The 72,089-nt window shown below is 43.6% G+C and overlaps 1 protein-coding gene across 1 annotated transcript; it reads left to right on the top strand.

Moving 5' to 3' along the window:
- Positions 1-12,272: 12,272 nt before the first annotated feature.
- LOC113981879 (CDC42 small effector protein 2-like) lies at positions 12,273-50,180 on the top strand. The gene is made up of 3 exons (XM_027709549.1): positions 12,273-12,326; positions 39,113-39,214; positions 50,082-50,180. The coding sequence occupies exons 1-3, from the start codon at positions 12,273-12,275 to the stop codon at positions 50,178-50,180; spliced, it is 255 nt and encodes an 84-aa protein (XP_027565350.1).
- Positions 50,181-72,089: the final 21,909 nt, after the last annotated feature.

Genomic DNA, 72,089 nt, shown 5'->3' with positions numbered 1-72,089 from the left:
CTCAGAGTCACAGGCCCTGGTTCTTGTGGGGGACTTTAACTACCCTGACATCTGCTGGAGAAGCTGCACAGCAAAGCACAAACAGTCCAGGAGGCTCCTGGAAAGCATTGATGACAACTTCCTGTCACAGGTAGTGGGGGAACCCACAAGGAATGGTTTACTGCTTGACCTCATACTAACCAACAAGGAAGACCTTGTTGCTGATATGAAGGTTGGGGGTAGCCTTGGCTATAGGGACCATGAGATTGTAGAGTTCAGTATTGAACGAAGAGGTAGCAGGATAGTGAGCAAGATTACAACCATGGACTTCGGGAAAGCTAACTTTAGCCTCCTTAGGGATCTTCTTGGAAGAATCCCATGGGAACAGGTCCTGCAGGGAAGAGGGGTCCAAGAGAGTTGGTCAATATTCAAGGTTCACTTCCTCCAGGCTCAAGAACAATGCATCCCAATGAGAAAGAAATCAGGCCAAGGGGGCACGAGACCTGCATGGATGACTGCTGTCATTACTCAACTATGGGAAAAAAATTCACAGGAGATGAAAGCAAGGTCAGACCACTTGGAGTAAATATAGAGAGGTGGTCGAGGTAAGTAGAAATGAGACTAGAAAGGCCAAGGCCCATCTGGAATTAAATCTGGCCAAGGATGTCAAGGGTAACAAAAAGGGTTTTTTCAAATACATCAATAACAAAAGGAAAACAAAGGATAAGATGGGCTGTCTCACTTTAATGAGACTGAAGTGTTTTGCTAAGGAGGATGAGTTATGAGGGAGACCAAGCTCTTCCCTCTAAGCAATTGTAAATCCGAAATTAAGAGGCTCCAATTGAGGAAGTATGGAGAAAGGAAAAAATAACAGCCCTTTATTAAAGGATATATGTGTATTGGCAGAACAACAAAAGAACACAAAAACAACTAAACAATAATCCACTACTCAAAAGCCCCCTTCAAAAAGGAACCAGTTCAGTATTTTCCGCCTTTTGGCGCAATTCTAACCATGATCAGGAGGGAGCGCTGTTGGATCTCTCGAGGTGCAGAGCCTGCAGTTGCTCTGTGGTGGTTGGCAGGGGGTGCTGTTGGGCTCTGGTGGTCGCTGCGTGGGGGCCCTGGTGCATGGGAGAAGCCGAAAATGGAGATCTCCTCCCCCCACCGAGAAGGGGGAAAGGGGGAAAAAGGGGATTCTTTCCACGAAACTCACGCTGACTGTGGCTGTCTGTGGCCGGGATTTCTCCTCCTTCATCGATGGGCACAAGCCGCTGCCAACATGGGAGCGGAGGAGGGAAAGGGCGACCTCCTCCCCAAAAGGTTCCACTGCAGATGGGTCAAGCCTCTCCAATGAAGTCAGAGCAGGTCTGGGCTGGGGGCAGAACAGGGCACAGGAAAACGGAGGCAAACCGGGGCCAGATGACCAGACCAAAAACAAAGTGAACCTCGGACCCCTCCAACACACACCCTCCCGCAGTCAGGGCAAATGTGAAGTGCCGTTTTCCGAGGAGAGAAAAAAAAAGAACTCATCACCTCCCCCCTCCACAGTCTTCTGAGGGCTATCAGTCTGTAATGTGGATCTGCTAGCTAGTTCCTTTGTGTGTGTCAATTACCCTAGGCAAACACCTTCCCCCTCCCTCTTCAGCATCTTTCTTTTACAGCAATGCAGGGGAAAGAAAAAATATTCCCCCTTGGTTTTTTTTTTTAGAACAAGTAAACCTATGACATGGGTCCATTAGTAAATGGAGAGGGGAGCCTGGTAACAGAGACCCAGAGAAGGCAGAGTTACTGAATGCTTCCTTTGCATTGGTCTTCACTGATAAGACCAGCCCTCAGGGATCTGTGAGACAGGAGACCAAGGTAAAGGAATGTCAGGAGGAAGACCTTCCCTTGATCAAGGAGGATTGGGTTAGAGAACACCTAGGCAAATTTGATATCCACAAGTCCATGGACCCTGATGAGATGCATCCACGGGTGCTGAGAGAGCTGGCAAACACCATAGCTAGGCCACTCACGATCATCTTTGAAAAGTTATGGAGATTGGGAGAGGTGCCTGAGGACTGGAAGAAAGCAAATATCCCCCCAGTCTTCAAAAATGGCAAGAAGGAGGACCCAGGGAACTAATAGCCAGTCAGCCTCACCTCAATCCCTGGAAAGGTGATGGAGCGCCTTATTCTGTAGGCAATCTCTATCCATATGGAAGACAAGAAGGTGACTAGGGGTAGTCAGCATGGATTCATTAAAGGTAAGTCATGTTTGACCAACCTGATTGCCTTCTACAATGAAACATCTACCTGGATGGATGAGGGGAAAGCAGTGGATATTGACTTCAGCAATGTTTTCAACACTGTCTCTCATGGAACCCTCATAGGCAAAGTCAAGAAGTGTGAGTTGAATGAGTGGACAGTGGGATGGATTGAGAACTGGCTGAATGGCAGATCCCAGAGCATCACGATCAGTGGTACAGTGTCTAGTTGAAGGCCTCTCACTAGTGGTGTCCCCCAGAGTTCTTTACTGGGCCCAGTGTTGTTTAACTTGTTCATCAATGACTTGGATGAGGGGGTAGATGCCTCAGCAAGCTCGCTGATGATACAAAACTGGGAGGAGGGGCCAATACCCCAGAGGCCTATGCAGCCCTTCAGAGGGACCTCGATAGGTTGGGAGAGATGGGCAGAGAAGAACTTTCTGAAATTCAACAAGGGCAAATGCAGGGTCCTGCACCTGGGGAGGAACAACTCCTGGCACCAGTACAGGCTGGGGGGCGACCTGCTGGAAAGCAGCACTGCAGAAAAGGACTTAGGGGTCCTGGTGGACAACAAACTGTCCATGAGACAGCAGTGTGACCTTGTGGACAAGAAAGCCAATGGAATCCTGGGATGCATTAGAAAGAGCATTGCTAGCAGGTTGAGGGAGGTGATCCTGCCCCTCTACTCAGCCTTGGTGAGGCCACATCTGGAGTACTGTGTCCAGTTCTGGGCTCCACAGTACAAGAGAGGCATGGAGCTCCTGGAGCATGTCCAGCAGAGGTCTACAAAGTTGATCAAGAGTCTGGAGAATGTCTCTTATGAGGAAAGGGTGAGGGAACTGGACCTGTTCAGCCTCAAGAAGAGGTGACTGAGAGGGGACCTTATCAATGTCTATAAGTATCTAAAAGGGTGGATGTCAAGAGGATGGAGCCAGGCTCTTCTTGGTGGTGCCAAGCCATAGGACAAGGCAATGGGCAGAAATAGATGCACAGGAAGTTTCACCTGAACATGAGGAAGAACTTCTTTACTGTTTGAGTGACCATGCACTGGAACAGATTGCCCAGAGAGGTTGTGGACTCCCCCTCACTGGAGATATTCCAGAACTGTCTGGATGCAATCCTGTACCATGTGCTCTAGGATGGTCCTGCTTGAGCAGGGAGGCTGGACCAGATGACCCACTGTGGTCCCTTCCAACCTGACTGACTGTGTGTGCTGGTTTAAAAGTTAACCAGCAGGGGAAATGAACTCAATTCAAAAGAGAGATTTATAAGTCAGAATAACAATTTATTAAAATAATACAATAAGTACAATTATACAGACAGATAATTGGTTTTAACCCACAAAACCCAAATGTATAACCCAGCACCCTGGGGTATGAACAAAAGTGGTGTACCTTGCCCCCCCCCCCCCGAGTTCAAAGTAAAGGGGGAGGGGAAAAACCTGCTGGTGGGAGAGCTGCTGCAGTCTGGTCAGAAGTGGTGATTGCAGTCCAGTTGAGGGTGGTGGTCTCAGTCTGGTTGAGAGCGGTGGTCTGCAGTCTAGTTGAGAGCGGTGGTCTGCAGTCTTCCTCTGGATCCCATGAGTGGTGGAAAGGTTCTGAAACTCCCAGTTTATATATTCTCCAGTTCAGGCGGGAGTGCTCAGTCCCTCCCTCAGAGCTGGGAATTCCATAAAAGGGCATGAAGATGCTCAGTCCCTCCCTCAGAGGGGGGAATTCCATGAAAGGGTATCAGAGCGGGGAATTCCATAAAAGGGTATGAGGACAAGAACATCTTCCCACCTCACAGGCCTCTACTGACAACAGTTTTTGGGAAATGGCATGGAAGGCTATAGAATACACAGTTTTGGGTTACACCCATCCAGTGATGAATTGGTCCCAGCCGTTCTAACCAGGACACTGTGATTCTGTGATTTGCTATTTGTAAATAACTCATGGGAGATGTGATGGTAGGTGACTGTCTTGGCCACAGCGATCATGAAGTGGTTGAGTTTAAAATTTTCCATGTAATGAGAAAAAAGGTCAGCAGCGTTGCTCCCCTGGATTTCAAGAGAGCAAACTTTAAGCTACTCAGGGAGCTATTTGGCAGAGTACCCTGGGAATCTGCTTTTGAGGGCTTAGGAGTCCACAAGTGCTGGTCAGTCTTTAAGAACCACCTTTTAGAAATACAGGAACAGACAATTCCACTGTGTTGAAAGCCAAGCAAGTGGGACAGAAGACCAGTTTGGCTGTTACCCAAATTTAGGAACTCTCTAAAGATGGACAAAAAGTCAGGTTTAGAAAGGAGGCATTGTTTATTATGCGTAGGATGCAAGGTAGAAGTTTTTCCACAAATCAAGCACACCAAGGAGTAAAAAGCCAGAGAATTTATACACTTAAGTTTACATAAACTCACGTATCTAATACATAGTTACTGCCTACCTAATACATAGTCATTTAGCTTGCTTAATGGCACTAATAACACCAAGGTTGTGGGTTCGATCCTTGTATGGGCCATTCACTTAAGAGTTGAGCTCAATGATCCTTGTCAGTCCCTTCCAACTCAGAATATTCTGTGAAATTTCTGTGAAACCTTATGCAGTACTTGTTACTGCGCCTGTGTGGGTGTTATGATCTGCTTAAATATTGCAGAAAGAACTTTTAGGTTTGAATATTCCCTTGAGCAAAATTAAAACTCATACAAGTTATCTGTTGATACCAAAACTGTTTTTATTAATTGCTAAAAGATGCAAAGAGGAAAAAATAAGAAAAGGTTGGAAAATGCTAAGATTACTTTTAGAAGCAGAGAAAAGATTACCACCAAAACTACCTTTTCCGTTGAACTGATCTGTAGTGTGGTGGGGGAGAGATAGAAAAGCAGTTTTCTGCCTGTTTTTTCTGTCTCTGCCGCTTTTTCGATGTTATCTCTTTAGCAGCAGGGGGTCTTTCACAGCTTCAGTTCTCTGGAATGCAGCCAGGATGTGGGCTCTGCCGCTCACACCGGCCGTGTCCCAGGTTGTGCAGAGGTCCCAGTCCAGCTGTACCTCTCGGTCCTCAGAAATATGGTCAGGGTGGAGGACTCACGCAGGTGGCACGGTGGGTCTCAGTCCAGTCCACTTCAAGATGGCAGAGGTCCGGTTTCGGGCAGGCAGCTTACGGTGGCAGAAGAGGTGAGGGCGAGGTGAGGGAGAGATTCTTAGCTGCTATAGCCAATCCTCTTTCCCTGCTTTTCCCAAATTTCTCTTCAACTTTTATAGTGTTCAGAGGAGGTTCTGTGTGGTTTCTTGGCACGTAGTCCTATTCAGATGTTCAGAGAGATATGATAACCATGAACAATAACAGGATCCTTTGGCAGGAAAACTCCAGTGGGAAATTCTGGTGAGAACTTCTGGTGGAAAACTGACACAGAAGTTTTGGTAGGAAGTTTTTGACAGGCAGAGACAATGGCAAAACATAATTTTTGGCATTTGTATGTTACCTGTCTGTTACAGTGGGCCTCTTCAGGGGTCTCTGGTGGTTGCTGGTAGTCATTTGGGGAGGTGCCCCCTACTCAGTTTCAAGCAAAGTTTAGCTCAGGATGTGCAGAACCCAAGGTTGAGTGCCAAAGAAGAAGTGATCTGCAGCTCTGGCACCACATCCTAAACAATTGCCAAGCAGGACATAAAATACAAAAACTTTCCATAAGCATTAACCAACACCTGTTTAACACACCTGATAACATCTATTTGCATTCAAAAGAGGGGTTAAAGGTGGGAATGATGCCATCAGCTTCCATCTGCAACAGATCAAAGGAAGTACTGAAGGAGCTAGTGGATATTATAGAAGGACCCTTCTCCATCATTTACCAAAGGTCTTGGGAGTCTGGGGAGGTCCCTGCTGACTGGAAGCTAGCTGATGTTATTCCAATCTACAACATGGATGTGAGGGAAGACCCAGGGAACTACAGACCTGTTCATCTAACTTCAGTTCCTGGAAAAATTATGGAGAAGATTGTACTGCCTACTACTGAAAGGCATTTAAAGAACAGTGCAGTCCTCAGACACAGTCAAGATGGATTCATGAAGGGAAAGTCCTGTTCTACCTAATTTGATATCCTTATATGAAAAGGTCACCCACCTAGTGGATGAAGGCAAGGCAGCAGATGTAGCTTTTCTGGATTTTAGTAAGGCTTTTGATACTGTCCCTCACAGCATCCTTCTGGACAAGGTGTCCAACTGCGGGATGGGCAGGTCCACAGTGTGCTGGGTGAAGAACTGGCTGAAGGGCAGAGCTCAAAAGGTTGTAGTGAATGGGGCTACATCTGGCTAACAATAGGACACCAGCGGTGTTCCTCAGTGCTCAATTCTAGGGCCAGTTCTGTTCACTATATTTATCAATGATCTGGATGCAGGAGTTGAATACACCATTAGCAAGTTTGCTGACAATACCAAACTGGGAGGTACTGTTGACTCTCTAGAGGGACAAGAGGCCTTGCAGAGGGATCTAGATAGATTAGAGCATTGGGCAATGATTAATGGGATGAAATTTAGCAAGTCCAAATGCTGAATTCTGCACCTAGGATGGAGTAATTCCAGGCACAAGTATAAATTAGGAGACGAGTGGCTGGAGGGCAGCCCTGCAGAAAGTAAGCTCAATACGAGTCAGCAGTGGGCCTTGCAGCCAAGAGGGCAAACCACATCCTGGGATGCATGAAACACATAACCAGCCAGTCAAAAGAGGGGATTATCCTGTGTATTCAGCGTTGGTGCAGCATCACCTTGAGTACTGTGTGCAGTTCTGGACCTCACAATTCAGGAAGGATGTTAAGGTACTCGAATGCATCCAGAGGAGGGGAACAAAGCTGGTGAAAGGGCTGGAAGGCATGTCCTATCTGGAGTGGCTAAGGACTCTGGGTTCGTCTAGTTTGGAGAAAAGGAGGCTGAGGAGTGAACTTATTGCTCTCTGCAGCTTCCTGAGGAGGGGGAGAGGGAGGTGCTGATCTCTTCTCCCTGGTCTTCTTTGACCGGATGTGTGGGAATGTCTCAAAACTGCATCAGAAGAGGTTCAGTCTTGACATTAGGAAACATTACTGAGTGTGGTCAAACACTGAAACAGGCTTCCTAGAGAGAGGGTTGATGCCCCGTGCCTGTCAGTGTTTAAGAGGCATTTGGACAATGCCCTTAATAACATGCTTTAAATTTTGGTCAGCCCTGAAGTGGTCAGGCAGTTGGACTAAATGACTGTTATAGGTCCCTTACAACTGAAGTGTTCTATTCCATTCTATTCTATTTTGTTTCATTCTATTCTAAATTTTATTCAATATATTACAGTATGTGGTGTGTGTATATACATTATATAAATGTATTTAATACAGGATACTAATAGAATAGAATGTCAGAATGTGTCAGAAATATGTCCTGCATATGTCAGAAATATTTCCTATTCAGACAGAAGGGTCTTTAGTTTGAGAAATATTTATCACAATTCATTCCACTGGAGCATTTTTTAAGAAATAGTGTTATAAGCAAAGATGATTTCTCAGAAATTACAGGAGCAGCACAATTAACTGTTTACACTGTGAAATGTTTTAAAAGACATTTTGTTAGCATACTTTTGAAAAAGATTAAATAGTTAGTGATATGAAATTACCTATGTATTTTATTCATGGAAATTCTTTAAATCATTGCCAGACAGACTTAGCATTTTGAAAATCATATCCTATCTGTGATATACCCTGTTTTTAAGAGGATATGTAGAAGTGTAATTTCTAACTATATGTTTTACAGATATTTTCTGTCTGTTGTATGTGAATAGAATTTTGAATAGTTGTAATTAATATTAACTAGAAGTTCGTTGTTGGGTTCAAATACTGGTTATTTGGGGTCAGAGTACACTTGTCACATGGCCTGTGTCACTGACTAAGAGCTGAGATGTATAAAGCTTCTTTCATATTTAATAGATTGTAATATTTTAATTTTTTAATAGATTTAGCTTATGATTTTGTCAGAAACTTTCAGTTTGAGGAGTTGAAATGAACCTGTTTGGCATTTGCATGTATGTACAATTTGTCTTAAAACTAGTTGGAAAAATAATTCATAGCATCTAAAATTGGCACCTCTCTTCTAGGCTTTTTCTCCTCAATGTAGGTAAGCTATATGCCGTTGTATACATCAGTCACTTAATAGGAAAGCCAAATCATTGCAGGTTTACTATAGTTATATTGGCAGTAAAACTCTAGATGACTTAGTCAAGATTGAGGTCTGACCCATAGGGCATTTTCTAAATGGGCATCTTTAGCAATAAATGCCTTGAACTTTTCATAGGTACACAGGGGATACAATTTGGTGTTTCTTGGTGTGGTAAGCAGGTAGTTTCTGAAGAGACAATTTAAGTTCCTGTATATTCAGATTTCAGAACAGTACTAATTGTTCTACTGAGAATACTTACTTTGTTGTAATAATGTTTCTGGAACATTTTGGAAATGCCTATGTTCACAGCAGTTTGTATCTTAAGTAGGTCAATAATACTGGGATCTCCATTGAAGTTGCATTTTGGTGTTGGATATCTGTCTTTTGTGCACCATGTGCTTTTATTTTAAGCTAACTGTATGTTTGCTTGGCTATTTTTTTATATATGTTATGGAGTAGTCTTTTTTCCCCTCAAAATATTTGTTTTAAAATAATAAAAGAAGTCTGGTAGAGAGATGTGTATTTTTTATTTGGTAAAGCTGTTGTTCTTTCCTTTTGTATAAAAGGATATCCTGCTTCACCATTTACAGTACTCTTTAAAACTTCATGAATTTGTTTTGAGCTTAATTTGAAGTACAGACTACTCTCAAGTTACTTAAGGAGATAAGAAAAACTATTTCTATATAAGCAGGAAGAAAAAAAAGACTCCAAATGACTAATGATCACAAAATATAAGAAAATCTTTTATAAGAAAGAAAGAAAGAAAGAAAGAAAGATCTCTTATAAGAAAATGTCTAATTATAAGTAACTTCAGTCATAATGTTCAAAAAGGACATTAATAAAATGGGTCACTGTACAGAATCAAGACCTATCCTTTTAGTATTGAAAAATACCCCAAAAAAGTATAGCTTAAACTTTGAAGAAGTTTCTTCAATGTTTTTATTCATAACTTGAAACTACACATGAAACATTTTGGGGGAACTATGGGAAAGTTATGAGGAAGTGAAAAAAGGTTTTCTTTCAACCTTATTCAGCCTGTGTTGTGCTTTGTCTGGCAGAGTTACTTGAAAATTGGATTTCTTGGGATCTGAGAGTACAAAAAAGAACTGGTGCATTAAAAGCCTTGCCAAAGTTCCTAGAAGTGCCTGCACTGCTAGGGCGAAGGAAGGAAGAGGGCTTCTGTAAGTGCATGTGGCCTGATGAGATAATCAATGCTTTCAGAGCAGCTTCAGTAATTAGCTTGAACCCCTCCCTTCAACTTTTCAAAAATGTCAATATTATTTCAAAGGAAACTTATCAGAGCACTTCCAACAAAGATTTCTGGACAATCTCTAGCTCTAATTGAGGTGTGAAGTTTTCAGAATACAGAGATGTTTTTTTTTCTCTAGATCTAGAAAAGCATATCTTTGTTTGACAGCTGTGCTACAGGATTGAGGTCAAATAGTATTTAAACCTTGCTACCTTACTCTGTGATTGGACTGGGTAATTTTTCCATTGAGAAATATGAAGTGTCAAAAGCAGAATTCCTGAAGAAGTTACAGGGGTGCATGATCAGCTGTCATTTTCCATTAAGATAGTGAAAATTAGGAATAGATCAGAAAATTGGATGCCAGTTCTTGATGCTGGTTCACCTAGCAGAAGTTTGAAAATTTCAGCCTCACTTGAATTTCTGGTATATGCCATTTTCACTAGTGACTGTAGAATCATAGAATATCTCAAGTTGGAAGGGACCCATAAGGATCATTGAGTCCAACTTCCTGCTCCTTGCAGGACTACCTAAAACTCAGTCATGACTAAGCATTGTCCAGGGACTCCCTGAACTCTGACAGGCTTTGGTGCTGTGACCAGTTCCCTGGGGCCCCTGTTCTAGTGACCAACCACCCTATCAGTAAAGAACCTTTTTCTAATGTCCAATCTGAACATCCCCTGATGAAACTTCATTCCATTTCCTCATGTGCTATTACTGATCACCAGAGAGAGATCAGCACCTCCCTCTCCTTTGCCCTTCTTGAGGAAGCTGTAAACTGTGATGGGGTCACCCCTCAACCTTCTCTTCTTCAAGGTGAACAAGTCAAGTGACCTCAGTCACTCAGTCTTGCCCTCGAGACCTTTCACCCTCTTGGTCGCCTTCCTCAGGACACACTCTAATAGTTTGATGTCCTTCTTATACTGAGGTGACCAAAACTGCACACAGTACTCAAGGTGGGGCAGTGTAGAGTGGGACAATCACCTCCCTTGACCGGCTAGTGATGCTGTGCTTGATGCACCTCAGGATATAGTTGGCCCTTTTGGTTGCCAGGGCACACTTAACTCATATTCAACTTGCCATCAACCCAAACCCCCAGATCTCTTTCTGCAGCACTGCTCTTCAGCCTCTCGCTCCCCAATTTGTGCAGATACCCGAGATTACTATGTCCCAGGTGCAGAATCTGGCACTTGCTCTTGTTAAATTTCATATGGTTGGTGATTGCCCAGCTCTCTAGTCTATCCAGATCTCTCTGTAAGGCCTCTCTACCCTTGAGGAAGTCCACAGCTCCTCCTAATTTACTATAATTGGCAAACTTGATGTATATTTGAGTCCTGCACCCAGATAAATTATAAAAACATTAGGTAGCACTGGCCCTAAAATTGAGCCCTGGAGTACCCCACTGGTGACTGGATGCCAGCCTGATGTAACCCCATTTACTATAATTCTTTGAGTCTGACACATCAGCCAATTGGTCACCCAATGTATTTTGGGCTTCTCTAGCTGTGTGCTAGACATTTTGTCCAGAAGGATACTGTGAGAGACACTATCAAAAGCTTTGCTAAAATAAAAAACCCAAAACAATGTTATCTCTGATCGTCCTTTTGCTATTAACATATTTTCAAAACCCCTTTTTTTGTTGTGTGGAAAAAATGAATGCAGGTACCCCAGATACCAGGCTACGGCTAAGGATTTAGGAAAATTTATTTCCAAAAGCTGAAAACACTAACATTACCGTGCTAACTACACTGGGCATGAATAAACATGTGTGCTTGTTCTCTCTGGGCCTTTTTTATGGCCCGCCTGGCCCCCCCCAACAGACCTCCAAGCATGTCTGTGAGAACTTTATCTTTTCTTGTTACAGGGAGTTTATTCTCCTTGGCATGCAGGAAGAGAAAACACATAAAACTATTCATGGGAAGATGTCTTTTCCCAGGCAGCAAAGCTTTCTTGAGTGAACTTAAACTCTTTCCTCCTCATGTAATTCTTCCAAAGATTTGTCTACCTTTACAGTTGTCCTTCATAGTACTGGCCAGCTTGAACTCCAGTCGAGCTTTGGCCGCACAAATTTTCTCTCTACAGTGACGAACAGCATCTCTGTAGTCCTCCCATGTCACCTGTCCTTCCTTCCAGTGTCCATACACTTTCCTTTTTTGTCTAAGTTCTAGAAGATCCCTGCTCAGCCAAGCCAGCCTTCTGCCCCACTTGCTTGACTTACGATACTTTGGAATTGCCTGCTCCTACACTTTTAAGAGATGGCTCTTAAAAAGAAAGAAGCGTGTAACTTGTTTGATAGTGTGTCTCCATTCTGTTCAAAATATTATCAAGAAATCAGTCTGTGAGTATGACATTCTGCACCTTCTTTCTTTCTGATGTAATGTACTTCTTTCTTTTCAGGTTCACATAAGACTAGTGAACAAAGAGGCATATGTAACACTTGCGTGGTGCTGGGACCAGTCTTCTGAAAGAAGACTCCAAAATAAATTATCTTCTACCTGTTTATCCTGGGACTGACTTTTCTTCAGCAAAAAGCTCAACAGAGAAACCTTTCACAATGGAACCATTATAAATTAATCGATTTAAAGAAATTGCTACCTTGAGGCACTTGCAGAGATTGAATCCTGCTTTTCATCTGTTTGCACTTCAGACTGTAAACAATGAGTGAGTTCTGGTTGTGTTTCAACTGCTGTATTGCAGAACAGCCTCAGCCTGTAAGTATGAGTAATGGAATTGTTTTGTGTGGAATTCAATATATTGTTTTCTTTTTTTTCTTTTTTTTGGTTTTGTTTTAGCTTCTTAAATTAGCTCTATTGGACTGAACCCAGTGAGAATAAAGGAATTAACTACCATCTTAGTTTAGCTGGGAAAGAAAAGAGTCTGATCTAGACTGTCATAGAGACATTTCCCTATCATTAATCTTAAATCTGTCTGAAGTCTTTGAATAGAGCCTTTATATGTTTGAACTCTAGAAGGAGAGAAAGGAAGGGGAAGAAGAGGGTGAGAGTGAGGAGGACCTAAATAGTTTCTCTAACATCTACCAAAAATCAGGTGTAAACCTGGAAATGTCATACTATTTAAGGCTTATTTTCCTGTGTGGCTGGACAATGGTGAAGGAAGGAAATATTGCTGTTAAGAAATATAGGGTAAAATCCATCCCTCCTCTGCCTTCCTTAGCATTCATTTAAATCAAGTCAGAGAGAGGATGGGTGAGAGGCAGTGAGAGAGTGAGGAGGCCGACAGGTGAGAGAGTAGGGGCGGGAGGAAGGGAAGGCTCACAAGCCAGGGAGAGCGAGTGAGCATGGGTGAGAATATGAGAGCATGGGAGTGGGAGAGAGCAAGAGTGGGTGAAGGGGAGAGGGGGCAAGGGCAGGGGGATCGAGAGCTGAGAGAAGGGGAGTGAGTATGCAAGCAAGTACAATTGGGGGCAAGAGAGGGAGGAAGAGAGATCAAGGGAGTGAGTGAGGGTACATGTAAGTACAAACAAGGGGGAGCGGGAGCACAGGAGAGTGGGTGCATTCAAGGGCAAGGGAACAAGGGCTATAGAGTGAGCAGGAATGAGAGCAGGAGGGTGAGCGTAGGCAGGGGAGTGCAGTTGAGAGATCAAGAAAGAGCAAGAGTCAGCAAGGAAAGCAAACGTGGTGGGAGAGGGTGTGGTCTCGTGACAGTGAAGGTGAGAGCAAGAAAGCAGCAGTGAGTGGGGCAGGTGGGCAGGCGAGTAAGTAAGCAGGAGGGCAAGGGCAGGTGAGGGACAGGAAGTGAGTGAGGGCAAGAAGGTGTGAGTGAGTGGGAGGGCAAGGACAAACAAGTGAGGGAGGGGGAACAAGAGGGTGAGAGTGTGAGGATGATCAAGAGAGGGGGCAAGGAGGCAAGAGGGCAAGTGGCAATTAGAGGACAAGCAATCACAAGGGTGCAGAGGGCTGCATGAGGACAGGAGATGAAGAGGTGAGGAAGGGGGCAAGGGGTTAAATGGGGGCAAGTGGTCAAGGAGGTGAGTTGGAGCGAGGAGGCAGGTGAGAGGCCAAGTGAGTGTGCAAGAAGGCAGGAGAGGGGGGCAAGCTGGGGTGAGGAGGCAAGCTGAGTGGGGGCGAGGAGCCAAGCAAGACCAAGAGGTGAGGGGGCAAGGAGGTGAGTGCAACTGGGGGGAGGAGGTGAGTACAAGGAGGTGAGTGCAGGGACAGCGAGTGTGGGCCAGCAAGTGCTAGATCATGAGCACCAGGACATGAATATGATCATGAGACTTGAGTAGATGAATGTGAGGATACAAGTGTGATCAAGAGTGTGAGGAACCTAGTGACAGGGAGGGGACAAACACAATCAAGAGAGGGAGGAATTGAGAGAGAGAGGATGAATAAATGAGGGAGAGAGGATGACTAAATGAGGGAGAGAGGATAAATAAAGGACGGAGAGAGGATGAATAAAGGAGGGAGAGAGGATGAATAAAGGAGGGAGAGCAACAAGACAAGCACAGAGGAGATCACGAGGATATGAGCATGAGGGGGAGAAAGAGGAGACTAATGTGAGAAGATGAACTGGAACAAGAGGAGAAGATGAGCATGTATTCAAGAATCAGAGTGAAGCAGCTGGAGAGAGCCACCAGGAGGCAGTGGGCAAGTGAGGGAGGAAAAGAGCATGTGAGCAAAAGAGGAAGGGGTGGAACGTGAGACAGCAAGAGCAAGTGAGAGAGCAATTGTGAGACAGAATGAGTGCGAGACCATGAGAGCCAGTGAGTGTGAGTCAGTGAGGGTAAGAGACAGAATGAGAAAGATGCCAAGTGCAAGACTGAGTGAGCAAGGGTGAGACAGCGAGTGAGCATGAGACAGTGAGTGTGAGGCAGCATGCAAAGAGGGGACAAGCACAAATGAGAGACAGTGAGCTAGTGTGAGACTTTGAGAGTGAGCTGGAGCAAGCGCAATTAGTCAAAACTGTGAGATGAGAGCACATCCTTGAGTGAGCGTGAGATGGAGAGAAAGATAGTGATCACTAGATGGCACTATAAGTAAGTATGGCCAGTCTTCGCGAATGAAGATTTTGGGAAAGGTCTTTTTACCTTTCAAGCCTGCGCAATGGATTTTTTAGGTGAGACACAGCATGTGCTGAACTGAGCCCACCCTTTAATCCTAAGGTTCATCTGCCGGGGCCAAGCAAGCTTGGACAATGGCAGTGAGGTCCTCAGGACGTAGGTTTGTTTAGAGTGACCTTCTCATAGATGGATGGCCTTACAAGGCTAACGAGCTCCATCTGCCCGGGGGACCGGGAATCGAACCTGGGTCGCAGCGGTGAGAGTGCCGCATCCTAACCACTAGACCACCAGGGGTCCAGATGGCACTATAGAGTACTGTAAAATACAGAGCTTTTGGACATTGATAAATAGGTCTTCATGGGGCATGTGTATTGAATTTAGTGCAGTTTAAATGTTTTGGCAAACACTTATTCTGGCTAGATTTTGAATTAGATTATGTTAATTATATATGAAACTATTGTATTTTTTTAAATTGATATCAAGTAATTTAGATATGGAAAAGCTGATTAGACTTAAGAGATGTATTAAAATACAAGAGGAATTTCTGAATTGCATAATACTTATGTGAAATTACTGCATTGTTAAACCTTCAGTAATGTTTTACATTGATTATCCTTTGAAGACAGTTAAATTTGTCTCCTTGTATGCTGATTGTATCATGCTTCATTTCACCAAAATGATATTCTGCACTGTTTAGATATCTCACTCTCTTGCACACTCTCTCTCTTTGAACTTTGCACTGGTTTAAATATCTATTTCTATTAAGTCTGTTTGATGTAAGCCCTTCTGTTCACATTATCTGAACCATATTATTTTAAATAATTGGAAAAGTGATCAAGTACTTTGGAGATCTCAAATTACGTAATGACATTGTTGTGGGTTAACCCTGGTAGGTAGCTAAGCACCACACAGCTGATCACTCACTTGCCCCCAGTGGGATGGAGAAGAGAATTGGAAGGGTAAAAATGCAAAAATTTGTGGGTTGAGATAAAGACAGTTTAATAAGTAAAGCAACAGCTGCATGTACACACAGAGCAAAACAAGGAATTAATTCACTACTTCCCATCAGCAGGCAGGTGTTCAACCATCTCCAGGAAAGCTGGGCTCCATCATGTGTAATGGCTACTTGGGAAGACAAATGCCAAAACTGCAAGTCCCCCCCCTCCTTTCCCCCAGCTTTTATTGCTGAGCACAATGTCATACGGTATGGAATATCCTTTTGGTCAGTTGAAGTCAGCTGTCCCAGTTGTGTCCCCTCCCAACTTCTTGCACATCCCCAGCCTACTCTCTGGTGGGGCAGAGTTAGAAGCAGAGAAGGCCTTGATGCTGTATAAGTACTGTTCAATAATAGCTAAAACATTCCTGTATTATCAACACTATTATTAGCACAAATTTAAAACATAACACCATACAAGCTACTATAAAGAAAATTGACTCTATTCCAGCCAAAACCAGCACACTTATGTTCTAGAATCAGTCAGGTCATATTATTTCTCAGTGAAAAGGAAAGAAAAATTATAAAAGGAATGAGAAGATTTTGTTTGGTTTTAGTATTCTTGTAATTTTTTAATGTAATCAGACAGATAAAACTTTTCCTTTGAAGTTTACTGTGAAATGCAACCTTAAAATCTCTTTTACCATATAATATTTTGTTACTCCATAAAATGTATATAAAATGATTACTTTTTACAAGGAAAAGCCTTTTAAAATAAGTTAAACTCCAGTTGCCAGGGCTACAAACTCAGTCTGCATTCAGAGAGTTCATGCAGGGTCTTTTTCCCACACTGGCACAATATGTTTTTTTTGCTTCATCTCATTGGAATTTGGTAAATCATTTAGTCATAGAATCATAGAACGTTTGGGTTGGAAGGGACCTTAAAGGTCATCTAGTCAAACCTCCTCTGCAATGAGTGAGGACACCAACTAGATCAGGTTGCTCAGAGTTGCTCTAAGAAGGAATAGAAATCAACTTAGATTCTTAGCTATGTTGGCTCTGCAGGGAGTAGAGGGGTGAATATTACTAACAATTTAGTTTTTGGGACCAAACTCAGCAGATATTTATATTTGCAATTTTTAAGAGAAGAAATGCTGCAGGAGGCCCTGAATGTGGTACAGTTTATGCTGTTACTGTTTCCAATGTAAACAAGCAAACAAATCTGTCTTAGATTACGTTTATGCAAATTTGCTTATTTCAATTTCTTAAACAACCGTGTTCTGTAATTATGCAATCTCAGATAGCTCAAAGAAGAGTGATCTGAAAATGAAACCTGCAGTGAAACCAACTGGGAAAGGCAGAAAGGTAGATATCTGCTAGTGGTTTTTTATAACTTTTTTCCTTAATGATTCCAAAGAGGCAATATTGAGAGTCTCGATGATAACGTATGTCTTTCAACTTTTTTTCTTTTTTAGTTTTGCAGCTGGAAAACAAAACACCTTGGTCATGTTCTTAGTGGAGAAATTTATATGCTTGCACATCAGCTTTAAAGACATTTATAAAATGTACTATATGTTTGTTAGAATTTTTAGTACAATATGTTATAATCAACACTTTAAAACTGAAATGGATGTTTAAAATTGTCTAGAATCATGTCACAATTAGATACCTAGGGTCACTTATGAAACTGTAATGTTTTTATTTCTACTTAAAAGCAGCTGGAGTATAAACCAAGTGTACATCACTTTTATAAAAAATAAGGGGTTTTTTTAAGCTTCTGAAAAGCTGTATCAACTTCCTTTTCAAGAAGGATTTTAATGTAGCTGCTGCAAATGATTTAGGACAAAGAAAGGTGAGGCAATTGCTGGAAACTTGAAGTGGTAGGATTCCTTAATATCATTTTATATCATCTTCTAGCTATCCTTTGGGATTCTTTACAGAGGTAACTTGTAAATCCACTAAGAATAACCACCATCATTTGGGGGAAATTCCTGGATGGTTATCAAATGACAAAGTTTACAGATACTTTTTGGGGACCAGGACAGAGATAAAAGTCACTGGAACAGAAAAGGAAAAGGATCAAAGACAGAAAGAGCTCCTTATAAATATGCTGTGGGCTGCAGATATCGGTTCTCTAGAAGAATTAAATTTTTTTGGATGGAGTGGTGGGTGAGGGTGTATATTCAGCGAGGCAATGAAGAAAGGGATATGGAGTGAACACCAGAGAGATAGTAAGAAATATGTGAAAAGGAGCACCAGGCAACTATAAAGCAATAGCCTGTCTTTTGCTAATTCCATGTTAGACAATTCAGATTCTCCCCATTAAAGTGAGATATTCCATGTTAATTCAATTCGTCTTGTCCTAAATTATTTTGATATTGTATGCATCTGTTCTTAATGTAAAACTTTGAAGCTGTCAAGAAGCACATAGATCTAAATGACTTGGACAGTAGTGGTAGAAGGTCTGGGTCCACAAATTTTTGGGCACTTTATACCCAGAACTTTAAGGAATTTCAGTGAAATGGAAAAGTGTTTGTAGATGGAGGTGAGGCACAGAGACCATGCAGGAAATCTGGGAAGAGACATGCATATTTTGTGCCTTGATTGTGAAAGCATGCTTAGGAGTGGTATAGCCTGATGACACTGGTACAGGGATCTCTTAAAATCATCTGATAAGATCCGAATTTTGTTATTGTCATGTTGATGAACCACCTGTTCAAAACCAACTTGTTTTATTGGCATATCTGCAAGACTTCACTGGAGATCCATCTGTTGGTAAACAGGTATCTGACATTCAGGTTATAAAATATGGAGGAGTGTGTGTTTTTTATTTTAGCTTAGTTTTATTTTTAAGTTTAGGAACAATAGATGTTTTCCTATCAGTGATTATGACTGAGTTCTGTGTCCATAGCTCTAGTTGGGGAAAATGGAGTTGTCTGCCTATTTTTTTAGGTTTTATATGGTTCCATTTTCTGAAAAGTGCAAGGAAAAATATTTAATATAAATAATCTACACCTTATTATGTACCCAGTTTGCAAATTCCCAGTCTGCGATGCTTTAGAAAACTGTTGTGGTGGGTTGACTTTGGCTGGACGTCAGTTGCCCACCAGGCCACTTTATCACTCCCCTCCTCAGCAGGGCAAGGAGAGGGAAAAAATAAGATGGAAAAAAACCTCATGGGTCAGGATAAAGGCAGTTTACTAAAGCAAAAACAAAGGTCATGCACATGGAAGCAAAAGAAAAGAAGATATTTTATTCTCTATTTCCCTTCAGCAAATGATGTCCAGCCACTTCCCAGGGAGCAGGGCTTCAATATGCCTATTAGTTGCTCCAAAAGACAAATATCGTAAATAAAAAATGCCTCCCCTTCCTCCTCCTTCTCTTAGCTTTTTTTGCTGAGCACAACGTCACATGGTATGGAATATCCCTTTGGTCTATTTGGGTCAGCTGGCCTAACCATGTCCCCTCCCAAGATCTTGCCCACTCCCAACCTACTGGTAGGGAGGCAGAATATTAGAGAGACAGTGCTGATGCTGTGCCAGTACTGCACAGCAGTAGCCAAAACACTGGTGTGTTATCAACACCTTTCTAGCTACCAATGCAAAGCACAGCACTGTGTGGGCTGCTATGGGAAAAATGAACTCCAGCTCAGCCACACCCAATACAACTGTTTTGGTTTTGGTTTTGCTTTTTGTCTTCTTCATTCTCTGATTTATTTTTAATTTAACTGCTTTGATTGTAAAGCTGTAGCCAGTAGTTGATGCTTGCTGTGTTGTCTTTTTGATAGGAGTTAATTACATTCATGGAACTGAGAAGCAGTTGTCTTGAAGTCACCAGTAATGCAGGAACTTGGAGGAGTTTGAGATCTCTCTGGTGCAATGCCAAGCTGATATGGTTTGAAGCTGGCTCCCTGCCAAGTCTCCAAACCTCACCACAAGAGCTCCCCCCTCCCCCCTCAAACCAAGGGAAAAGAAAAAAAAAACGAGAACCGAAACGAGTGAGAGATGCAGCTAAAGCAATATATATAAATATATTTACACTTATATTGCATTTATATACAATTGAAATATACATATAATTTCAAAAGGAAAAGGGAAAGGGAAGGGGGAGGGGGGAAGGGAAAAAACGAACAAAACCAAAATAAAATATACATGATCAATAGCCCAAGATCTAGCAACTAAAAGAATTAGCAAAAGAATATCTTACTAGTCTCCTTGGGACAACAGAAAGTCGCGCTGGAATGACCGTCGGCGACCTCCGTCTCCCAAGGTCGGCAAGGCCTTACCAGGCCTCACTCCCCAACACGACAGACTCAACAGCAGGGAAACCCGCACCTCCAAAGCCGCCGGAAGGAAAGAGGGGCGAAGGCCTCTCCTCCTTTCTTCTTATACCCTGGTTTACGTAAAAATCGTAGGGAATACCGGGTAAATCTGGGCACTTCCTTGGTTACAAACTGGTCACCAAGGAAGGCCTAGACTAAACTACCACACAAGCTTCATTTCTTTTGCTGACTACTGAAGTGCCATCTATTCCTATTCTGTCTTTAAGAGCTCTTGAATATAGGTTTATTCTGGGAAGACCAGTAGATCTGACATACCAGGAAATCCACTAAATTTCCTGCCTTTCTCCAATGGATACAACTTCAGAATTAGCAATATTAGATTGAGGGAATGGTGTCCAAAAAATGAATGCAAATATGAGACATTTGCATTCTGCCATCACAATAATCAGGTAATTATAGATTAGTTATATTTGTTGAGATCATAATTTGTTAACACTTGTTACTAAACCATGGAAAGAAATGAAGCTTATGGAATAGGAAATAAATTTAGCTCATTGACTGGACTAAACTGATAGTCAAGGTTTCTTTTTCAATGATGTTTAAGTTTTGTTGAAGACAGACTATTTCTGTTGAAATCGAATCCATATCTGTTGCTGGAGGGGGAGGAACTTAGTTGTGTTCCACAGCCTCATTACTTGCATGCTGTGTGGGAAAATGTTGGTCAATAATAGCTAAATGACTGCTGCTATAACGTGGTATGGAATCATGCCAGAGTACTTATTTACTTTGTTCTTTGCTTTATTTTATGCCTGAGTTGAAAATTTAACTATAAACTAATGGAGGAAATTCAGGCCCTTGAAAGAAATAAGAAAAGCAATTGTAGTCTGAGAATTTGTCTTCCCAGACATGTTAGATTAGTGTATTTACTCTAAGGATAATGAAATAACTATATTCACAGAGAGTCGTCATGATGGTGGCTTTAAGATCGGGAGCCAAAAAATACTCCAGGCAAATGTAGTAGAGATAAGGAGCAGTCCTTTAATGAAGGCCTTCAGGCGCAAGGGAGTACAAACAATGCACGCACCCCCCAGGCAGTGGCTCTACAATTTTATAGTATTGTCCATCCAATCCCAGAACTATCCACCCTCAGATCCTCTCCCCAGCACACCTCTTTGGAAATTGAGTTGGGGGTCTTAAGACCCTTTTCTTCCTCATCTTCTTCATGGCACGTACTGTCTTTTGGAGCTTCTCCAAGGTTAAGGGCTTGAAGGTTGCTTTGACTATGATGGTATCTTGTTGTTCAAGCCTGGGGTGCAAATGTTCTTAAACAGAATGAAGACCTGCCTTGAAAGAAGTCTAAACAAGCTAAAGAATTTAGAAAATTTGATATGAAATAGGGTAATAGGGTTGGGTATGTGTAAACTACAATTCTAAAGTGTGACAGACTATATAACTACATTAAAATCTACAAAAAGTTAAAAATCCTAAAAATTCTGAGGCATCAATACTCTTTAATAAATTAATTTTTTTAAGTGATTAATCTAATTAATTATTTAATTATTTAATTTCTCTTTAATTAGTTCTTACTCTTTAATAAAATATTAAGAAACATATTTTGTACTTTAACAAGTATACATAACCAGGGATCAGGTTAGAAAAGCCAAAGCCCTGATAAAATTAAATCTGGCTAGGGATGTCAAGGGCAACAAGAAAAGCTTCTGTTGGTATGTCCGTGATAAAAGGAAGAATAGGGAAAATGTGGGCCCTCTGCAGAATGAAATGGGAGACCTGGTTGCCTAGGATATGGAGAAGGTTGAGGTACTCAATGACTTTTTTGCCTTGGACTTCACTGGCAAATGCTCCAGACACACTGCCTGAGTTGCAGAAGGCAAAGGCAGGGACTGGGAGAATAAAGAACCACCCACTGTAGGAGAAGGCTACATTTGAGACCATTTAAGGAATTTGAAGATGCACAAGTCCATGGGACCTGATGAGATGCATTCACAGATCCTGAGGGAACTGGTGGATGAAGTGGCTAAGCCACTATCTATCATATTTGAGAAATCATGACAGTGCTGTGAAGTTCCCACTGACTGGCAAAGGAGAAGCATAATTCCCATTTTTAAAAAGGGAGAAAAAGACCCAGGGAACTACAGGTGCCCAGCAAGATCATGGAACAGATCCTTCTGGAAACTATGCTAAGGCACATGGAAGAAAATAAGGACGTGATTTGTGACAGCCAACATAGCTTCACTAAAGGCAAATTGTGCCTGACAAATTTGGAGGCTTTCTACCATGGGATTCCAGCATTGGTGGATGAGGGAAGAGTGACTGTCATAATCTACTTGGACTTGTGCAAAACATTTGACACTGTCCTGCACGAGATCCTTGTCTCTAAACTGGAGAGACGTGTATTTGACAGGTAGACCACTCTGGATAAGGAATTGGCTTGATGGTTGCACCCAGAGAGTTGCTCTCAACAGCTCAGTGTCCAAGTGGAGACCAGTGACAAATGGTGTTCCTCAGGGGTCAGTTTTGGTACTGGTACTGTTTAACATCTTTGTTGGTGACATAGAGAGTGGGATTGAGCGCACCCTCAGCAAGTTTGTTGATGATTCCAAGTTGTGTGTTGCAGTCGACACGCTGGAGGGAAGGGATGCCATCCAGAGGGACCATGACAGGATTTAGTGGTAAGCCTGTGCAAACAGCATGAAGTTCAACAAGGCCATGTGCAAGGTGCTGCACCCTGGTCAGGGCAATCCAAAGCACAAATACAGGCTGGGTGGAGAATGGATAGAGAGTAGCCCTGAGGAAAAGGACACACATCCTGGGCTGCATTAAAAGAAGTGTGACCAGCAGGTCAAGGGAGGTGATTCTGTTGCTCTACTCTGCTCTCATGAGGACCCCACCTGGATTGCTGCCTTCAGCTCTAGGGCCCCCGTATAAGAAGGATGTGGACCTGTTGGAGCAAGTCCAGAGGAGGGCCATGAAGAGGGCTGGAGCACCTCTCCTATGAAGACAGGTTGAGAGAGATGGGTTTGTTCAGCCTGGAGAAGAGAAGGCTCCTGGGAGACTTTATAGCAGCCTTCCAGTACCTACAGGGGCCAACAAGAAATCTGGAAAAGGACTTTTTACAAGAGCATGTAGTGATAGGACAAGGGGTAATGGCTTCAAACTGGAAAAGGGAAGATTTTGATTGGATATTAGGAAGAAATTCTTTACTGTCAGGGTGGTGAGACACTGGAACAGGTTGCCCAGAGAAGTGGTGGATGCCCCATCCCTAGAAGTGTTCAAGGACAGGTTGTATGGGGCTTTAAGCAACCTGGTCTAGTGGAAGGTATCCCTGCCCATGGCAGGGAGTTGGAACTAGACTATCCTTAAGTTCCCTTCCAACCCAAACCATTCTATGATTCTATGATAATTGTAATGAAAAGGGAGACAATAAAAATAAAGAGAGAAATAAACCCCAAGAAAGACAAGTGATGCAATTGTTCACCCACTGACCGATGCCCAGCCCATCCCCCAGCAGCAACTGGTGCCTCCCAGCCAACTCCCCCAGTTTATATACTGAGCATGACATTCTATGTTCTATGGTATTTGGCCAGTTCAGTTCAGCTGCCCTGGCTATGCTCCCTCACAGCTTCTTGCACACCTGATCACTGGCAGAGCATGGGAAACTGAAATGTCCATGACTCAGAGTAAGCACTACTTAGCAATAACTAAAACATCAGTGTGTTATCAACATTATTCTCGAACGAAATCCAAAACAAAGCACTGTAAAGTAACTGTATCCCAGCTGAAACCAGGACAACCATGGAGCCTACAACCACTATAAGCCAGTAGCCTATATTTAAAAGATGAGAACAGTTATGGAGCACAATATGAATATTTCAATTTATAGTATGATAAAAAAAATACAGTCTAATAGCTACAAAACTACTTAAGATCAGTTAAAAGCTTCCCATTGTCCTAAAGTCTTCTCAATGTTCATTTCTAAACAGCAATAAGATCTTAACACCCAGACTCAGACAGGAAGGTACATGCCTCATGAGTGGACTTACTGCTATTGAAACACAGCCACAAATGAATCTTCATGAATAAGAGCCTGCAACTATGAGAATACATTACAGGGCTTAGCCAGCAAGTAAAAAACACTTTTACTCTGTTCCTGTACCTTTTCGCTTTTGTTATAAACAGGTTTCAATTCCTTATTCCATCAGTATTTAACAGCCATGGGTTCAGGGAAGCAAAGCCACTTACATAGATTAGTTCTTCAATAAATTTCATGGAATCATAGAATGGTTTGGGTTGGAATGGACATTAAAGATCATCTAGTTCTAACCCCCTGCCATGGGCAGGGACACCTTTCACTAGACCAGGTTGATAAAAGCCGCATCCAACCTGGTCTTGAACACTTCCAGGTATAGGGCATCCACAACTTCTCTGGGCAACCTGTTTTTGGTGGTTTGAGACCCCTCAAAAATCCAATTTCCAAGTTCAAACCCCCCTCCCACAATTTGCTTCAGTATGAGAGGGTTTTCAGACAAAACACAGCTACTCAGCATTGGGGGAAGGGGAAAATACTTACAAGGTTTATTTACATACATATATATATATAGGTAACAACTTAACTATCTCTTCTACGATGAAATAATATATTTACATTAGATTAGATTTCTCTTTTTCCTCAACAAGAGTCCGGGAAGAAAAGAGAAAAGTCTTTTTGTCACCTTTCAGGTCACAGTTCCTTCAAATTAGTTTCTGTGGTATTAGTTAGTGTCCGTTATTTTTAAGGCAGCAGATTTGAGTATTGTAGTCAGAATTTTTCTGTTCTTACTTTGTGAAAATCCCAATCCCTCGAGCCTGAGCCTTCGGGGGACTTCCTTAGAGACTTTCACTCCTCTTCTGCAATGCTGCTGCATTTCAGAACTCCCTTCAAATGGGAGTCCACCCCTCTTTCCAAAAGAGGGTCTCTGAAAGGGGTTTTGGGGAGATTTAATTCAGTCTTACCCCCAAAACAGTCTTCATTGAGTTTCTCTGTTCTGTTGCCAGCTCTCTCTCCTTGCAGGAACATCTCTGCGTCTCTTTCAGCCGACTATGTGCCATCTCTGCTGCTTGTTATCTCTTGGCTCTCAGCCACAGCTCTCCACTTGGCACTGCCTCTGCCGCCATTTTTCCATCTTCTGCTGCCCACTCACAGCAAGGAAATTTCCTCCAGTTCTTAGCTACAGTACTTGGCCCAGTTTAATACTGTTCCAAGCTCCTGCAGCCCCCAGCCAGGGGGTTGGGGGCTTTGGCCCCCAGCAGGGCTCGCTGGCCCCTACCTCCTTGTGGCTCAGACCATGGCTACCTCCTTTTCCACTACTTCAACTTCCTTCTCTTCCAGCCTGTGCCATGTGTTGATTTTTACAGTAGCGAAATGTAGCTTCTGATTGGCCCTGGCACCCCAGGAACACCACCCCCCGGGGTTAACCACTGTTTTCTAACTCCAGGGGAAAACACTTTTTATCCTAGGACACTGTTCCATCCTCACAGTAAAAAATGTTGTCATGAGGACAAATTTTTAGCAGGGCCTGTTACAATAGGACAAGGGGTAATGGTTTTAAACTGAAGGAGGATCAATTTAGATTAGCTATATGGAAGAAGTTTTTACAGTGAAGGTGGTAAAACACTGGAACAGGTTTCTCAGAGAGGTTGTAGATGCCCCATCCCTGGAAATATTCAAAGTCAGGTTGGACGGGGGTCTGAGCAACCTGATCTAGTTGAAGATGTCCCTGTTCATTGCAGAGGGGTTGGACTAGATGGCCTTTAGAAGGTCCCTTCCAACTCAAACTATTCTATGATTCTATTCTATGATTCATAAGAAATTGGTATTGCAGGTGGAGATTAGGAAGGTGTTCTCTAAACATAAAGCGATACATAGCTGAAACTAAAACAATTTAAGGAGAAGTTATTGCAGTACTGCAAATGTACAGTTTCTGAAAACAATGCTTCTTTATTGAAATTTCCTCATATAGCAATTTTTTGCTGTCACTTATCATTTATCATGTCTACTTTATACACAATAAAGTCTGTCAACTCTTCTTCCCACACAGCAATGCTCTTTACCCAGCTATATGTTGTTCTGGCATTTTATATCTTAAGATACAATAAGGCTAAGTGCAGGGTCCTGCACATGGGTCACAACAACCCCACGCAATGCTACAGGATTGGGGAAGAGTGGTTGGAAAGCTGACTGGCAGAAAAGTACCTAGGGGGGCTGGCTGACAGCCAGCTGAATATGAGTTAACAGTGTGCCCAGGTGGACAAGAAAGCCAATGGCATCATGGCTTGCATCAGAAATGGTGTGGCCAGCAGGGGTAGGGAAGTGATTGTTCCACTGTACTTGCACTGGTGAGGCCACACCTTGAATACTGTGTCCAGTTCTGGGCCCCTCACTACAAGAAAGACATTGAGGTGTTGGAGTGTGTCCAAAGAAGAGCAATGAAGCTGGTGAAGGGTCTAGAGCACAAATTCTATAAGGAGCAGCTGAGGGACCTGGAGTTGTTTAGCCTGGAGAAAAGGAGGCTCAGGGGAGACCTTATTGTTCTCTACAACTACCTGAAAGGAGGTTGTAGCAAGGTTGGGGTTGGTCTCTTCTCCCAAGCAACAAGTGATAGGACAAGAGGAAATCCCATCAAGCTGTGCCAGGGGAGGTTCATGTTGGATATTAGGATATTAGGAAAGATTTCTTCACTAAGACAGTTGTCAAGCATTGGAATAGGGTGCCCAGGGAAGTGGTTGAGTCACCATCCCTGGAGGTATTTAAAACACATGTAGAAGCGGTGCTGAGGGACATGGTTTAGTGGTGGACTTGGCAGTGTTAGGGTTATGGTTGGACCTTAGAGGTGTTCTCCAACATAAATGATTGTATGATTCTATAATATTCCTAGGACCCTTATTAATGGTGTGGAGAGTTTTACAGACTTATGACATTAGTAGTGGTGGCTATGTTCAAGTATTTTTTACGAAGTTGGAATTCTGGAAAATATCCTCTGAAATCAAGAGGAACTTCAAATAAGTGACTTAATAGGTCTCTGAACCACTTGTGATCATCCTAACATCCAGTCAGCATTTTGAAAGCTGACATTGCCACTGTGTTTTTGTTAAGTTAATCTTCTTTCTCCTTTGGAATTTTTCATCTCCACTTTTCGTTAAAGATTTGTACTCTCTCTGTTTTGAATTGGACCATGCTAGCCCCATTCTGAACTGTAAACTAGATGGACTCAGATTCTCACTATTAACCTGCCTGTTCCAGCAGCAGAGAAGGCCTTTCTTCACCCTGGTCTTCTAGGTGGGGGGGGTGTCAGAGTTGTTCTTCTGGGATATCATCTTTAAACAGTACAAGTTCTGAGTATCCAGAGGGCATAGATGCAATTCCCATAACTTGGGATGGCATGTTTATAAGCAGTTGCTTCCTTTCCCACAGTCTGCCACAGTGGGAATTTTTGTTCAGATGCTAACCAAAGCTCAACTCTGCTAGGCCTGGAATTAGTGCCTTCCTGTTGTAAATGTCTTTGCTTATCTCAAGTTCCCACTGTGGTGGTTTATTGTAGTGGGTTGACCCTGGCCAGATGCCAGGTACCCACTAAAGCCACTCTCTCACTCTCCCTCTGCAACTGGACAGAGGAGAGAGAAAAAAAAACAGCTAAGGATTCAGCTGGGAGACATCACTTACTGATTACCTTTGCAGGCAAAACAGACTCAAAGTGGGGATAGTACTTAAATTTATGACTAACAGGATAAGAGCCAAAGAGTGAGGAATAAAACAGTCTTAAAAACACCTTCCCCCCACCCCTCCTTCCTTCCACGTTCTCCCTCCTCCCCCCCAGCAGTTCAGGGAGACAGGGAATGGGGGTTACGGTCAGTTGTTGTTTCTGCTGCTGCTCAGGGAGAGGAGTCCTTCCCCTGCTCCCGTGGGGTCCCTCCCACAGGAAACAGTCCTTGATGGACCTCTCCAGCATGAGTCCGTCCTGCGGGCAACAGTTCTTCCCAAACTGCTGTCCCATGGGTTACTGCTCCATGGGGTGCAGTCCTTCATGAATGAGTTGTACTGGTGTGGGTCCCCCACAGGGGCCACAAGTCCTATCCGGGGAAAACCTGCTCCAGTGTGGGCTTCCCTCTCCATGGGCTGCAGGTCGCTGGCAGGACCCTGCTCCATCTTGGGCCTCCCATGGGATCACAGCTTCCTTCATGCATCCGCCCGCTCCAGCATGGGCTCCTCCATGGGCTGCAGGGGGACAGTCTGCTCCAACATGGTCTTCACCATGGGCTGAAGGGGCCACAGCTCCGGTGCCTGGAGCACCTCCTCCCCCTCCTTCTGCACTGACCTTGGTGTCTGCTTTGTTGTTCCCATGTTCTCACTCTGCTCTTCCCTGGCTGGAATTCTTTCTGCGCAACAATCTTCTGTTCTTAAATATGTTATCACAGAGGCGTTACTATTGCTCTTAATTGGCTCGGCCTTGGCCAGCGGCAGGAAGTCCATCCTGGAGCCGGCTGGTATTGGCTCCACCGGACAGGGGAAGCTTCTAGCAGCTTCTAACAGAAGCCAACCATGTAGCCCCCCTCCGCTACCAAAACCCAGCCACAGAAACCCACTACACTTATCTTATGGCAAGTTCCTTCTGTGGCTTTGACAGTGTTTTGAGACAGTCAATTGTGCTCTTTAAGTCCTTACTCCACTCCTTGGCTCAAACACTGTCTTCCAGGGACTTTTCCTCAGTTCATGGGTGATCCATGGGGGTGATGCCTACATAGAAAAGACAGAGAAGACAGAAACAGCAGAAGCAATAACATGAGCAATCATACAGCATACAATAGCTCTCCCAATCATTAAAAATACAAATCCAATGGCAATCATCAACCCAATTCTCATTAGCCACTGCTGCCACCGCTTGAGTCCCAAGGATCAGAATATGGACATCTGCCAGGTATTAGGGCTAATTCCTTGAAGTCAATCTTTGGGTTGGAGTGATTGGAAAAGTTCTGATGTTTGATTAGCCATTTCTTTCATTTTGGCTCGGGGTTTTTCAATTGATGACGTTGCATTGTGAATAGTAATACAACATTCAGTTTCAGTAAGATTTAACATTCCACATACCCCTTGTTCCTTTAATAATACCATATCTAATGCCAACCAATTTTGTAAAGTCATTTTTGACACTTGTTGGACTTGCAAGTTAAGCTCTCTGAATGCATACCTGGTCCAATTACTGAGGGCATGTACCTGCCACGTAATATTTTCCAAGGCTCATTGGTGTTGCGTGATAACCATAGAAGTAGCAAAAATTATTTTAAACCCCAAAGCTACCTTTTGCCCCACCGTATAATAATCACATATGTTACTGATCCATTCTTGACTTTTTTCAGAACTTAGTTCCCACCGTGTCCTTTCCGACAATGAATAACAAAAGACATGATTTGGGCAAATGGATGAGAGTACTATCCTGCACCTTAGTCCAGCACGCTGAGTTAGGAACATCACCAAGCTAATTCAAGTGGTGCAGGATAGTTGCTCGTCTTGCAAGTTCAGGTGTCTGTCAAGTACATTTGGGGTCTGAAATCAGCTATAGAATTACACCATGAAAAATTAACTTTTAGTGTAAAAAGTTCTCATACAAAAGTTTCTTATACAAACACATACTTATATTGGGCCCATACTCTGTTCTTTAGGGGATAGAATACAGCTCCATTGTGATTTAATCTTGACACAAAAACTGTGGCTTTACTGTTGGTGGGGTCATAAATGAAATTAATTACTTTTCAAATTTAGTTGTATTATCCCAGGCTGCTTTTTCTCTTTTTTTTTTTTGAATTTCAGTGGGCAAATTGCCCTCATCACATTCCTTTACAATTGCTGTCCCAGTAAATTGCACCAACTGAGAAGCACATGTGGTGCAGAATGTGCTATAGTTACCATATTGATTAGAATAGGTAAAAGAAGTTAGGTAAAGTTAAAATACTCTCTTAGGACACATGGTAGGAAACCCAATAGTACATCAGGCATGTTCAAGTGGGAATACAAGTTTCTGATTTACTTTGGAATGCCTAATGATTGATAACATATTTGGTTCCAAAAATGGATAGAGTTGCTGGAGAGCTGGTAACATGCTTTTCTGTATTTTATCCATGTCCCATTGCAGTCCACGGATGTCCTTCCTTCTGGTCTAGGAAGGGAGACTCAAGCATTTACCATGGAACATTTTATTTTGTTTTTGTTAAGATTATTTAGTGCACTCATTAATATCTCTGAAAAATTTAGCCAAATCATCATAAATCTAAAGCCTTCTGAGGCAGAACTGGGAAGGTTAATACATATTTGTGTAATTTCAAATATGCATCATTCCTTGTACCAACTCCCAGGCCAAATTTGGTTGAATCAAAGTTATATATCCACAAGAGAAAAGTAAAAGCTTTTCCCACACCATTTTTTTTCCAGTAAAAAGACAAAATGAACTTAGAAAAATCAAACTAAGAACACATAAAATGGTTCATCTTATATAATCCTAATAATATTTGGTCTCCCAACAAGTCGGTTTTGGTGAAACAACATAGAAATCACAAACATTAATAAACTGATTGTTGCCTAAAGATGTGGGAGAAAAAAGACTCTCAAGGCAATATTAGATAAGATAGAGAGCAGGTCTTTAATGAAGGCCTTCTGGTGCAAGGAGTACAAAGGCGCGCGCCCGTGTCCAGGGGTTCCACAATTTATGGTCTGATCTGAGAACTATGCGCCCCTAGATCCTCCCCAAATCTGCCCCCTTGGCACACCTCCCTGGAAATTGAGTCAGAGGTCCTAAGACCCCCTTCTTCCTCGTCTTCCTCTTCTTCATGGCATGTACTGTCTTTGGAGCTTCTCCAAGGTTCCAGGTTTGAAGGTTGCTTTGACTATGATGGTATCTTGTTCAGACCTGGGGTGCATATGTTCTTAAACAAAATGTGTTTACTATAGTCCTGCCTTGAAAGGAGCCTAAACAAGCCTAAAGAATTTAGAAAATTCGATATGAAGTGGGGAATAGGGCTTGGTAAGTGTTAACTACTAATCTAAAGTGTGAGAGACTATACAATTATACTAAAAATTATATTTACTATACAGCTACTTTAAAATCTACAAAAAGCTTAAAATCCCAAGGCATTAGATAATACAAGCAATTATGGGGCAGTTAAAAGTTCCATTGGTTTCACACAGCACAATCTCATGTTAGCACGTTCCTATAAAAAGAAAAGTGAAAATTCAGCCTACTACAGAGGCCGATTATTAAAAAGAAGGAACAATCCATCAAGTGTTGATTTGGTTCCTGTGTCTACCACAAAAGTGACCAAAAAGGTAAAAGGTCCTAAGGGAAAAATAATTATTACATCTTTTTGGTTGTTTTCTGTGAGCTTTCACATGTAAATCTGCTGGCAGTTCCCCCACTCACTGGTTTCTTTGATCTTCATGGGGGGTGGGGTGTGCTGGCATCTTTCCTGGGAAAAAAAACAACACAAGCCCTTGAGGGATTTGTCTGAATGGGTTACCCCTTAGTGGCTCTAATTGTTCAACAGCTTGGACTTGATATTTCTCAGGTGGAATCTCAACTTCTATTTCATCAAATGCTTGCCGCACTGCTGTTGTTACTTCCTCTGTTTTTTCAGGGGTGTCTCCTCTGGTTAGCACAGCAGCAGGTAAAGGCGAAGTATTGTTATTCACTTGCCTGTAATAAACCTGCCAGATAAGAGAAGTAGAAGGGGAGTGTGAGGCCACCCCATCACTGCCCAAGCATATGGGTGCTGGTATTGTGGCTGTTAAGTTTGCAATATCTGGTACTGCAGCTGTTAGTGGAGCCAAATCAGCTATAACTTCAGAAATTTCATTTTGTGTTGCAGCAAAAATCCATCACTGTGATGCACCAGCAATCCTTGAATTAAGGAGTGCAGTCTGGATTTCTTTTGAGATTAGCAGACTGCTGCTTCTCACCCAGGAGCCATAAATTAACCTCAGCAGTTTGGCAGATAACACTTTAGAGTTGAACTTCATGATCCTTGTGGGTCCCTTCCAACTCAGAATATTCTGTGACTCTGTAACTTCTGTGACTTGCTCCGTTTACTGCAATGATTTTAACTCTTTGCCATACAGGAAGTACACCCAGCTTCTTGGCATCCCACTGCATTAATATTGACTGGATTTCAGTCTGATTTATGGCCAAACTTCAATATCTTGGTAGCTGTACATAGCACGGTTTAGTAGCAGTTTGCTGACCCTGACAATCATTTGTGGTTTCAGTTTTAATTAAGGGTTGACATGCTACTTCCTCCTCATCAGATGTCAATGCAAACATTATGTTTTCCTCTTTATCAGAAAAACAGACTCTTTCACCATCTCTCAACTCCTCCACTGAACAAAAAAGGCCTGAGTTACAAGACTGTATTTCTGAGAATGTTACAGGTTTTATATCCTGCAATTCTTCTGTTACACCCCAGTCCAGAAGCTCCATGCTTTTACCGGTTGTACACCTTAATATTAGACTTCAAGAGATTTCACCCACATGAACCCTTGCAAAGTCTTTGATTCTTTGATACCTTGAACTCATGTCCGGAGAAAAACTACACATTTTTCTCTAAGTGATTTCTTTTAATTTGGTTAGAATATAGGCGTTTTGGCAAAAAGGGTTTAACAGAAATAACATGCAACTTCCCAAAAGCATTACAACAGATTGCTGAGACTAGCAAGCATTGCTATAGTAAGGGAACCTTTGTTACACCCAGCAAACACAAACTCCATACAATTTAGGTGAAATACCCATAACTTAAAAGAAATACAGAAAATGGGTGTTTAAGTTGCCCACAGGAGTAAAGGAAGAGACATTGAGAGAAGAAAGAATAAAGAGAGAAAGAGAGGAGACAGACATATTTTCCACTCTGGAGGTCACATGTTGACAGGTCAAGGAGGGCAGAGGCTAAGGGAAGATAGAGGCCTCCTGCATGTCTGTTTATACTCTGGCTATTGTGGCCACTCCCTCTAGGCAGGGCTTTGGGTTTACTGACTACTCCCTGTTCCCCTAGCCAAAGTGAGGGGTGCCACAGCCAACCAGAGGCTCCAGGGGGCGTGGTGTGGGCGGGTCACCAGATGGCCTTATTTATTGACAGCTCAGCCACATGGCTTTCCCTGCCATGTGCTCTTCATGGGTGCAGCCATGTTGGCTACAGGCCTAGGCCTAGCCCTTCTCTCCCCCCCCCGACAACATGGTTTATTTGACCCATCAATCAAACAATCCGGTGAGATACGAATCTGGTCTCTGACATCTTCCCATAAGATTTCCTCTTTCATGTGCATTCCAAAGCTCTGCCTGAAGCTTTCTAACAAGATCGCACTCAGCAACAAGCAACCTCTCTGCCTGCATTTTCCCCCCTTTTCCTCATTTAACTGATAGTACAATTCTTTCAGCAAATCTTGTACAGATAGTATTATTTCATCTCCAGATTTCTGAGTAACCAATTGCTCATTATCCCAATTATCTTGTGCCAACTCCACCCCAGGGATAGAGGGGCAGCTAACAAATTTTTCAAGGAAGGACAACAAAATATTTTCTTTACACTGGCCACCTAGGACAGCTATTTTCTCCAAGAAGTTCCCACAAAAGGGAATCACTATTTCCCTCAGAGGGAATTCGTGGCAAAATTTCCAAAAGTTCCCACACAACCTCCCTCGGAGGTAAGCTGTGGCAAAGTTTCCAAAAGTTCCTATAGGAGGAACTACAAGATTCCCTTTAGACAGATATGTACTATTGTCAAAGGTACTTTGGATCAGAGAACATAACCCTGCTCGCTGCACCAAAATAATGTTATCATCTGATTATTAAGAGATGCCTCTGCCCAAATTAAGGTGCAAACAAGACCATATGCTGAAGTCAATACTACAGATTGTGAGGTAGAGAGAGAGAGAAATAGGAAAAAGAGAGAAAGGGAGAGAGAAAGAGAGTGAGAGAGCGACAGATTAAGTAGAAAGATATCACCACCCAATGGATCCCGTGATGTCCCACTGGTTCTTCTTCACCCTGGTCTTCTCAGTGGTAGGGGTGCCAGAGTTGTTCTTCTGGGGTACCACCTTTAAACAGTCCAAGTTCCGTGTATCCAGAGGGCATAGATGCCATTCCCATAACTTGGGATGGCATGTTTATAAGCAGTTGCTTCCTTTCCCACAGTCTGCCACAGTGGGAATTTTTGTCGAGATGCTAACCAAAGCTCAACTCTGCTAGGCCTGGAATTAGCACCTTCCCGTTGTAAATGTCTTTGCTTATCTCGAGTTCCCACTGTGGTGGCTTATCTTATGGCAAGTTCCTTCTGTGGCTTTGACACTGTTTTGAGACAGTCAATTGTGCTCTTTAAGTCATTACAACACTGATCACACAACAAGCTCAAATAGGAAATCCCAGTCATACAGGAATCTTGGACATGATTGTGGATTGGCTAGAAGGCAAAGATTTTGCCATGTCACCAGAGGAGGAGGTGACACATGATGAAGAGGACCCACTATATAATAAATTACCAGAAAGTGAGAAACAATATGCCTGGTTTACTGATGGATCCTGCCATATTGTAGGAAAGCGTCAGAGATGGAAAGTGGCTGTATGGAGCCTTCACCAAGCCGCTCTCCATCATCTATCAACAGTCCTGGCTCACTGGGGATGTCCCAGATGATTGGAAGTTGACGAATGTCATGCCCATCCACAAAAAAGGGCCAGAAGGAGGACCCGGGAAACTACAGGCCTGCCACAGTCTGTGGGGGGGAAGGAAATGGGACCGGGCACTGCAATAAGGGTTCTGACACAGTTGAGGTCTCATGCAGCAATGCCACTTTATTTAGGGGAAACAAGGGTTTAAATAACGTAGGTTTGAGGGGTGGATTCTAACCTGGGGAGGCGCAAGAGATTGACAACTCAGGGAAAAGTGTGATAGGGAGACAGGGGAAAGGTGGGTGGAACTCCTGGGTCTCTGAGGGAATGGGCCAATGGTAGCTCTCCCTGCACTGTGGCAGGCTGTAACCAATAAGCAGCAGAGGAGCGGGAAAAACTGGGGAGACAGGGTGACAAACAACTTTTGGAGGGAAAATCTGAGGGAGAAAGGGAGACAATATGGAGGTATGACAGAATTCATAAAATTTAACAATAAACTGAGGTGCATAAGAATTCATAAACACACAACAATAGACTGGGGAAAAACTGTCAGTCCGGTGGGTGAATTATCCAGTAAGTAACAGGTCCCTTTAGATCCCATTTATGCTTTTCCAGGCAACATATCTTTCCTAGTCTGTCTTCTTATCCAGCACACAGGCCCATCAGCCTGACCTCAGTGCCTGGCAAGGTTATGGAGCAGATCATCCTAAGTGCAATCACACAGCACCTACAGGATGGACAAGGGATCAGACCCAGCCAGCACGGGTTTAGGAAGGGCAGGTCCTGTCTGACCAACCTGATCTCCTTTTATGATCAGGTGACCGGCCTGGTGGATGAGGGGAAGGCTGTGGATGTAGTCTACCTGGACTTTAGCAAAGCCTTTGACACCGTCTCCCACAGCATACTCCTGAAAAAGCTGGCAGCCCATGGCTTGGACAGGGGCACTCTGTGCTGAGATAGGAACTGGTTAGATGGCCAGGCCCAGAGAGTGGTGGTGAATGGTGCTGCATCCAGTTGGCAGCTGGTCACTAGTGGTGCCCCACAGGGATCAGTGTTGGCTCCAGTTCTGTTTAATATCTTTATTGATGATTTAGATGAGGGCATTGAGTCCACCATCAGCAGATTTGCAGATGACACTAAGTTGGGGGGGAGTGTCGATCAGCTGGAAGGCAGGAGGGCTCTGCAGAGGTACCTGAACAGAGTGGAGAGTTGGGCTGATTCCAGTGAGATGAGGTTCAACAAGGCCAAGTGCCAGGTCCTGCACTTTGGCCACAACAACCCCATGCAGTGCTACAGGCTGGGCACAGAGTGGCTGGAGAGCAGCCAGGCAGAAAGGGACCTGGGAGTTTGGATTGACAGGAAGCTGAACATGAGCCAGCAAAGTGCCCAGGTGGCCAAGAAGGCCAATGGCATCCTGGCCTATATCAGGAACAGTGTGGTCAACAGGTCCAGGGAAGTGATTCTTCCCCTGTACTCAGTGCTGGTGAGGCCACACCTTGAGTACTGTGTCCAGTTCTGGGCCCCTCAGTTCAGGAAGGATATTGAGGTGCTGGAGCAGGTCCAGAGAAGAGCAACAAGGCTGGTGAAGGGACTCGAGCACAAGTCCTATGAGGAGAGGCTGAGGGAGCTGGGGTTGTTCAGCCTGGAGAAGAGGAAGCTCAGGGGAGACCTCCTCACTCTCTACAACTACCTGAAAGGAGGTTGTAGCCAGGTGGGGGTTGGTCTCTTCTCCCAGGCAGCTAATAGTAAGACAAGAGGGCATGGTCTTAAGCTCTACCAGGGGAAGTTTAGGTTAGATATTAGGAAGAAATTCTTTACAGAGAGGAAAATCAGGCATTGGAATGGGCTGCCCAGGGAAGTGGTGGATTCTCCATCCCTGGAGGTTTTTAAGATGAGACAGGATGTGACACTTAGTGCCATGGTCTAGTAACCACGGTGGTAGTGAATCAAGGGTTGGACTTGATGATCTTAGAGGTCCCTTCCAACCCAGATGATTCTATGATTCTATGATTCTATAATTCATACCACAAGTTGTGGAAACTGATGAAGGTGAATTGAATCAGTTTGCAGAGGTGAAAGCTCTCAAGCTGGCTCTAGACATTGCTGAATGAGAAAAATGGTCAATACTTTACCTTTATACTGTCTCATGGATGTTGGCAAATGCCCTGTGCGGGTGGTTGCAAAGACAGAAGCAGAATAACTGGTAGCCCATAGGTAAACCCAGCTGGGCTGCTGCATTGTGGCAAGATATTGCTGTCCCGGTGAGAACTACTTGTAAAGGTGTGTCACATAGATGCTCATGTACCTGAGTCAGGCCACTGAAGAGCATCAGAAAAACCAACAAGTGGATCAGGCTGCTAAGATTGAAGTGGCTCAGGTGGATTTGGATTGGCAACATAAGGGTGAATTATTTCTTGCTCAGTGGACGCATAACACCTCAGGCCATTGTTGTGACCTGCCCCAGAAAAGGGAGGGTAACCCAGGTTCTTATTAATAAATCCCTTGTGGTGGATTAGAGTGAAACAACACTGAATAATTGGTGTTTGTAAACATATATATGTAGGGTTTATTTTGGAACAATTTTGTTTCAAAAGGTAAACAGGTATGTTGCCGTTTTGTGTGTTATCATTCTATAGCAATACAGCAATATTTAAGCATCTCTAGCAATAAAGCAACATTAGAGCATAGCAATATGACACTATTAAAGCATAGCAATATTAAAGCATAGCAATATTAAAGCATAGCAATATAGCACTATTATTAGAGCATAGCAATATTAAAGCATTGATAGCAATATCATCTATAGCAATATAGCAATCATTAGAGCATAAGGATAACACTTAAGGAAATGCATAAGGGAGAGAAAGGGAAAGAAAGGATAAAGGTGGAAAGGTGCATATAGTCAACCTCCCACTGGATCCAGCAATGAAACTTGGTAGTTGCAGCTTCCATGTCTGTTGGTTGAAGAGGTGCTCTTGATCCGTTGGGGCTAGAGGAAGCCCCCCACAAAATTCAAAGATGTTCTGAGTTATTATACCCTTCTAGCTCAGGTGGGAAAGCCCTGTGTCTCCCTGGGGTGGGGAGTTTTACAATGGATAGTGTCACGGGCCATGCCACAAGCCTCCGACATCTCCGAAGACAGTTTCAGCTGCCTATTGTGTTTCAATCATCCTCCATCATGGTCCAACACTTGAGATGTATAGCCCAGGCTAGATGCGCAGAATTCATGTAAAGGGCATGATAAAAGAGTTTTTCCCACCTTTCAGGACTTGGCTCTTCTTAGCCTCTTCCCTTCCTCAGGCAGGCATCTGCACCCAGGATAGCTGTGCAATGGCACCTACTTATCTGATCCTTTAGCAGTATTGGTGCGGGGCCTTTGCTGAGTGAGCAGCTGCTTCTTTTCAGTTTGCAAAAGCATTTTGGTTATCTTAGAATGTGTAAATCGTTACCTGTTTCAGTCTCTGACAGCCATCAAGGAAGAGATGCAACATGTAGATGGGCTTGTGATTGAGGGATGGACTTAACCATGGACACTATTGTACAGCTTATTCGTTAATGTGAAACCTGCACTTTAATCAAGCAGGCCAAGCGGTTAAAGCCTCTTTGGTATGGAAGGCAATGGCTGAAATATAAATATGGGGAGGTCTGAAAGATTGACTATATCACACTCCCACAAACATGCCAAGACAAGCACCATTGTGGTTCACTACTGAAGCTTACTGCCTCTGGCCTAAAGGATGAGATTAGTATTTTCCATTTTTTTCCTCTGAATGCAATGCTCAACTAGAGGCAGAGAACCAAAGCAACTTTTACTAGAGGAAGTCCTTACTGTCTCTAATTTCTCATTTGCCTGCTATTGCATGAATAAAAAATAAAGCCATGACTGACAAAAGGGAGAGAAGTTAAGCTATTTTTACATTATTTCTCACGGCACAGTAATCAGAGTATCCTTAGGATCTAATCTGGCATCCTGTCTTATTATCACAGTGCATGTCTGCAGCTCTCACACTACAACCATGCAGAGTGAAAGTTATCTGAGTATATAAACTCCACTAAGGATATGGCTGTGACTAAATCTGATAAAATTCAAGGCATTATTCTGCATGCCACAGTGAAGTGTGTTACTAGAAAAATGAGCATAAGTTCCTATGGCAAGGCAACACAAACTCTTTAAGTTAGCTGTTTATTACACTCTGCTAATGCTCTTTGACCCTTAATTCTTGTTTTGAATGTTTAAATCTCAAATTTGATCTATCATGTTTAAATACATATAAAGACAGAAGTCCCCATGTGGAATGTTACAGATACTGTTACAGTGAAATGTAGTAAGGTTATTTATGTATGTTTGGTTGGTTTAAATGTTAGGAGTGATATCAGTGCTGGTCTAACAGTCTGCTATAGATCCTTTAAGTAAAAGCAAAGTACATTGGACTCTGCCTTTTGACTTCTATGAAAATATCCTATGATGTATGAAATAATCTATGGACAGTTAACTTCTACATGTATGTCAAACATTGGGGGTTTTTAAAATGAACCTCAATCAGATGGTTTCTTTACCTGCCTTTCAGAAAAGGCGACATCAGATTGACCGAAGCATGATTGGAGAGCCAACGAACTTTGTTCACACGGCTCATGTAGGATCAGGAGACATATTCAGTGGAATGAACTCGGTAAGCATGAGTGGATGAAGAATATCTCATCTTTGAGACAATATGGGAACATGGCTATTGTGACTGAAGCAATTAGTTGAAGGAATGGTTCTCAACTGAGTTATAAGAGTTTCTGTAGAGCTGAAAAACAAACTGATAGTATCTTAATTCCAAGTCTTAACCATTTGCATTCAAGATTATGGAATATCATGTTGAAAATTCCTGCATTTATTGACAACACAAAGCACATTTTTATAAATCGTACAAGGTAGAGTACTTCTTCAATTTATTCCAATAAAATGTAGGAAAGAAAATAGAGGTTTGTTTTAAAACATAGAATCATAGAATCGCTATGGTTGGAAAATACCTCCAAGATTATTGAGTCCAACTATTAACCCAGCACCATTGTGTTTACCACTAAACCATATTCCCAGGTGCCACATCCACATGCCTTTTGAACACTTACACCACTTCCCTGGGCAACCTATTCCAATGCCTGACCACCATTTCAGTGAAAAGTTTTTTCCTAATATCCAGTCTAAACCACTTCTGGCACAACTTGAGGCCTTTTCCTCTTGTCCTGTCACTTGTTACTTGGAAGAAGAGACCAATCCTCACCTTGCTACAACCTCCTTTCAGGTAGTTGTAGAGAACAATAAGATCTCCCCTGAGCCTCCTTTTCTCCAGGCTAAACAACCCCAGGTCCCTCAGCCGCTCCTTATAGAATTTGTGCTCCAGACCCTTCACCAGCTTTGTTGCCCTTCTCTGGACATGCTCCTGTGCCTCAATGTCCTTCTTGTAGGGAGGGGCCCAAAACTTAACACAGGATTCAAGATGCGGCCTCACCAGTGCAAGTACAGGGGCACAAGCACTGCCCTGGTCCTGCTGGCCACACTATTTCTGATACAAGACAGGATGCTATTGGCTTTCTTGGACATCTGGGCACACTGCTGGCTCATGTTCAGCCAGCTGTTAAACAACACCCCCAGATCCTTTTCTGCCAGTCAGCTTTCCAGCCACTCTGCCCCAAGTCTGTAGCGTTGCATGGGGTTGTTGTGACCCAATGCATACTAGAATATTTCAGAAAAAAATCTTTTTGAAGTATAATTTCTATTAGATTTCCTAAATATCTTTTAAAAATGTTTTTTATATAAAGCTCTGTAACTTTCCTTATGATTCACACAAATATTCGTATTGTGTGTACTTATTGAGGTTCTCACTATTTGTGTTGTGAATTAATTCCAGAGCAAGCAACACTGATGTCACAAATGGGGGTTTGTGGTTTCCTGTAGAGTTATAAACATTTTTATATCATTGAAAATGAAAAACAGAGTAAGAATGGTGGGTTACCCTTTGCCAACAGCCATACTCCCACATAGTCACTCACTCCCTCCTCAGAGGGACAGGGGGAGAAAATAGGATGACAAAGCTCATGGGTCAACATAAAGGTGGGGCATCACTTACCAATTACTATCATGGGGTAAACAGACTTAATTAATTTAATTTATAGCCAATTAAAATAGATTCAGATAGTGAGAAACAAAAAGCCAAACATTAAACCAACAAGTTTTCTCTCTCCTTTCCCAGGCTCAACTTCACTCCTTCTTGACCTGCCCTGATGAACTTGGCCAGGGGTGTGTGTGTGTGTTACAGTCAGTATATTATGGTTTCTCTCTGCTGCTCCTTCCTTTGGGTTGGAAGGGACCTTCAAAGATCATCTAGACGAACCTCCCTGCCATGGGCAGGGACATCTTTCATTAGATCAGTGTAGTGGGGAAGGATGCTGAAACTGAAACCATACACCATTGAAAGCTCAACAAGAACAATATTTATTACAAAAAGTAGACAACAAAACGAAAACTTGAGAGAGAGGAAGGAGGAAGAAAATAAGCCCTCAGTACAACTCCCCCTCTCACTCAGATGTTGCTTACGAAGTTTTCTTACCGACCCCAGAATGTCTAGAATTACCCATAGCAGAAGCTGCATTCTTGGAGTGTCGGCAGGCTCACAAGATGGCAGGCATCCCTGCAAAAGGCAACATTGTCCTTTGATGTGAAGCTTGCGTTCCCCTCCCAGCACGAGCTCTCTGGTTTTTATACAATTAATTGGTGACATCTACCTGGGCAGGTGTGGCCAGCACCGCCCAGCTAGAGGCCGTCAGTCCCTCCCTCTGTTATGCAAGTGGTATCTCTTCTGTGCATGCGTGGGTACTCTGGAATTTCCCCGCGCCTGCGTGCTATACCTCAGGGGGTCTTTCCTAAATGAGTCTGGGGGCTTACTTCATCCTCCTCATCTTCACTTTCTCCTTCAAATGCCCTTGAAGGGCCATCAGCCAATAGTGAGGTACCAATTAAATATAGTTTATACAAGATGCTTCCTTCAAGGACGAAAGTTCTCGTTTATCAGTGCTTGTTTTCTCATAACTTGGCAGGAAAAGAACAGACTCTCACAGGTGGCTGTACCAACCACAGACCAAAAAATAGCAGCATCTAATTAAGTACAAATACAATCAGGTTGCTCAAAGCCCCATCCAACGTGACCTCAAACATTTCCAACTGTGGGGTATCCACAACTTCTCTGGGCAACATGTTGCAGTGCCTCACCATCCTTATTGTAAATTTTTTTCCCTTATGTTCAACCAAAATCTTTCAGTTTAAGATCATTGTCCCTTGTACTGTCACTACAGGTTGTGGTAAAAACTCCCTCTCCAACTTTCATGCAAACCCCGTTTAAGTACTGAGAGGCCACAATAAGTTCTTCCCACAGCCTTCTCTTCTCCAGGCTAAATAACCCCAACTCTCTCAGCTTTCCATCATAGGAGAGGTGTTCCAGCCCCCTGATCATTGGCCCTCTTCTGGACTTGCTCCAACAGGTCCATGTCTTTCTTGAACTGGAGACCCCAAAGCTGGATGCAGTACTCCAGGTGGGTTCTCACAAGAGCAGAGTAGAGGGGGAGTTCTTCTCTGCAGGACTGCTCTCAATCCATTCATTCCCCAGTCTGAACTATTATTGGGGACTGCCCAAAACTTCATGAGATTTGCATGGACCCACTTCTCCAGTCTGTCAAGGTCCCTCTGAATGGCATCCCTTCCCTTCAGCATATCAATTGCACCACTCAGCTTGGTGTCATCTGCAAAATTGCTGAGGACACTATGTCATTAATGAAGATATTAAACAGTATCAGTCCCAATACAGACCCCCGAGGGACACCACTCATTACTGGTTTCAATTTGTATCAGGAATAGTGTGGCCAGCAGGACCAGGGAAGTGATTCTTCCCCTATACTCAGCAGAGGCCATACCTCAAATACTGTGTCCAGTTCTGGGCCCCTCAATTTTGGAAGGACACAGGTGCTGGAGCATGTCCAAAGAAGGGCAAAGAGGCTGGTAAAGGGACTGGAGCACAAGTCCTATGAGGAACAGCTGAGGGACCCAGGGTTATTCAGCCTGGAGAAAAGGAGACTCAGGGGAGACCTTATCACTCTCTACAACTACGTGAAAGGAGGTTGTAGCGAGGTGGGTATTGGTCTCTTCTGCCAGGCAACTAGCAGTGGGACAAGAGGTCACAGTCTTAAGCTGCGCCAGGGGAGGTTTAGGTTAAACATTAGGAAGAAGTTCTTTACAGAGTGATTGGGCATTGGAATGGGCTGCCCAAGGAGGTGGTAGAGTCACCATCCCTGGAGGTATTTAAGAAAAGATTGGATGTGGCACTTAGTGCCACGGCCTAGTAAACAAGGTGGCGTTAGATCAAAGGTTGGACTCGATCTCAGAGGTGTTTTCCAACCTAGTCGATTCTGTGATTCTGTGATTCTGGATGTGGCTATCCAGCCAATTCCTTATGCATCTAATAGTCCATCAAATCCATCTCTTTGCAATTTAGAGACAAGAATGTTGTGGAGGACAGTATCAAACCCCTTACAGAAGTCCGGGTAGATGGCATCCATAGTTGTTCCCTTGTCCACTGATGCAGTCACTCCATGGTAGAAGGCCACTAGAGTAGTCAGACATGATTTGCCCTTGGTGAATCCATGTTGGCTGCTGGCTGTCTTCAATTACGTTGTTGTCTTTCATATGTTTTGACATAGCTTCCAGGAGGATCTACTCCATGATCTTACGAGGCATAGAGGTGAGGCTGACTGGTCAGTCATTCCCAGGGCCTGCCTTTTTAAAAATGGGTGTGATGTTCCCTTTTTTGCAGTCACTGGGGACTTCATTTGACTTCCATGACTTTTCCAATCTGATGAAGAGTGACTTGTCAAATACATCTGCCAGTTCCCTCAGGACACTGGGTCCCATAGAGTTGTGTATGTTCAGGTTCCTCAGGTGGTCTCAAACCAGATTGTTTCCTACGATGGGAGGGACTTCATTCCCACAGTCCCTGCCTTGAGGTTCAGGGTCTCGAGAGATGTGGGAACAGTGATTGCCTGTGAAAACGGAGGAAAATAAATTGCTGAGTACCACGGCCTTCTCCACGTTGCTTATCGCTCCATCTCCTGGCTTATTTATTGGACGGGGGTGGTGTACACTTTCTTTAGTCTTCCTTTTCTGACCTATGCACCTGTAGGAGCCCATCTTATGTTTCTCCACATCCCTTGCCAAATTCAGCTCCAGCTGTGCCTTAGCTTTCCTGATCCCATCCCTACACACCCAAGCGGCATCTCTAGATTCTTCCCAGGATACGTGTTCCTGCTTCTGCTGCCTATGCATTTCCTCCTTGCGCTTCAGCTTGACCAGAAGGCCCTTACTCAGCCACGCTGGTCTCCTGCCTCTCTTGCCTGATTTCTTACATCTGGGAATCGAGAGCTCTCATGCTCTAAGAAAAACGCCCCTCAAGAGCTGCCAGCTCCCTTCTGCTCCTTTATCATCCCCGGGAGCAGTTTCCCAGGGGGTCCCTTCCACTGGTTCTTGAAAGACCTGAAAGTTCACTCTCCTAAAATTCAGGCTCTTGGCTTTACTCTTTGCCTGTGAGCGGGATGCTTCCAGTGGTTGAAGTACAAACACTTCATCAACCTCCTCCCTTTGATCAGGCAGCCTATAGTAGACACCAACCACGAGGTTTCCTTTGATGACTTGGCTTCTAATTTCCACCCATAAGCTCTAAACCTGTTCATCTCTGTGCAGTCAATCCATTCTTTTATATAGAGGGTAAACCCCCCGCCCCTCCTTCCTTGCCTGTCACTTCTGAACAGTTTATAGCCATCAATTGCAGCACTCCACTCGTGAGTCATCCAACCAAGTTTCAGTGATAACGATTAGGCCAGAGATTTCCAGCTGCACAGTGGCTTCTGACTCAGCCTGTTACCAGTGCTGCATGCATTGATATTGTAGTTTAACCCCAGCCGGCAACTAAGTATCACGCGGCCGCTTGCTCACTTGATTCCCCTGGTGGGATGGGGAGGAGAATCAGAGAAAAAAAGATAAACTGCATGGGTTTATTCACGTGAATGGGGGGATTGATTTTCACTCTTTTCTGTGATAGTCCACTTCTGCTTATAAAAGGTGATGCTATTGTTCAGTGCTACTGCAGACAAATTTAGGTTAGGTATAGGTATATTTAGAAGTACATAAATACAACCTGTTGATTTACCATCCTCAAAATTTAGGTTTCCAGATTATGATGCACAGCAGAAATGGTATTACAGTCAGAACTAATAATAGTGCTCCTTGTATGCATTCAAGGTTGGTGGAGGCCAATCCATCTGTCCACATACAGTTCATCTAGCATTCCTGCGAAGAAAGAAAGAAAAAAATGTACTTCGTTGGACAATGCAACCAGCAAAGTTAGTTAAAAAGAAAAAAGGGTTTGAGATTCAAGGGAATCTCAACTTCTACTTTACAAAATGCTTTTTACACAGCTGCTGCAGCTTCCCCCACATTTTGGGGGGGATCTTCTCTGATCAGAGGGAGTAAGACTGCTTGTAAGATTTTGGTAAGCGCAGCATGTGCAATCAGGGATGACTCCTACAGGAGTCTGAGAAAGGTGTTCAGAAGTGAAAACCTTGGAAGTAAAAGACATGCCTTTTCCAAAAAAACATATCTTTCGAATCCAGGGCTGACATCCATGATTTCGGATTTTGAATTACCAGTTCTACAAAATTTAGAACAGCAGGAGTTAAAAACACAATATTGACGTAAAATCCCCTGCAACAACAGGTAAACAACAGCTGTCTGCTCAGTTCTTTTTCTGGACAGACAGGAGAATTACCAGAGTGTGAGCGAGCGATATCTCTCTTTTCTGAATCTGTTACCATCCCGTGAATACCCAAGTGAGTGGCTTCTTGTATTGTAGATGTTAAATTTGCACTATTGAATACCACAGCTGTTAGCAGGGCTGTGTTGGCACCCAAGTGCTGCTAATTAAGAGTTAATATTGATTGCTTTTCCAAAATTCTGTTTTGTGCCGCAACAGGAATTACCTTATCAGGGAGTACAGGCACTGTACGAAACACCGGCACTACAGCTCCTCGATTCCTTTTGGGGCTGGGATCGACATTTGAACCAAAAGACCATACATCACAATCTGATAGATGTCAGCTTTGACTATTCAGAACATCAAAGCCCAAAATGTTTTCATTGTGATCTTTAATTGCAAAGCGAGCAGTTGACTGCTCGCTTAGGGGCCATAAATTAATTTCAGCAGCTTGACAAATGCTGCTTATTCCTGTTACTGCAGCAATTTTAGCTCTCTCTCATCCAGGCTTTAATCCCAGCTTCTTGACATTTTGCTCTATTAACCTTGAACGTTGTGGTCCTGTATCTATTAGAAATTGTCCTAGTTACAGGGGCCAGGACCAGTTTGTCACTATGTGGGTTTGACCAAAACTGTGTATTCTACACCCTCTATGTAATTTCTGATGGACTGTTAATAATGGATTGTTTGCAGCAGCTGCCTGGGGCACACCTGACACCTCAGGCTACAAGCTGGGTAGGAAAGTGTTTCTTTGTCTTCACACCAATGACTCAGCTGTGATAATTTCCCTCTGGAGAGACATTAACACCTTCACAAGCAGCCTGAGGGGACATCTCTGCTAATGGGCTGCAATGGACTGGCATAATAGGCAGCTGCAACGACCTAGACCATGAAAGATTCCAAAAATATCCCATGACTTACAGAGTTAAATCACCTACTGTGAAACTCCCCACCCTGGGGGAGGTACTGGGCATTCCCACCAGAACCTAAGCATATATAGTCTTGAGGTTTTGGGACTTCTGGTACCACTCGTCATATCCAGAGGAGGACCAGAACTTCAACAGGACTGCGACTGCCACTCTTGACAAGACTGCGATCATTACTTCAACAGAACTGTGACCATCATCCGGACCAACGGGTTTTCCTGGACTTAAAACCACCCCAACAACTCTTAGGGGGACAACACAGCAGGGCATAAGAAATCCAGATGGTTCCTGGAATGTGTTGATAACTTCCTTCTCCAAGTGATAGAGGAGCCAATGAGGAGAGGTGCTATCATGGACCTTGTTCTCACTAACATGCAGGGGCTGGTGGGAAATGTGAAGCTCAAGGGCAGCCTTGGCTGTAGTGACCATGAAATGGTGGAATTCAAGATCCTTAGGACAGCAAGGAGAGCGCACAGCAAGCTCACTACCCTGGACTTGAGGAGAGCAGACTTTGGCTTCTTCAGGGATCTGCTTGGTAAAGTACCATGGGATAAAGCCCTAGAGGAAAGAGGAGCCCAAGAAAGCTGGATGATATTCAAGGATCACCTCCTTCAAGCTCAGCCGCGATGCATCCCAAAAAAGCAGAAATCTGGCAAAAATGCCAGGAGGCCTGTGTGGATGAACAAGGAGCTCCTGGACAAACTCAAACACAAAAAGGAAACCCACAGGGTGTGGAATCAGGGACAGGTAGCCTGGGACAAATACAGAGATATTTTTTGAGCAGCCAGGGATCAGGTTAGCAAAGCTAAAGTCCTGATAGAATGAAACCCTGCCAGGGACGTCAAGGGCAACAAGAAAAGCTTCTATAGGTATGTCAGTGATAAAAGGAAGACAAGGGAAAATATGGGCCCTCTGCAGAATGAGACAGAAGACCTGGTTGCCTGGGACATGGAGAAGGCTGAGATACTCAACAGCTTTTTGCCTCATTCTTCACCAGCAAGTGTTCCAGCCACACTGCCTAAATTGCACAAGGCAAAGGCAAGGACTGGGAGAATGAAGAACTGCCCGCTGTAGTAGAATCATAAAATAGAATCATAGAACCATCAAGTTGGAAAAGACCTCCAAGATCATCAAGTCCAACCTCTGACCAAACACCACCATGTCAACTAAACCATAACACTAAATGCCTTGTCCAGTCGTTTCCTTAAGACTTACAGGAAGGGTGACTCCATGTTATGGGTTTAGGCTTCTCAGTGAATTTTCCCATTACCATTGTGAAAAATGCTGGCAGACTAAGAAAAAGGTAACTCAAAAAATTTTCCTGCCTGCTGGAGAAAAACTCCCAGAGGTGGATAGCCGACAATTAAGTCACACAATGAAAGTAGCTAATAGCCCTCACATAACAACTGAATCACTTGAGGGAAGTCCCATCCCCCATTTAGCCATGGGCTGAGACTGCCAGCCCAGAAGAGAGAGGGGAGCTCTTGCATGAAGCCACTGTGGGAGTTAGAGACCTATAAAAGATTGCTGGTGTCACATGAGCTGGCTCTTTGTTCCTTGCCTAGCTTTGGACTAGGAACTGGCACCTCTCCATCACTGCCGGCTGACTGCCAGCAGCTCCCCGCCATACCGTCAGAGTTGGTCCCCGCTCCTTGCCTGCCACATTCCATGAGCGAACCCTGCACAGTTGCTGGCTGGGAGAAACCCCTTTTTTGTGTGTGAGTCGCCAGCGCATGCAGCTGAGCCCCCCATCTGCGCCTGCTGACGCTTCGAGGCCCTGTACTTGACATATATTTTTTTAGTAAAGAACTATTATTCCTTTTATCTTCATTTTTTTTGCCTGAACACCTCTTAATTTTGAATTTGCAATAATTTGGAGGAAGGGGTCTTCTTTCTATTCCAGGAAGGTTCCCACCCCCCTTGGCAGACATTGTCTTTAAACCAAGACACTCTACCACCTTCTTGGGCAGACTGTTCCAATGACTGACCACCCTTTCAGTGAAGAAATTCTTCCTAATGTCCAACCTGAACCTCCCTTGGAGCAGCTTGAGGCCATTTCCTCTTGTCCTGTTGCTAGTTGTCTGGGAGAAGATGGCAACCCCCATCTTGCTACAATCTCCTTTCAGGGAGTTGTAGAGAGTGATAAGGTCTCCCTGTGCCTCCTTTTCTCCAGGCTAAACAACCCCAGCTCCCTCAGTCACTCCTCATATGACTTACATATGAAGAAGATTGAATGCAAGACCATTTAAGGAACCTGAAGGTGCACAAGTCCATGGGACCTGATGAGATACATCCGTGGTTCCTGAGGGAACCAGTGGATCAAGTGGTTAAGTCACCATCCATATTTGAGAAGTTGTGGCAGTTTGCTGAGAACACCAATCTGTGTGTTGTGGTTGACATGCTGGAGGGAAGGGATGCCATCCAGAGGGACCTTGACAGGCCTGAAAAGCGGGCCTGTGCAAACCTCATGAAGTTCAACAAGGCCATGTGCAAGGTCCTACACCTGGGTCATGGCAATCCCAAGCACAAATACAGGCTGGGTGGAGAATGGATAGAGAACAGCCCCGAGGAGAAGGACTTAAGGGTGTTGGTGGATAAGAAACTTGACGTGACCCAGCAATGTGCCCTTGCAGCCCAGAAAACCAACCACATCCTGGTCTGCATTAAAAGAAGTGTGACCAGCAGGTCACTCTCTCCAGTGGTTTTGCCCTTTTTAAAATATGTTTTCACAGAGGCATCACCAACTTTCCTCATGGACTCAGTTTTGGCCTGCAGTGGGTCTGTTGTGGAGCCTGTATGTGGCATGAGGCAGCCCCCCACCCTGCAGGGGTGACCTCTTCTCACAGAGGCCACCCTTATAGCCCCCATGGTTTCTAAAACCTTGCCACATATACCCAATACACTGATAGATATTGCAAGTGACCTTATGAGAATAGATTTATTTTGTACTACTTCATATTTTCTGTGAAATGTCAATATATTTTTAGGATCAGTAATACACTAAGAAAACAGTGGCATATAGATAATGATGAAAATACTTGACCTTAATAATCCCCTTTAAAAGAAAAAAATGGTTTCCCCATAGTGGATTGTAGCAAAGGGGGAGACAGAGTTCTATGAGGGTTATTAGAATAAAGAACAGAGCTGTAAAGAAAAATAGTCAGTTTTAATGTAGGCAAATGAGATAATTTGTAGCTTCCTAGAAACTAGTTTGATATTTTACAGCTTATTGCAATCAGAAAAAAGCGTTCATAACTCAGTAATCATTAGGGAAGGGCAAAGCTGGGAAATCTGACATGGCAAACAAAGTACCAGGTTTTACCTGAAGCAATATTATGGATTGGAAGTAATTTGTACTAAAATATCTGTAAGTAAATTAAATAGACAAGCATGGTTTAAGCTTGATAAAGTTAAATTAAAGCTAAATATCTATTTAATGCAAGATTTTACATTAATATTTAAAACTGTGTAAATTGAAATAATGAATGAGTGGTGATCTCAATAAAATTTAAAAAATGCATGGCTTTTTGCTTTTTAGATGTTTGTTGCCCTTCCCATGAAAACCTTTCTCATTCTCACATCTGAGCAGCATCATGGGAGGCTTGTGCTGGTTGCCTGAACCTTTACTCTCTCACCTCAGACTTTTTCCCCTACTTGCCCGTACCTTTGCCTTGCATAATACTCAACTCATCTCCAGATAGTAGATAATCATTATTATCTCTCTACAGGGACTTGTTTTCTTTGACCCCCCTTTCCCTTCCTTCTGCCTGTAGGTGATCTCAATTCAGAACCAAATGCAGTCCAAGGGAGGCTATGGAGGTGGCATATCTGCAAATGTTCATATGCAGCTTGTAGACACTCAGGCAGGATAACCTTGGGGAAACCTTTCCAGTAAGTATTACTGTCTGCTTTTTAGGTGCTAGTAGAGTAGTGAGGAAGAACATCTTTTCACATTTTGTAATCAGCTCTCTATAAACATCTGCATCCTTATGATGCATGATTTTAAAATGCATTTCTGGGTAGAACACTCAATATCATGTGAGCATGTTGATTTTTATTATGTAAATAATATAATTTAGTTCTAACTGCAATTCTGTTCTTAAACCTGTTTCATGAGAGTGAACTTAGTTGTATATCAAATTTCAGAAGAATTTTGTGATATAGTTAGGATACCATTTTTGCAGCAGTTCCATTTAATTAAGCAAAATAAGAGTTCCAATAAATATGTTATGGTAGGAAAATCATCACTATCAAAATGTTCAATAGTTTAATGTGTGTTTTCTGTGTTACAGGCTTATGTGAGTTCCTGTATCTTCTTTCCTCTTTCGCCTTGGTGACTGCTTTGTGTTCATGATGAGAGAAGTGATAGCTCATTTTTCACACCTTGTGATTACTCCAGTGAAAAGTTGCTCTGATGGTGCCATTTATGAGATTGATTGTACTGTGCCTTTCAGTGGCGAGCACACATTGACTTCCTACCAGTACCATGGACATAGAGCTGTTCAGGATTGATTTTCGCTGTTTGATAATGCAAATTAAAGCACCAATATTAGCTTTCATTATCAATACCTAATGTACAGCATTGTTACTTTTTATTCTTTAAATATTTTGTCCAATCAAGTAATTTAGAAATGAGTAAGTTTCCATTAATATTTTAATCACTCATTGTTCATATCCATTTTTGAAAGACCTGTGCCCTGCAAGCACAAATTATTATTTCATACAAAATCAGCACAAGAGATGACCATATCCTTTGTGGAGTTGATTTGTATGGTGGCCTGTTTGGTTAAAAAAAAAATTAAATTGCTTACTGCAGACTGCTGATGGTGAAAAATTTAACTGTGGCATGGGTCATGCCTGTTTCTGAAAAAGGACTTGTATCTTATCTGCTTCAGAGTTAGGTCTTTATTTTAAGTTTTATCCTACTGGTCCTGAAATAATAAAGAGAAAACTTGCATTCCTAAGGCATTTGTTATAAATGTTCAGTATATTTATTTTGAAAGAGCTGACCTCAAGACTGTAAAATGGTGTAGTATCTAAGTATTGTGAAAGTGCTTTAGTCTATTTAAAAAATAAAAGAATCATGTTTGTCTGATTCTTTATTTTTAAAATTTTTCTTCATTTTAGACTGTATGGTCATTTTCAGTAACAGTATGCCAGACTGCCTGCAATATTAGCTGAAAATTTTAGTAGCCCTCCCTGATTAGTTAGCAGTTTCTGTGGACTAAATATTTAGGGGTCATGGAAGTTGCTAAGAGTAACATACTAATTTGACAGAACAGATGCTAGTGAAAAGAACATACAGGGTGACTTTTTACAAAGACAGCAAAAAGTCTTTTGCTCATGTTTATCTCTGTAAATTGTCCTTTTTCTCCTTGTTGGTAGTTTGCAATAAGTTGATGGTTTGAAACCTGACAGTTTAATTTTTATGTGGAAAAAAATATCCTAACAACTAGGGCATAACTGAGACTAATAGTTCCCATTTTTATACATAAACACATGTTTACAAATAAAGATTGCTTCATAAATAAGTTTTTATTGCCTTCCTCTGCTTTCCCTGATTTCACATTGCCACAATTATCCAATTGATTTAAACATTTACGAACCTACCTACTCTTCTCCTCAGTTCACAAAGAGCATGCAGACTTCAAGGGTTATGGATGTAGCTGGCCTTCCCTAAGCTGTATTCCAGTGTGGTAGGTGTCAATTATCTGGTTGAATAGTTCCAGTTAGGTTAGATAGTCTTCACTGATAAAGGTACTGATTCTTGGTGACACAAGATCATATGTTCAGTTGTTTGGGGTGCATAAACACATAGCAATGCAGTGACATTTTAGGGGTCAGCATTTCTGATGCCACTTGATCAATGAGTTTTAAATATGCTATGATTACAAAATAATTAGAACTTTTTTATCAGGAGTTGTACTTTGATGATCCTTGTGGGTCCCTTCCAACTCAGGATATTCCGTTTCTATGATTCTTTGATCAGTAACTGCAGCTTAAATTGCCTTGCCAAAACTATCTTGCATTCCTCAAAATGTCTTCATATCAATATCCAGAAAAAAACTGACATATTTTTATAAGACATACTATTTTATACATTATGTTCATTTTTTAATGAAGTCCGTTCAGTGCTGGCTTGTAGATATTAAAAGGGAAGTATTGTCTTTGAATCAATAAATGTTTTTCTTTCAGTTGGTGACCTACCCTTTTTCTTGCTGGCACAAGCGTATATAAGGAAACTGCTTGTGATGCATCTTTGCAGACTTCATGTAGAACCACTTGTTGTGGTTACACTGCCCAACGCATTGTTCATTAAATTTTTCTTTTATATTTAAGCACAAAGGTGTGTTTAATTTGCCTCAAGGGATGCCATAAAAATTCCCAAAAGCTGTCTAGAGCAATTGTATGAGTGTATGAGCCATTTTTTTTTATATGAGAAGATGTTGCATTAGCAGCCAAATCTGTGAACATAGTCTTGGTCCTAAGTCGCACTGTACTCTGCCATTGTATGATATACAAAAAAACCCCTCCCCACACTCAGAAAAATAGTAGTTAAGGAAATCCATACCCCTTGTCCTGTCTACATAAGGACAACGAGTACAATACATAGAAAAACTAATACAAAGTAATATTTTTCAACTTCATGAGGATTTGATATCTCTATCAGCACCTTATTCTTTTTTCCCTGATCTCCATCTTCCATGCAGATCTCTATTACACATACCACTCACAGGATTTCATAAATTGACAATATTTTCTATCTTTGCCTACCTTAAAGTACAATGTCCCAGTCGGAAACTAGAGGAAAGCAGTACAGGTTTACCAAAGTTGATTAGTTTTTTATATTTGTGAAAATAATTTAATGGAAGAGGTAAGACAAGGAATAAGGCTTGGGTAGTGTGCATTCCCACAGATCAAAAGCTTTTAATGAGGATTTCAAACAAATTATTAGGTCCCTGGATTGTGGGGTTCCAGTTATACTATTCCATCAACTTGACATTTAATGATAACATTTCAACACCTCATTCCATATGCCTTTTTCTATCATCATGGATTACTGCAGAAGGCTATTGATGCCTCAGAGATTTTTTGGATTTTTTAACTTCTATAGATTTTCAAAGTAGATGTGTAGTGAATGTAGATTTTAACGTAGCTGTATTATATCCCTTACCGTGTAGTGTAATGTTTACACATACCCAACCCTACTACCCCATTTCATATAAATCCCTCTAAAATTCCGTTAGCGTGTTTAGTCTTCTTTTCAAGGTAGAATTGTAGAAAAACACAGGCCTGGACCAGAAGATATCACACAGACACAGCGACCTTCAAGCCCAGAACTTTGGAGGAACTCCAAGGACTGTACATGCTGCGAAGAAGATGAGGAAGAAGGGGTCCCAAACGCCCCCAGACTCAATTCCCTAAGGGGCATGTCGGGGGGCAGAACTGGGCAGAACTGGGATTGGATGGACCTTATTATAAAATCATAGAACCACTGTCTGAGCAAGCGCGCATGGTATATATTCCTCTAGGCCTACAGACTCATTAAAGGACCTGCTCTCTATCTTATCTCATATACTAAATTGGCCTGGAGGTTTGTTTCTCCGTGGTCTTTTAGGCAACACTATGCACAATTAATTTATTTGTTAACATTTTATTATTCCTCAGAAACAGCTTTTAACATGAGGGAGTGATGAAGTCTGGTCTAGATTTGCAATTCTGTGGTTTAATACAATTTCCCTGAGCACAGACAGTTACATCAGAACACAAAACACTTCAGAGTAAAAGACTAAAGACTCAGTATTTAGGATGAGATTTTGAGGCTTTGCATGAAGTCTATTAAAATATGCTGGTTGCAACCACAGGCTAGAATTTAGCAATTAAAATATTTTACTAAAGGTAAAAATGCTTTTAAGGAACTTTGATATATAACAGTTAAAATAAGTGCAGCAATACCCTATTTCTACAGGAGTTCACCTGCCTGACCAAGACTGACACCACATGCAAAGTGTGTCATAAAGAAGCTAAGAAATGCTGAGCCTGACTGACTGATGGAATTGCCATGTAGTGATAAAGATTCCCCAGAATGAGACTTACTGAAAATTTTAATTTTTTTCCTACTGATAGCAGTCTGTACTTTGAAGTAATAATAGGAGAATAATAGGACTTTCTGCCTTCATACAATTTAATAGAAATTATGAGTTCAGTGCTGATAGAGTTGTCAATAATTTGCTGAATGCCAAGCGTGCTTACTTAAATATGATGATTCCTAGGAATCTGCTTTATTTCTTCCATGCTACTCTGTCAATATCATGAAGACGCTATTGGGTTTTGCTTTTTTTTTCTTTTTTTTTTTTTTTTAAATCTCAGCCATTGTATATTATAATTAGTTTGAAATACTGGCTGGGCAGTATAAACATATTTTGCATTTGTGCATTTCCTGGTGGGAAACTGACCTAAATGATTCCTGTTGATACAGCAATAGTATAAGCAGTCTTCATGCACCATACAGGCTCTGGGGTCTATGTTTTGCATCTGCTGTCATTCACTACAATCTTTCACCAGACATATGAGATAGGTGCTCATGCAAATCCTGTTCTCAAAGCACACCATTGAGGAGGAAAGTGAGTATTGGTATTGATTTTGAAGTCCTTATATTTCATAAACTGTGATAACACTAGGAAAACAGCTATTCTGAAATAGTTTTCCTTAGGAAATCATACAGGTATATTACATGTATATACAGATAATCACAACATAACTACTAGCAATGATATCCTCAAAACAACAACAAAAATAATCTTGAGCACCTTCAGGTTGTGGCAGAATCTTCTTTGCAGGAAGCAACAGACTGAATTGAGAAGGATTTCTGCAGAGATAGTTTGCAACTAGCTTTGTTCAGTCCTTAAAGCAAGCCACACTTAAAGGCTTTCCTCCATTTCTATACTATTACAGAATATAAGTAAGACACACATCAGTAAAGAACTGTTTGATAAATTTTACAATACCATAGGTTTTTGTCTAGGACAGAAGTGTGCCAGCCAAAGCTTTGTGCTTGTTTTGGCTGGGGTAGAGTTCATTTTCTTAACAGTAGATGGTATGGGGCTATGTGTTGATAATACAGCAATGTTTTAGTTATTGCTGAGCAGGGTTTACACAGAGTCAAGGTCTCTTCTGCTCCTCACACTGCCTTGCTAGCGAGGAGGCTAGAGGTGCACAAAACGTTGGGAATGGTCACAGCCAGGACATCTGACCCCAACTGATCAACGGGATATTCCATACCATATGATGTCATGCTCAGTATAAAAAACAAGGAGAAGAAGGAAGGGGAGGATGTTCAGAGTTGTGGTGTTTGTCTTTCCAAGTAACCATTGAGTGTGATGGTGCCCTGCTTTCCTGGAGATGGATGAACACCTGTCTCCCCATGGGAAGCACCAAATGAATTCCTTGTTTTACTTTGTTTGTGTGTGGCTTTTACTTTCCCTATTAAACTGTTTTTATCTCAAGACACGAGTTTTGTCAATTTTACTCTTCTGTTTCTCTCCCCCATCCCACCCATCCTCAACTTGACGGGAAGAAAAAATATAATGAAAATCTCATGGATCAAGATAAGGACAGGGAAAGATCATTCACCATTTACTATCACAGTCAAAACAGAGTTGACTTGGGAAAATTAATTGAATTTATTGCCAATCAAATTAGAGTAGAATAATGAGAAATAAAATCAAATCTTAAAACGCCTTCCCCCCACGCCTCCCTTCTTCCTGAGCCTAATTTTACTCCCAAATTCTCTACTTCTTCCCCCAAGCACTCCAGGGGGACAGAGAATGGGGGTTGCGGTCAGTTCATCACGTTATTTCTGTTGCTCCTTCCTCCTCAGGGGGAGGACTGCTTCCACTCTTTCCCTGCTCCAGTGTGGGGTCCCTTCCACAGGTGAGAGCCCTCAATGAACTTCTCCAGTGTGAGTCCTTCCCACAGGCTACAGTTCTTTATGAACTTATGCAGTGTGGGTCCTTATCACAGATTCTAAAAATCCAAGGGGAAATTTTCCTTCCCCTGCCCCACTGTAAGAAGAGAGAGTTTGAACGGGGAGGGGGAAGGGGGGCAATTAGCTTTACAAAAGACCTGGCTGGCAAAACTGCATTCCCGACTGATGGCCCATCTGAGACTGGAGTGAGGGGGGAGGAGTTTTGCTCTGTTGCTGCCCTCCTCACAAAGGGGAGAACAGTTTGGGTTTTCTCTGCTAGGATATGGGGGAGTCTGTGTGCTTTGGAAAAGCTTTGAGGCCGTTTTTCTTGCTCCCGACCTGGTCATTTTCTGACCACTCACCTCGGCTTGCTTGCACGCTGCCCCTGCCTCCAGCCCGAATCTGCTGCGATTTCATCGGAGAGTTTAATGTTCATTGGGAGAAAAGGAGGAGCCTTGAAACACCGTCAGCCGAGGACAACAGTGAGTTTCGTGGGGGTGGACTGCCTTTCTTTTCCCCTTCTTCCATTGGGGGAGGGTCCCCATTTTTTTTTTGGCTTTTCCCGTGATCCGAGACCCCCTGTGTGGTGACCACCAGAGCCCAACAGCGCCCCCTGCAGGCCACCACAGAGCACTGCAGGCTCTGCACCTCCAGTGATCCAACAGCGCCCCCTGCCAACTGTGATTAGAACCGTGCTAGAGGACAGAGAGGTATTCAGACTGTGTCTTTTTTTTTTGAAGGGGACTTTTGGGTACAGGACTATTGTCTAGTTGTTTTTGTGTTCTGTTACTGTCTTTGCTAACATACATATATATTTTAATAAAGGGTTGTTATTTCTTCCTTTTTTCCATACTTCCTCAATTGGAGCCCCTTAATTTTGGATTTACAGTTGCTGAGAGAGAGGAGTTTGGTCTATCTCATAACTCATCCTCTTTAGCAAACATTCCAGTCTCTTCAAACGGAGACAGTCGTTTTCATGGGGTGCAGTCCTTCAGGTACGGTCTTCTCCAGTGTGGGTTTCCCCTGGGGTTACAAGTCCTGTCATCAAACTTGCTTTAGCATGGGGTCTCCACAGGATCAGAGCCTCCTTCGGGTGCATCCACCTGCTCCAGCATGGGGTTCTTCACAGGCTGCAGGTGGATATCTGCTCCACCATGGACCTCCATGGGCTGCAGGGGGACAACCTGCCTCACCGTGGTCTTCATCATGGGCTGCAGGGGAATCTCAGCTCTGGTGCCTGAAGCACCTCCTCCCCCTCTTTCTTCACTGACCTTGGTATTTGCAGAGTTGCTTCTCTCACATATTCTCACTCCTCTCTTCTCTGGCTGCAATTTTCTTCCCTGCAATAACTTTTCCCCCCTTCTTAAACATGTTATCATAGAGGAGCTACCACCTTCATTGATTTTCTAGGCCTTGATCAGCAAATTACTAATTTGCTGTGTTATTGGCAGAAAACAACCCTGTGACATCTAATGACAACAATTTTTCAGGAACTGGTTATCTGGGTATCTGACTCGTACTTGTTAACAGAATAATAAAAAGAATATGGGTCAAACAATATGAGAAACATCGAGTTATTGCATCCTCGAATGAACATATTAACTTTCTGGATTAAGGTCATACGCAATAGGTGAAAAAAGTGATATTTTCCCCCAAAGATGTATTTTCTTCTTGTGAATCCTCAGCAGCACAATTAAAGATTGAGCATTTATTTTCATCATGAAAGATAAAAATCCCTCACAGCAATTAATTTTTGTCACCCGACATACTGTCTTCAAAGAACCGAGATGACTTCTGACAGTAAATTTTTTGAGCAGCCCTGAACAGAGGTAGAAATGTCCTTCTGGCAGTGAAGATGGAAGATCCTTTATTTCTGTATACACAGGTTCTCAAAGAAAATCTTACAGAATTAAATCTGATACACTGATTTCCCTTTTCAGTAACTGGATATGATGCAACACGAATTATGAGAACTGCTAATTTCATGAAACATGATGGGGGGAGGAACACACCCCTTCCATCAAGGGACTCCCTGGACTATCATTACATATGCCTTTCCAAAAGCATACAAATTTTAATAATTTCGCTTAAGACTAAATGACCATCAGCAGGACTAGTGGTAGGTTCTTGTTAAGGAACAGCAAGGAGATATGCCAGAAACAATTAATGACATGCTGCAACAACTACAAGAGCAAAATGCTTTTCAGAAAAAATGTGTTGATTTGCACAGGATAATAGTAACTTAACAAGAGAAAAGCAATAAAATGAGATGTCTGCACATGACAGCAATCATGTCTGTCCAAGTAAAACTCTTTCCTTATTCCTTATGGCATCTGAGTGTGCTGGTTTAAAAGTTAACCAGCAGGGGAAATGAACTCAACTCAAAAGAGAGATTATAAGTCAGAATAACAATTTAATAAAATAATGCAATAAGTACGATTATACAGACAAACAATTGGTTTTAACCCACAAAACCCAAATGTATAACCCAGCACCCTGGGCATGAACAAAGTGGTGTTCCTTGGGCCCCCCCGAGTCCAAAGTAAAGGGAGAGGGGAAAAACCTGCTGGTGGAAGAGCTGTTGCAGTCTGGTCAAAAGTGATGATTGCAGTCCAGTTGAGGGTGGTGGTCTCAGTCTGGTTGAGAGCAGTGAGCTGCAGTCTGGTTGAGAGTGGTGAGCTGCAGTCTTCCTCTGGATCCCACGAGTGGTAAAAAGGTTCCAAAACCCCAAGTTTATATATTCTCCAGTTCAGGCAGGAATGCTCAGTCCTTCCCTCAGAGCGGGGAATTCCATAAAAGGGCATGGGGACAGGAACATCTTCCTATCTCGCAGGCCTCTTAATGCCTAGTTTATAGCCTGAGGAGTCAGGCTGCTCTGGGCAGAGGGTGTAAATGCTCTATTGATAACAGTTTCTGGGAAATGGCATGGAAGGCTATAGAATACACAGGTTTGGGTTACACCCATCCAGTGATGAATTGGTCCCAGCTGTTCTAACTAGGACACTGAGAATGTCTATAACTCAAATGTCCTGTTCTAAAGCATTCTGAGGAAAGCAGATAAACTTTTTGTTTGCTGGCTCCAGGCAGGAAAGTGGTAAAGACTACAACAAGTTTTGCTATAGTGTTTGAAATATATAATCACAAGACTCAGAGGTCTTTGTTTTAGAAGTTTTCTCTTGGCAGCAAATCTCAAAATATTACATAGTAACATGACGTGGGAATTGAAACAATTTCATAGAATTGTAGAATGGTTTGGGTTGGAAACAACCTTAAAGATCATCTAGTTCCAACTCCTCCTGCTCTAATCTAAACCTACTCTCTTTTAGCTTAAACCCATTTCCCCTTGTCCTATCACTACATGCCCCCATAAAAAGTCCCTCTCCAGCTCTCTTGTAGGCTCCCTTTAGGTATTGGAAGGCTGCTATAAGGTCTCCCAGGAGCCTTCTCTTCTCCAGGCTGAACAACCCCAACTCCCTCAGCCTGTCTTCAGAGAAGATATGCTTCAGTCCTCTGATCAACTTTGTGGGCCTCAGCTGGACTCGCTCCAGAAGGTTCACATCTTCTTATGTTGTCGCCTTCAGAGTCGGAGGCAGTACTTAAGGTGTGGTCACACAAGAGCAGAGTAGAGGGGCAGAATCACACATCCTCCCCCCCCACACACCTGCTGATCACACTTCTTTTGATGCAGCCCAGGATGTGACTGGCTTTCTGACAGTGGCCTAAATGATGCTCTCAGACTGCAGGTTGGCAGGCAAAAGAAAGATTTTATTTTAAACAAACTTGTTCTTTTTATCTACTTTTTCTCTGTCCACGTGCTAATATAATATATGTCATTGGTTAAGTGTTCTTGTTCACGTGTCTGTATCTCATCACTAATTGGTCTCTAGCTTCTGTGCAAGCGCCCCATCCTGTCTCCTGACAGGTCACCAGCATCTCTTCTCATGTCCAAACACATTCCTCTATCTGCAGCTGTTTTTCTTCTCTTTCTCACACTTTCTTCCTTAATGAGGTTTTACTTGTTCCTTTGCCAGGCCGCAGCTGTAGCTCAAGGTCAAAGCTGCCTTACTACAGCTTTCTGGGTTGCAAGGGCACACTGCTGGGTCACGTCAAGTTTCTCATCCACCAACACCCCCAAGTCATCCTCAGGGCTGCTCTCTATCCATTCTCCACCCAGCCTGTATTTGAGCTTCCATTTGCCCTGACCAGGGTGAAGCACCTTGCATATGGCCTTGTTGAACTTCATGAAGTTTGCACAGGCTTACCTCTAAATACTGTCAAGGTCCCTCTGGATGGCATCCCTTCCCTCCAGCATGTTGACTGGAACGCACAGCTTGGAATAGCAAACTTGCTGAAGGTGCGCTCAATCCCACTCTCCATGTCACCAACAAGATGTTAAACAGCACCGGTCCCCATACCGACCCCTGAGGAACACCACTTGTTACTGGTCTCCACTTGGACATAGAGCCATTGACTGCAACTCTTTGGGTGCAACCATCCAGCCAATTCCTTATTCACTGAGTGGTCCATCCATCAAATCCATGTCTTTCCAGTTCAGAGACAAGGATGTTGTGTGGGACAGTGTCATATGCTTTGCACAGTCCAGGTAGAAGATGTTAGATGTTCGTCACTTATCCACCAAAGCTGTAACCCCATTGTAAAAGGCCACAAAATTTGTCAGGCACAATTCTCCATTAATGAAGCATGTTGGCTGCCATCAATCACCTCCTTATTTTCCATGTGCCTTAGCATATTTTCCAGGAGGATCTGCTCCATGATCTTGCTGGACACTGAGGTGAGAGTGACTGTCCCTGTAGTTCCCTGGGACTTCCCCTTTTGCAGCCAGTGGGAACCTCACCAGACTTCCATGACTTCTCAAATATGATGGAGAGTGGCTTAGCCACTTCCCCATCCAGTTCCCTCAGGACCTGTGGATGTATCTCCTCAGATTCCACTGACTTGTGCAGTTTCAGGTTCCTTAAATGGCCTCCAACCTGATGCTCTCCTACAGCAGGCAGTTCTTCATTCTCCCAGTCCTTGCCTTTGCCTTGTGCAATTTAGGCAGTGTGGCTGGAACACTTGCTGGTGAAGAATGAGGCAAAAAGCTGTTGAGTATCTCAGCCTTCTCCATGTCCCAGGCAACCAGGTCTTCTGTCTCATTCTGCAGAGGGCCCATATTTTCCCTTGTCTTCCTTTTATCACTGACATACCTATAGAAGCTTTTCTTGTTGCCCTTGATGTCCCTGGCAGGGTTTCATTCTATCAGGACTTTAGCTTTGCTAACCTGATCCCTGGCTGCTCAAAAAATATCTCTGTATTTGTCCCAGGCTACCTGTCCCTGATTCCACACCCTGTGGGTTTCCTTTTTGTGTTTGAGTTTGTCCAGGAGCTCCTTGTTCATCCACACAGGCCTCCTGGCATTTTTGCCAGATTTCTGCTTTTTTGGGATGTATCGCAGCTGAGCTTGAAGGAGGTGATCCTTGAATATCATCCAGCTTTCTTGGGCTCCTCTTTCCTCTAGGGCTTTATCCCATGGTACTTTACCAAGCAGATCCCTGAAGAAGCCAAAGTCTGCTCTCCTCAAGTCCAGGGTAGTGAGCTTGCTGTGCGCTCTCCTTGCTGTCCTAAGGATCTTGAATTCCACCATTTCATGGTCACTACAGCCAAGGCTGCCCTTGAGCTTCACATTTCCCACCAGCCCCTGCATGTTAGTGAGAACAAGGTCCATGATAGCACCTCTCCTCATTGGCTCCTCTATCACTTGGAGAAGGAAGTTATCAACACATTCCAGGAACCATCTGGATTTCTTATGCCCTGCTTTGTTGTCCCTCCAACAGGTATCGGGGTGGTTGAAGTTCCCCATGAGGACCAGAGTTTTTGAACGTGTTGTGGATTAATCCTACCTGCAACTGTTATAGGTTATAAATCCGGGGGGGGAATTTTTTCTTCCCCTGCTCCACTGTAAGAAAGCCGGAGTTCAAATGGGAAGGGGGAAGGGGGGGCGATTAGCTTTACAATAGATCTAGCTGGCAGAGCCGCATTCCTAACTGATGGCCAATCGAAGACTGGAGTGAGAGGGAAGGAGTTTGGATTCGGTGGTTGACCCTCCTCACAAAGGAGAAAAGAGTTTTTGGGTCTCTCTCTGGAACGGAGACGGGGTCTGTGTGCAGGCATTTTGGAGAAAAAGCCTTGAGGCCGGTTTTTCTGGCTCCCAACCTGGTCAGCCATGACCACTGGCCTTGGCTTGCTTGCAAGCCATCCTTGTCTCCAACCTGAACCTGCTGTGTTTTCATCGGACAGTTTTGTGCTCACTGGGAGAAAGGTAGGAACCTTGAAACACCGTCATCCGAGAACAACAGTGAGTTCTGTGGGGGTGGACTGCTTTTCTTTTCCTCTCCTTCCACTGGGGGAAGGGTCTCCATTTTTTTTCAGCTTCTCCTGTGATCCAAGACCCCCCAAACCCCCCCGCGGTGACTGCGAGAGCCCAACAGCGCCCCCTGCAGACCACCACAGAGTACTGCAGGCTCTGCACCTCCAGTGATCCAACAGCGCCCCCTGCCAACTGTGATTAGAACCGCGCTGAAGGACAGAGAAGTACTCAGACTGTTTCTTTTGTTTGAACGGGACTTTTTGGGTACAGGACTATTGTCTAGTTGGGTTTTTTTTGTGTTCTGTTACTGTCCTTGCCAACATACATATGTCTTTTAATAAAGGGTTGTTATTTCTTCTTTTTTCCATACTTCCTTGATTAAAGCCCCTTAATTTTGGATTTACAATTGCTGAGAGAGAGGAGTTTGGTCTATCTCATAACTCATCCTCTTAAGCAAACATTCCAGTCTCGTCAATCTGAGACTTTTTTTGGCGCCCAACGTGGGGCACAAAGAGAGGAGAGGTGGAAAAAGAATAACTACCCTTTGTGTGAGTTACACACGTTTTGAACCCCTTGTGTGATTGACAAGCGTTTTGAACCTGTAGGCACCATGATGTTAAGGGTTGTTGCTTTCCTCTGGCATATAATCATGCCAAGATATCTGTCCCACCTGTCAATGTGTTTCAGTTCAGATACTAGTACTCTCATTGCGATAAGTACCTTTGAGTTTGTGCATTGGGTTTATGATACAGCAAACTCAGCACCTGTGATTTTCATCTGGAATATGTCTTCAAGGATGCACTACTGTTCTAGCCTAAGCTGTTTCCTCTGGGGGTTTAAGGATAATAGCACCCATTCCTATGGAGAAACACCGGGGAATGTATTTCCCCAACCCTTTATTCAGTTTCCCTTTGGATACAATACAATGGCCTCTGGGAAGTTTAAATCCTCTTTGAATGTCAGAGACGTTTTACTTTTTGGGCTTTCTATCCTAGTTTGAACCATTATAGTATACCTAATATACGAAGCCAAGGCCAAGAATTACTGAGAAGGCGTCCAGGAGCCTGCCCCAGGGATGGAAAACCTCGAGTGGCATGGATTATGGGAGGACATGGGTAAATTCCTAGAAAGTTGCTCAGCTCCCACAACATAGAAGCTCACCCTTGAACAACTCTTGAACCCTACAAAAATAATGAAAGCCGTGAGGGAGAGAGGTCGTGATGGATCCACGGAGAGGCAGTTGGCAGCTGCATGTGGGGTTTTGGCCATTGCCTACCGGAAGTTGCTCGGTATGGTGCAGCACTTCCAGGGAAAAGGAAAAGATGAAAACAAAATGCCTAATACCAAGGTGACTCAGGATAAGGCCAAATCAGAGGGGCAGACCAAGGCAATGGAGGTTGCCCCTATCCAAAAGAAGAAATATAAAACCAAATCAGTTCTCCCAGTTGACGATGATGGGGAGGCAGGACTCTCACAGGCGGCTGGTCCAGAGCCAGAAATCATCACTGAGTCTTTATCGTATAACAACCTCTGGAGCTTACGGACAGATGTTGCCTCTCACCTGAATGAGCCCATTCTGGCCTGGATGATCCGAGTTTGGGACTCTATGGGTGATACCATAAACCTTGATGGCGGTGAAGCGAGGTTCTTGAGGTCTATTGCCCAGGATGTGGGTATTGAGGAGGCGTTTGTGAGGGAATTGAAGTCCCTGTCTCTCTGGGCACAGCTTTTGGATGGTGTGAGGGAGAGGTTCATCTACAGAGATTCCTTGCAGGCAGATCATTATACCACGGGCTGGAAGACCATAGAAGAAGGGATCCTATGCCTGAGGGAAATGGCACTGTTGGAGGTATTGTTTGGAGGGGATGGGCAACCCACCGATGATCCTGACAGGGTTAAGTGTACACCACAGATGTGGTGGAGCTTCACACATACGGGGCTGTCCACACATAAAGGTTACCTGACATCATTGCAGGCTGGGGAGAAGTGGAAGCCAGTGATGTCTATAATAAATAAGCTTCGGTTGTATGACAGTATGATCGAAGGACCACTACAGGCCCGCATCTCCGCTGTAGAGACACTGATTAAGGATCTCAAGGCATTAACTACAGAGGTGAAAGATAAACAGGAGAGACTGAAAGAGAGGATTGAGGGAAACAATTTCCACATGGCCCCAGTGAGAACCAGACGCCCCCCAGCTAGAGAGAGCGGACAGACCTCACGAACTGAGTTGTGGTATTTCCTAGCTGACCATGGAGAAGACATGAGATGGTGGGACAGGAAACCTACCTGTGCCCTACCAACCCGAGTACAAGAGTTGAAAGAGAAAGAAAAAGGGAAGTCTGTGAAAGTGAGTGCCGTATCAGTATCCTGTGGGCAGGGATCTGACCCACTAGAGGGTACCTCCCATGGGTATTCACAAGAGGAAAACAGTGATTGGCAGGATGAAGACCAGTGTTAGAGGGGCCCTGCCTCTAGCCAGGTAGAGGCACGGGACAACAGTGTCTATTGGACTGTGTGGATCAGATGGCCTGGCACATCAGACCCACAAGAATACCAGGCTTTGGTTGATACTGGTACTCAGTGTACGTTAATGCTCTCAGGACATGTGGGACCAGAGAATATTTCCATTTCTGGGGCGACTGGAGGGTCTCAAGAGTTGACCATGGTGGAAGCTGAGGTGAGCTTGACTGGGAAAGACTGGCAGAAACACCCCATTGTGACTGGTCCAGATGCCCCATGTATCCTGGGCATTGACTATCTCAAGAACGGGTGCTTCAAAGACCCCAAGGGACATAGATGGGCTTTTGGAATAGCTGTTGTGGAGATAGAGGCGACTAAGCAGTTGAATTCATTACCTGGTCTCTCAGAGAACCCTTCTGCTGCGGGACTGTTGAAGGTTGAGGAACAGCAAGTGCCAATTCCCACCACAATAGTGCACCGCTGGCAGTACCGGACGAACCGAGACTCTGTGATCCCCATCCATAGGATGATCCGTGAGCTGGAGAGCCAAGGGGTGATCAGCAAGACCCATTCACCCTTCAACAGTCCCATCTGGCCCGTGCATAAGTCTGATGGAGAATGGAGATTGACTGTGGACTATCGTGGCCTGAATGAAGCCACCCTGCCGCTGAGTGCTGCTGTTCCAGACATGTTGGAGCTCCAGTATGAGCTGGAGTCCAAGACAGCGAGATGGTACGCCACTATTGACATCGCAAACGCATTCTTCTCCATTCCCTTAGCAGCAGAGTGTAGGCCACAGTTCGCTTTCACCTGGAGGGGCGTGCAGTACACTTGGAACCGACTGCCCCAGGGGTGGAAACACAGTCCCACCATCTGCCACGGACTGATCCAGGCCACACTAGAGAAAGGTGAGGCTCCAGAACACCTGCAGTACATTGATGACATCATCGTATGGGGGGACACAGCAGAGGAGGTTTCTGAGAAAGGAGAGAAAATCATCCAGATCCTCTTGGGAGCCGGTTTTGCCATAAAAAAGAGTAAGGTCAAGGGACCTGCCCGAGAGATCCAGTTCCTGGGGGTGAAATGGCAAGATGGACGTCGTCAGATCCCGACAGAAGTCATCGATAAGATCACAGCAATGACCCCACTGACCAGCAAGAAGGAAACGCAAGCTTTTCTGAGTGCCATAGGTTTCTGGAGGATGCATATCCCGGAGTACAGTCAAATCGTAAGTCCTCTCTATCTGGTAACTGGCAAGAAGAATGATTTCCAGTGGGGTCCTGAACAGCAACAAGCATTCGAACAGATTAAACAAGAGATTGCACACGCTGTAGCCCTTGGACCAGTCAGGACAGGAACAGATGTGAAAAATGTACTTCTACTCTGCAGCTGGGAATAAAGGTCTCTCCTGGAGCCTCTGGCAAAAGGTGCCTGGCGAGACCCGAGGTCGCCCACTTGGCTTCTGGAGCTGAAGCTACAGAGGATCTGAAGCCAACTACACGCCAACAGAGAAGGAGATCCCAGCAGCTTATGAAGGAGTACAAGCTGCCTCAGAGGTGATTGGCACAGAAGAACAGTTCTCCTGGCACCTCGACTATCAGTGCTAAACTGGATGTTTAAGGGAAAGGCGCCCTCTACATATCATACCACTGAAGCTACATGGAGTAAGAGGATCGCTCTGCTCACGCAGTGCGCCCGTATTGGAAATCTGAATTGCCCTGGGGTCCTAGAAGTCATCACAAACTGGCCGGAAGGTGAGAGTTTTGGTCTAGCGGATGAAGAAGAAGAAGAGCAGGTGGTACAGGCTGAGGAAGTCCCAGCATACAATAAACTACCAAAAGAGGAAAAATGCTATGCCCTCTTCACTGATGGTTCCTGTCGCATTGTAGGAATGAAACGTAAATGGAAAGCAGCTGTATGGAGCCCCACACGACAAGTTGCAGAAGCTACTGAAGGGGAAGGTGAATCAAGCCAATTCGCAGAATTCAAAGCTGTCCAGTTGGCATTGGACATTGCTGAACGGGAGAAGTGGCCAAAGCTTTACATCTACACTGACTCGTGGATGGTACCCAACGCTCTGTGGGGGTGGTTGGACAGATGGAAGAAGGCCAATTGGAAACACAGGGGGAAACCCATCTGGGTCGCTGATATGTGGCAAGACATTGCTACCTGTGCAGAGAAGTTGATTGTGAGAGTCCGCCACGTAGATGCCCATGTGCACAAAGGCAGACCGAGCTGCACAAGTCGAGGTGTCACAGGTGGATCTGGACTGGCAGCACAAAGGAGAGTTGTTCCTAGCACAGTGGGTCCATGATGCCTCAGGCCATCAAGGCAGAGATGCCACCCATAGATGGGCACGAGACCGAGGGGTGAACTTAACCAAGGACATTATTTCCCAGATTATCCATGACTGTGAGACCTGCGTTGCCATTAAACAGGTTAAGAGACTGAAGCCCCTGTGGTATGGTGGACGTTGGAGTAAGTATAGATATGGGGAGGCCTGGCAGGTTGATTACATCACGCTGCCACGAACCTGCCAAGGTAAGCGCTATGTACTCACCATGGTGGAAGCCACCACTGGATGGCTGGAGACGCATCCGGTCCCCCACACCACTGTCTGAAATACCATCCTGGACCTTGAAAAGCAAGTCCTGTGGCGGCATGGCACCCCAGAGCTCATCGAGTCAGATAATGGGACTCATTTCAAGAACAGCTTAGTTACCACCTGGGCGAAGGAGCATGGCATCAAGTGGGTGTACCACATCCCATACCATGCAGCAGCTGCGGAGAAAGTTGAACGGCATAATGGACTGTTGAAAACTACCCTGAAGGCATTGGGTGGAGGGACATGCAAGCACTGGGATCAGCATCTAGCAAAGGCTACATGGTTAGTCAACACCAGAGGCTCCATCAACCGAGCTGGCCCTGCTCAATCAGGGTCCCTCCACACCGTGGATGGAGACAAGGTCCTAGTAATTCACATGAGGGATATGCTAGGGAAAAAGGTTTGGATTAGCCCTGCCTCGAGCAGAAGCAAACCCATTCGTGGGATTGTTTTTTGCCCAAGGACCCAGTTGCACCTGGTGGGTGATGCAGGAAGATGGAGAAACCCAGTGTATACCTCAAGGGGACCTTATTTTCAGGTGAACTGGCTGTAACTCTATATCTGCATCTGTATGTAACTCTGTGTCTGTATCTGTATTTGCATCTACCTATTAGTGGATGTGTACATAGTTAGAGGGACCCCTGGTGGCCTAGTGGTTAGCATGCAGGACTCTCACTGCTGCGACCCAGGTTCGATTCCCAGTCCCCCGGGCAGATGGAGCCCGTTAGCCCTATGAGGCCATCCATCTATGAGAAGGTCACTCTAAACAAACCTACGTCCTGAGGACCTCACTGCCATTGTCCAAGCTTGCTTGGCCCCGGCAGATGAACCTTAGGATTAAAGGGTGGGCTCAGTTCAGCGCGTGCTGTGTCTCACCTAAAAAATCCATTGCACAGGCTTGAAAGGTAAAAGACCTTTCCCAAAATCTTCGTTCACGAAGACTGGCCATTATTATGTTATCAGCAGTGCTGGAACAGAAAGGGAACCATTGGCTGTCACCTTCCCGGTTCCTGAAATACCAGGCAATCCTAGCTGAATCAGATGATGTGACTATTCAGGTGACTAACATTGTCAACCCAGCTTCATTCCTAGAAGGAAAAACCTCAGCAGAACCTGTTGTACACGACTGCTTGGAGACCATCGAAGCAGTGTGCTCCAGTCGCCCAGACCTCAAAGAAGAACCACTCCAGGATGCAGATGACTGGTTCTCGGATGGCAGCACTTTCGTGAAACAGGGTACAAGGATGGCTGGCTACGCAGTGACCACAACAGAACAACTAATTGAATCCAACCAGTTACCTACTGGAACTTGAACCCAGAAAGCAGAACTAATAGCTCTTACCCGAGCTCTTGAACTGGCAAAGGGAAAGTGAATCAACATCTGGACTGACTCTAAATATGCCTTTGCCATTGTACATGCCCACGGAGTGATCTGGAAGGAAAGAGGACTATTGACCACTCAAGGAAAAGCCATTAAACATGCAGAAGAGATCCTGCGATTGTTAGAAGCCGTCCAACTCCCATTACAGGTGGCTATAATGCATTGCAGGGGACACCTGAAAGGCAACACCATTCCAGAAACAGGAAACAGAAAAGCTGATGCAGAAGTCAAATTGGCAGCTGCAAGAGGCACTGAACAAACGGTAGCAACTTTAGTGCCAGAAGGATTAGACACAGATCAACAGGTAGAGTATCAGGAAACAGATTATCAGTGGATACACAAAAACTGAGGTAAGCTGTTAGACAATGGATGGGGTCAACTGAAGACAGGCCAATTAGTATTACCAGAAAAATTAATATGGCAATTTGAGAAAGCAGAACATGATAAAACTCACTGGGGTTTGGATCCACTCTATCAACACTTAAAAACTAGAGTAGCAGGACCAAATTTATTTACCACAATAAAGCGGGTCACATCCCAATGTGAACTTTGCCTGAAAAATAATCCAAACAGCAAACTTAAAATTAATCCAGGAACAATAAAAAGATGATGCTTTCCGGGTGAGATTTGGCAAATTGACTTTTCTGAACTCCCAAGAAAAGGGGGGTACCATTATTTATTAGTTTTGACTGACACATTTTCTGGTTGGCCAGAGGCGTTCCCATGTAGAACAAATAAGTCAAGAGAAGTGGTTAAAGTCTTGTTAAACAAGATTATACCCCGATTTGGAGTACCTAAGAGTAGTACAAGCAATAAGTAAAGCATTGAAAATTGATTGGCAATTACATACGCCCTACAGACCACAAGCAAGTGGGCAAGTAGAAAAAATGAATCATCTCATTAAACAACAAATTGCCAAAATATGTCAAGAAACAAATCTTTACTGGTACCAAGCTTTACCTATTGCTTTAATCAGACTAAGGGTCAAGCCAAGATCAAAAGAGAAACTGAGTCCATTTGAAATTCTATTCGGCAGACCCTACATGATGCAAACTGTGAATAGTGAAGCTGTGGATCAAATCAGTAATCAGTATGTGTATGATTATGTTATGGCTATAGGAAAACAATTGCAGAAAAATGCTACGGTGGTGTTAGAACACCAACCCAAGCAGCCTGATTGTAAGTTACATCCATTCAACCCTGGTGATCAGGTATATGTTAAGAATCTTTCAGGAGATCCACTACGGGAGAAATGGGATGGACCCTACCAGGTGCTGATGACCACCTTCACAGCGATCTGGGTGAAAGAGAAACCCATGTGGATCCACTACTCTCGAGTCAAGAGGGTTCCAGAAGAAGCATGGACCTCGGAGGAGGAATCATCTACTATCAAACCTCCTCAATGCTCATCTTTGGACCGATAAGTACATTGGTGTTAGATCAAACTCTTGCCCAGAATTCATTATGGTTACAGGACTACAACGAGAGTTCTGGTCTACAATTTTATATAGACCCAGAACTTCCAGTTCACCCAGACGAGCTGAACCAATAAAATCCATTGGTCATAGTCCTCCAGGGAGTGAGAGTACTGGATAATTGGGAACGTCCTGGTACCCCATACAATGCAAGTGTTCTAATGGGAAAAATTGGAGACATTAGTAGCCAACCATAGTGCAGGGGATTTTACCAAGATTATCGACTATGCTGGTGTCATCCATAAAAGGTTTGCACTTGCAATACAGTGTCTCCAAACTCAACAGTGGGTACAATCTGTAGCTGCAGAAATATTAAGAGAAGGAACTTCAGGAATACTGCCACAAGAAATAAGAGAAATAATAGCAAGAAACAGTTCCACTACACAATTTGAGAAAAATTACCAAGCATGGTGGCAGTTAGTGAATTTCACTTACAATCCTCAACACGAACAAATTGAAGCTTATGTACTCACTATCAGTGCAGCCAAAGAAAAGACCATCTTTCCTATCTTGACATTAGGAGCCATACACCAAAACGTGGTTGTCAGACCCATAGACCATAAGGTTTGGGCAAGTTACGATCGCACCAAGAAAAAGTGGCAGTCAGTCAGTACTGAAGCACGTACCCCTAAGGGACAGTTAGGATACATCTGTGAAAATGCTGTAGTAGAAAATGAAGATTTATGCTTAGATACTGAAAATAGTGTGTGTACCTTTGAGATGCTTCCCCATACTAAAACCCAATCACAAGTCTATCATGGCTAGGCTTCGCGAACGAAGATTTGGGAAGGGCTCTACCCACGTTTCTTGCAAGCGCGTTGGTGGCTAAAAAGGCCAATACAAGAAAGGCATGTCCGGTTGCAAAAGACACAGCAGAAAGACTCCTTAGATGGTATATTCTGCAAGGCTCGATTCTTTCTGCGTTGTCTTTTCTCCTCAAGGCTGATCCTGCGTGCTTTCTCAAAAGCATCAGCAGCATTATAAATGGTGTGTCTCCAGGCCTCCCGATTGGAGGCCAGAGTAGACCAGTTATGGTGATCAATATGCCCGAGGCTGAGTTGTTGCTTCAGGGAGTCCTTGTATCTTTTCTTCGGGGCTCCTCTCTTGCGGCAGCCAGCGGCAAGTTCACCATAAAGCAGGATCTTAGGGAGGCGGTGGTCCTTCATCCTGGAGACGTGCCCTGCCCAATGCAGCTGTGTTCTCAGTAGCATGGCCTCAATACTTGTGATTGCTGCCTGTTCAAGAACAGATTGGTCACATAATCTGACCAGTGGATGTTTAGGATTGTACGGAGGCAGCGTTGATGGAAGCGTTCTAGGAGACGCAGGTGGTGGCAGTAGATGACCCATGATTCGGAACCATATAAAAGAGTAGATAGCACTATGGCTCTATAAACACTGATCTTGGTACTTTTCTTCAAGTGTTTATTACGCCATACTCTTTTATGGAGTTTTCCAAAAGCACTATATGCCTTCGCTAACCTGTTGTCTATCTCCCCGTCAATCTTACCATCACTGGAGTTA

Source organism: Neopelma chrysocephalum, unplaced genomic scaffold (assembly GCF_003984885.1).
Source record: "Neopelma chrysocephalum unplaced genomic scaffold, ASM398488v2 Primary Assembly neopelma1_96809, whole genome shotgun sequence".
NCBI classification, from domain to species: Eukaryota; Metazoa; Chordata; class Aves; order Passeriformes; family Pipridae; genus Neopelma; species Neopelma chrysocephalum.
The sequence above is the reverse complement of the archived record's forward strand: the minus strand, read 5'-3'. Positions and strand labels throughout refer to the sequence as shown.

Coding starts and splice junctions, on each gene's coding strand:
- LOC113981879 (XM_027709549.1), top strand. CDS start 12,273: ATGAGTGAGTTCTGGTTGTGTTTCAACTGCTGTATTGCAGAACAGCCT. Junction 12,327..39,112: donor TTGCAGAACAGCCTCAGCCT/GTAAGTATGAGT, acceptor CCTGCCTTTCAG/AAAAGGCGACATCAGATTGA. Junction 39,215..50,081: donor TATTCAGTGGAATGAACTCG/GTAAGCATGAGT, acceptor TTCTGCCTGTAG/GTGATCTCAATTCAGAACCA.